At 35.6% G+C, this 72,089-nt stretch overlaps 1 protein-coding gene and 1 long non-coding RNA gene across 2 annotated transcripts; one reads left to right on the top strand and one right to left on the bottom strand.

Annotated features, from left to right (window-relative positions):
- Positions 1-4,124: 4,124 nt before the first annotated feature.
- On the bottom strand, positions 4,125-5,125 carry LOC140885427 (uncharacterized). The gene is made up of 3 exons (XR_012150932.1): positions 4,927-5,125; positions 4,309-4,383; positions 4,125-4,204 (listed from the first exon to the last, which is right to left on the bottom strand). It is a non-coding gene; the product is annotated as an uncharacterized lncRNA (long non-coding RNA).
- Positions 5,126-17,917: 12,792 nt separating this feature from the next.
- On the top strand, positions 17,918-21,997 carry LOC140882746 (uncharacterized). The gene is made up of 6 exons (XM_073288926.1): positions 17,918-18,055; positions 18,189-19,184; positions 19,426-19,508; positions 20,208-20,319; positions 21,412-21,464; positions 21,587-21,997. Exons 2-6 carry the CDS (start codon positions 18,278-18,280, stop codon positions 21,728-21,730), a joined length of 1,299 nt encoding a protein of 432 aa, XP_073145027.1. The 5' UTR covers positions 17,918-18,055; positions 18,189-18,277; the 3' UTR covers positions 21,731-21,997.
- Positions 21,998-72,089: the final 50,092 nt, after the last annotated feature.

The following is a 72,089-nucleotide window of genomic DNA, read 5'->3' as shown; positions in this document are numbered from 1 at the left end:
ATGCACTTTGTCACTGTTGCGGAGTTTACATTGTACGGATGTTTAACTTCCCATTATAACTAACAGACAAAATTGTAGTATTCTGATTATGTTGAAAATTTTTAAGAATCAAGACTGATATTCTTGAATATCTCTGATAACTGTCAGTTGTCCTTATAGTTGCGATCAAATCGGTTTAATTTTTAGCTTTGAATAGTTGATTATGATTCAGTCAAGGTGATATGATCAGTCGTCGTCTTAAGTCATCAAATCATTGACTATATCGAGCTTTGGTTCTCTTGATTTTTTCATTTGTCTAGTCAAGTCCAGTTGCGGCTTAAAGACTAGTAAACTGACTTGTCCAATTGAGTAACTCTGTCCGGTTGTCTATGTTCGTCTAGTTGAGTTACTTAACTAAGTATTTTATTTTTGCCTTTAATTATTTTGTTCAACACCAAAACCTGATAATTGGTTTTCCAACAATGAGTTCTCTGCAGCTAGCACCTCTAAGAAAAATATAGTTGCTGAGAGAAGGAAAGTGACCTTTAAAGAGGCTGCTATAACTATGCATGTTGATTATGATATTTCTCAGAAATTTTGGGCTGAAGCAATAAACACTTCATGCTATATTTAGAACATATCAATTATTAATAAGAAACATGACAAGACTCTATGTGAGATCTGGAATGGCAAGCATCTTGTGGTTTCCTATTTCAAGGTGTTTGGTTGCATGTTCTATATTCACAATGTTAGGTTCAGTTTAGACTCCACTGCCTAATCTTTCCAAACAGAGTTCAGTTGAGGTTGGCAACTGGAGTTCTACTTTCTCTATTGTCCATATTAATTTACCAACAAACATATATAAGTGTTCGGAAAGAGGTCATCTGATATAACTAAAATGGTGTGGGAAGGGACGACTGAAATGTAAGAACTCGAGTATTTGTTTTTGGGTGTTCGGAGACTTGACTAATCCTACGTAACCCCTTCTTTCCCTTGGAATATTTCCACTAGAATACTTTGAGTATTACAACATCTTGCAACACCCCAATCCAAGACTAGGACTTCCTCAACTGCCTATCCCAGAACTCCTAATATCTCGACTGAATGCAATCCTTGACTGATTCATTACATGGAGGTTTGCAGAACCTCAACTGATATATTAAAAAGATGTTACAACTCGATAGATTAGCACATATTGCTCCTACACTTGATCAAATATATTCTATGAATTGTGTGATATATCAGTTGAGGCGTGAACTGCTTTGTGTTGCGGGAGTGATATTGATGGATCTTGAATTGATCTCTTGTCTTTTGTTGTGTTTACTCCCCGTACTGCTTGTTGGCATGAATGATCTTCTATTTATAGCTTTCAAATACAACGGTAACTTGATTCAAATTCGAGTCATTGGTTTGACTTGTCTGCTACCTTGTACCTTCTCTGACAAAAAGTACATTGATGCTTCTGTAGCTCGGCGGTGTCGGTCTTGTTCGAAAAACTTTATCCAATCGCTGAGGTAGACTTATGAATTCAGTCGTAGTTTGGTCAATTGATCAGTTTTCCTAACTGATCAGTCTAGGTGGCTATCCAGTCAAGATAATTCAATTTAGCTCTGCACGACTGAATCCAGGTAGCTTTTCTAGTCCAGTCTTGGTTTTAGCTCATAGACTGGTTAGCTATCTTCAGTTGACTTGTCCAGTTGATGTCTTCAATTTCAGTCATGGACAAAATTAGTAGCCTGATGATTTTGCCTATGTAGCTTGTCAACACCAAAACTATGAATGTTCCGACACACAATGGTAAAACTCATCTGGCTGTATTTGATGCAAGTTTAGTTGAGAGAATCTTTATTGATTATTCCAGTTAAAAAATCGTATCAAGTATTTAACAAAAGAACTTTGAATTTGAATAAAATGTCCATGTTGTTTTTTATGAAACAGTGTCTACCGATAAGATAATTGATCTAGATAGGTTGAGCAATCAATTAGAGGAAATCAATCGGGAAGGTGGAGAAATTTATGTAGTTTTTAGTTTGATTGAGTCATCTGTACTCAGGAAATTCTTTTCTACTTCTACTCCAGATTTTTATGTACCAGAGTTGCTGGTTGTTTATGAGAGGATCACAATAACTGAGGATGGGAAAATCGTGATGCCAGTCGGGGAACACAACTTGTTGTTAGATGAGGGTTTCTTCACATACCTGTTTCTGTTACCCTAGGAGGGTATTTCAAGTTTTGTTGGGGTTTCATCGTCTAATATCGAGGAGATGCGGGTGAAGTTTTCTTCTTTTGGTAAGGAAGTCAAGTTGTCTAATGCTATAAAGGAAGTTAAGATATATTACGAATTTTTGGCTGATGTAGTGGCCAAGTGTTTGTTCAAAGGTCGGTTCATTTGCTGCACTAACCATTGATAAGTTCCAAGTGATGAAAAAAATTGTGAAAGGAATGAAGATTAAGTGGTCCTCTATCATGTTCAACACTCTGATGGACATGGTGCTGCCAGGTAAAAAATCTAATGGTTGTCTATTCAGTTGAGTAGATTGTTTGAGGATTCAGGAATTCAGTTGAGTCAGCCTACCACTTTCCATAAGTACAAGATTCTCAATGCTCAAAACAAAGTGTTTTTGAGGCCAATAGACCAAGCTTTGAACATTTCACCTTTAGTGACCCGTATCCAGAATTAACGATTAATGAGAAATTAATCGTGTGATCATGATTAGATTAATTAAAACATGATTAAAAAAATTCCAGATGGATTAACGGAGTACGGAATTGGATCCAAAACAATCGAAATAGCCGAGAAAGTTTCGAGGGTTCGGACGATCTGATGCAGGTTCAGAGGATCCGAACTGGGAACGGAGCCAAGGATCGGAGGGTCTGAAGAGTTCGGACGATCCGATCTCAGATCGGAGGATCCGATCTTGCATGGCCAGCTGTCCGAGAATAATTCGTCATTGATGACATCACCATGAAGACTTCGGACGATCCAAAGATGGATTGGAGGATCCGAACTCGTGTCGGCAGGCGTCCTCTAGAAGCTAGACAAGTGGTTGGCTGAGGAAGTTTGGATGGAGGGTTCGAACGCAACGAACTGGATTGGACGATCCGAACATGGGATCGGACGGTCCGAACTCTATATAAGGGGTAGCCGAGTTCATTTCCCCTTGCACATTCTCCTCTTTTCCTCTCTTTTTCTAGCTTAGATCTGAGAAATTCTAGGCATCCTATTGGGAATCCGGAAGTAGCGGAGCGATCTTGGTGTCGTAGCGAAGCTGTGCCTAAGTTTTGAGGCAGTTGCCATCAACGGGCTGACGACGGACGCATGTATAGCTATGATCTCCTTAAATTAATTAGGAGTATGCAATAACTTAGTTAAGGCTTTTAGACCTTATTTAATGATGCATGGGTATTTGCATTGTAGAGCTGATGATAGGCTTGAGAACCTAGAGTGGGACTGCTAGGACTGTCTATAGTAAAGGTACGTAAGTACTGACTGAGATGGCCAGCATGATATATATTGTATGTGTTGCTGAGTATGTGCTATGTGTTTTGCATGTTTTACTGCTTTAGCACATGCATGTTTTTATCCTAGACGCATCCCGAGAGATGTGAGTCATTGACAGTTTCCATAGGGAGCTTGCACCTCATCATGGACTCGAGTCAGAGTGTGATAATTTCCATATCAGACTTGTATCCTGTTTTGGATTCGGGTCAGGATTTGGGGACGCTCGGCCCCTGGTTTTGCTATCACTAGGAGCGACCACGAAGGTGGAGATGACGCTATAGTCGATAGGGGAATATAGGAGTGGCACCGCAGACTAGCTATCCAACACAGCCCAGTATATTCTTGGCGCCTCTGAGTAATTGTTTTACTACGGTTTTAAATACACTTATGTGCTGCATATATTATATATATCATTGCTTATGTACTGAGCATATTAGCTCACGTCCAATATTTTCTGTATGTCTGGACACCCCATTCGACGGGGCAGGTACAGGTGCAGGTGGTGTACCCAGTGTCTTGGAAAGGCCAGAGACCGTGGAGACAGCAAGACTTAGATGCATGGTTATTTTTCCCTAGGTTTTATTTAAGCTTATTCGATTGGGTTGTATATTTGATGTATTTAACCGGTTGTATTCTGCCAGTCAACAAACCTATTTGACCAAGAAGCTCTACTTTGATTCCATTGTGTTCTACCTTCTTTCCAGAGACAGGTACAATAGATATCTGAAAACACAATTCATGGGCGAACAATCACATTTTAACAAATCAAATTTCAACTCAAAAGTTTTATTTTTGGTTCCGAACTGGTATGATAATACAAGAAATACCTTTCCAGATATATTTTCTCGACTTTGGAAGAGTGGGACCATCACTGTCCGACCATTCTCCTTCTTCAATGGGACCTAAAATTAACAACAATGGTACATACAATATAGAAACCATGAGCCTGTCTTTCCATCACTGACATCAGATATAATAAGCAAAGAAATCTTAGTTACCAAACATCCATACTGAATAAAAATTCAAAACATGTGTTTACTCACTCTGATCAATTACACACTATTAGGTACAATACAATGTCAGGACAAATAAGTACAGAAATCAACTATTATAATAACCAAATTATAGATTGGCCATGTGAAAATTATATACAACAAACCCATCCACTGAACTTCGTTAGATAGTGTAAAAAAACATATAGCCCCGCCTCCGCCCATAACATAAGAAAAATTCGCTAGCATAAATTCATAGTTCCTCGAGTACTTTCACAGTAAAGAATCCCGTACCCTTGCCAACCATAAAACTCCAACCCAAGACACTTACAACCATAAAACACCAAAATCAACCGAGAAACTGATGAAAAATCACAAATAACACCAACAGTCGAAAAATGGCCGAAAAACTGCAACAAACTTCGACAACCAAAATGTAAAGTCGCAAATTACCTTATGAAATGGGTACCGATAGATAACTTGCGGCGAGATCTTACCGAATATGTAGTCATTTGAACATTTTCGTCGAAGAGGCGGCAAAAATCTGACGAGGAAGGTGGCGGAAAGGGTTTGAGGAGTTGGGGAAAAAGGCAATCAGGTTTCACGAGAAAGATGAGAGTTAAAGAAAATGTGAGACCAGAGATCGGTTCAATTTTTTACTTCATAAATTATGAATTAAAATTATTATTTAATAACTTTTACTTCATTAAATAAATATTGGCGAAGTTAAATGTTACTTAAATTCATGAGTGAAGCCCGGGTTTTTTAACATATGAAGTGTAAAATAGTATTTTACTTCGCCAGTTCAATAACCGAAGTATATTATTATATACTACTTCGTCATTAGGTATTACTGAAGTAATTTGTAGTGAAGTCTATTAAGAAAATTCTACTAGTGAGATATCTAAAGCACTGAATAAAATAGAGTATTTCTTTGATCTAATGAGAATCCAAAAGCTGACTGAAGTCTATGCTGAACTGAAGAAGAACTATGATCGACAGTGTCCAATTGCATTCGATGATAGAGCAACTTTCACTCAGTTGGATACTGATTTAAGCACAATTCAAACCAAGGTGATATTTTGGGAAATTGACCAACGGTTATACATTTCAATTGAACAAAAAGATGATGTAGTTGAGAAAGAGCCTAAAACAACAAAAATCCAAGCTGATCATGTCGAGAAAATTCATGGAAAAGAAGGCAAAGAGTCTACCAAGCAAGCAACATTAGTTCCAAGACATGAAGATCAATTATCAAGATCATGGAAAAGAAGGCAAAGAGTCTACCAAGCAAGCAACATTAGTTCCAAGACATGAAGATCAATTATCAAGACTAGTTGCAATAGCAAGCCAAGCTGGACCTTCGTCCAATTAGGCTGGTCAATTCTCTAGCAGACTGAAACTGTGAATAGTCAGGATACAAAGATTGTTATGGAAACTAAAATGATCAAAGAGGTGTCCTTAGTTAATGTTGATGAAATTTTGAAATCTGTTACTGAAACGACCCTCACTACTAGACTATAATTAAAATAAAGGAAAATTACGGATTTTTAAAAAAATTTGCCATGACCTATTTGTAAAACAAACAAGCCAACAAGACTCAGTCAGCAATTCAAATAAGGAAAGAAATACTGACATAAAAACTCAAGTGCGCTAATCATAAACATGCAATCCTAGTAACCACCTCCCGGTTACAGCATAAAGTAAACTAAGGCATTTAAAAGTTCGCAATAATCATAAACATGCATAAGTGTAGACATACTACAAATTCATCAACTGTAGCACAGGGAATGCACATCCTGGCTATAAATACTGAAGGTACTCAAATAACTCTTCATTATTACATAACAGAGTAATGTGCGGAAAAACGTAAACATAAAGAAGCAACGGTCACTGGGCCTTGCACCACCGATGGCCTCATCCCAGTAGATCATGCCCCTCCATCTCAACAACAGTCTCCTCACCTGCAAACATTCAAGCATAGTGAGTCTAAAGACTCAACAAGTATAAACAGTGTAATAACAAGGGTTTAAAATACGTGATGCGATACTTCAAACTATGATACATAGTATACTTTGAACTTTAACTGTAAATATGCATGAAAATACAAGAGTAATATAGCATGCAATGATGAACTCACGCTATGATAGACTTTCAACTTTCATAACATAAACTTTCATAACATTAAACTTAACCTCATGCATAACTGATTGACTGACATAAACGTAAGACGAGTCAACTGAAACTTTGAAACTTTAACTTTTCTTTTACTTTTTCCTCTAGAAATCAGATCCTTGATTTGTGACCCTCTGTTTCGATCATGATCATGGCTGAAGTGCACTATGCCGGCAAGACGACGAGATTTCTCCCGACGAACTTAACCCCTCTGTGGCAAGGAGACCGAGATAACTCCCGATCCCACATTGCCCCTCTGTGGCAAGGATAAACAAGATGTCTCTTGCTCCCAACCTAACCTCTATAACCTCTTGGTGAGTAGACCGAGTCATCCCCCGGCCTAGCAACACCCCTCTTTGTCACAAACAAATCACTTCATTCAAAAACATTTACTTTCTTTTTTATTCATTCATTAAGACTCGACTCACACCTCTTTATAGCATGCAAAACAAGAAAGCTTCCTTTCACTTTATGAAACTCAAGAACATGACATATGCACACGAATAGGCAACCTTTAAGACATGAGACTCAACTCAAAAATGTGGGTGTAAGGTGGATGAGTGGCTGCCCCTAAGTCAAAAGAAACAAATCACTCAACAATTTCCCTCAAACTTGGCGTAGCCCGAGCAAGAGAACCGTAAGACCCTAAACTTTGTCATGCCTTAACCAAAACCCGTCCCGCTTGAACCGACACTTAACAAACACTTCAAATTACCCCTAGGAATAGGTGGTAACATCAAATGATCAAATGAGCTAATTGACAAGAGAAGAAAATTGGACAGCCCCTTTTTACAAAGAAAAATCTGCACCTACACCTCCAACTTAAAAGACTCATAACTTGGTCCATACTTATCCGAAATAAGCCCATTTTATACCGACACGACCACAACATCATGAACTTTACTATGGTACAGCCCTAACGCTGCCCAAACCTCAGCCAAGACCTGCCCTGCCCCGTGAACAGACTGCCCTGCACACTCAACAATACCCAACTTACCTCTAACTCAAAAATTCCACCCCATAACCCTCTTTCCTCAACTTTTCTCCATACCAAACAACAATACACCTCAAATTACATCTCTTAGGACTTATCCCAAGCACTAGGGCAACACTCAACCACACTCCCGCTCCATAATTTCGAAATCATCAAGATCAAGCACCAAGCGTGTCTTGATCCTTGTTCAATCAATGTAACCAATTGCCAAACCACATAATGCATTAATCATACATTCAAAACAGCCCTAATATCATGAAAATTTCGAAATATATATATGGCATACTTCTGAAAATTTTGAGAATCATATATGCAATAAAAACACTCCATTCTTTCCATCATAATTCAAAATGCAACTCCTTAAAACATATAGCACTTCCAAATTTCGAAAATCCCTCAAGAACCCTACTGAAAATTGTCAAAATTTCGAACCCTATATGCATACATTAACAAGCATTTCGAAAATATTTAAGGGAATAAGAACAAGAGCATAAATAGCTTGAATGAGAGCCCAAGAAAAGTCTACACTTGTCTTCAACCTTGACTACCCAAGAATTCGAAAATAAAAAGGAAAGGAGAGCTGAAACTTCAAGCTAACACCAAGCTAAGCTTCTTGTGGAGTTCCTCCGGCGGTGGGGACGGCGGTGGTCGGCGGCGGCGGCTAGGAGGCGAGGGAGAGGAGCCGGTCGAAGTGAAATCTCAAGGGGAAGGGGGGTGGCGGCTCTTGAGTCAAAAAGGGGCTAGGGTTTTGACTTAGGTTGTAAATGTGTATTTTAGAGAGAAATAGATGAGAGTGTATTGTGTGTAGTGTTTTAAGTTGCTTTTGTACTTGTAAAAGTGCTACTAGCACTATTACAACTCTTTACCTCAAAACTTTTGCACTTTTAAAACTTCTAAGTTTAAAATTTCAACTCTCAATATTTTAATTGAAATTACACTAGCCCGGATTTAATAAAATCCTATTTTATGAAAAGTTTAGGAAATAATCCAAGAAAATGATAAAATTGCTTTTTGACCCCTTAAAAGTTCAAAATTCACATTTTTGGCCAAAATCCCCTTTTTCCTCTAACTTAAAATCTTAAAAACGAAAGTCTTGAAAATATACCACCGAAGCCCACCATCGTCGCCTGCCGGGATAGAAACTCACTAACTAAACAATTCAAGGCATTTAATTCAAATAAGTCAAGCAATGCTATCTTTAACTGAAACTTAAACAATTAACTTCAAGAAATTAAAAATATAAATACTGAAAATAATTTTAGGCATGATATTCAAATTTTAAAAGTTCTTGGTGTTACAATTCCTCCCTCCCTAATAAGGAATTTCGTCCTCGAAATTAAAACTCACCAAAAAGCTCCGGATAGCGATCTCTGAAATCTGCTTCTGCTTCCCAAGTGGCCTCTTCATCCGAATGGTTCTGCCATCTCAACTTGATCATTGGAATTGACTTGTTACGGAGTCTTCTCTCCTGTCTATCCAAAATCCGGATGGGCGTCTCCTCATAGGACAAGTGAGGAGATAGCTGAAGCGGTTCCGAACTGAGCACATGGGATGGGTTCGAGATGTACTTCCTCAACATCGACACATGGAAGACACTATGGATCTTATCAAGGTTAGGCTACAGGGCCACTCTATAAGCCAGTGCCCCTACCCTATCCAAAATCTCGAAGGGTCCTATAAACCTCGGTGCCAACTTTCCTTTCTTCCCAAACTTCAAAACTCCCTTCAGCGGCGCTACACGGATGAATACATGATCACCCACCGAGAACTCCAAGTCTCTCCTCCGATGATCAGCATAACTCTTCTGCCTACTCTGGGCAGTCCTCATCCTATCACGTATCTTAGCCACTACCTCGGTGGTCAACTGAACAATCTCCGGACCAAAGTCTGATCTCTCACCTATCTCATCCCACAACACTGGAGATCTACACTTCCTCCCATAAAGTGCCTCGTAGGGAGCCATGCCAATAGTGGACTGAAAACTGTTATTATATGCGAATTCCACTAGTGGTAGTCTCGACTCCCAACTACCTTGAAAATCAATAGCACATGCCCTCAAAAGATCCTCCAAAATCTGAATCACCCTCTCTGACTGGCCATCAGTCTGCGGGTGGAAGGCGGTGCTAAAAAGTAGCTTCGTACCCAAAGCGGAATGAAGACTCTTCCAAAAAGACGAAGTAAACCGTGGATCTCTATCAGACACTATGGAGACTGGAATACCATGTAGTCTGAATATCTCCCGGATATACAACTCCGCGAACTGAGTCATCGTGAAAGTCATCTTCACCGGTAAAAAGTGAGCCGACTTAGTGAGACGGTCTACAATAACCCAAATAGCATTTGAACCTCTCACTGTCTTCGGCAATCCCACAACAAAGTCCATGGTGATATTCTCCCATTTCCACTCAGGAATAGGGAGAGGCTTAAGCAATCCGGCCAGTCTCTGATGCTCCGCCTTGACCTGCTGGCATGTCAGGCATTCTGACACGAATCGGGCAATGTCACTTTTCATGTCTGGCCACCAATAAAGCTGCTGAAGATCCCGATACATCTTCGTACTACCAGGGTGGATTGAGTACGGCGATGTATGTGCCTCTGCCATGATAGTAACTCGCAGAGAATCACCTGCGGGAACCCAAAATCTACCTCTGTACCTCACAATCCCATCTACCACAGCATACAAACCGCTGCCTTTCTCTTCGTCCCTCTGTCTCCACTTCCTGATCTGCTCATCAACTGACTGTGTTGCACGGATACGGTCAAAAAGTGTAGTCTGCACACTTAGGGAAGACAATCAGGGAGCTCTACCACTTGCATAAAACTCAAGACCATACCTCTGAATCTCAACCTGCAACGGTCTAGACACTGACAAGGAGGTAATCACTGCAGTCTTCCTGCTCAAAGCATCTGCAACCACATTAGCTTTACCAGGGTGGTAGCTAATATTGCAGTCATAGTCCTTCACCAACTCTAACCACCTACGCTGCCTCATATTCAACTCCTTCTGGGTGAAGAAGTACTTGAGGCTTTTGTGGTCTGTGAAGATCTGACTCTTCTCTCCGTAAAGATAGTGTCTCCAAATCTTAAGAGCAAACACTACCGCTGCCAACTCTAAGTCATGAGTAGGATAGTTCTTCTCGTGCTCCTTCAATTGCCTAGAAGCATAGGCAATAACTCTGCCTCACTGCATCAGAACTGCTCCCAATCCCAACTTGGAAGCATCAGTATACACCACAAAATCACCTTGCCCGGATGGCATGGTCAACACTGGCGCTGTCGTAAGAGCTTCCTTCAAAGTATCAAAGCTCCTTTGACACTCGGCACTCCAAAAAAACTTGGCGTTCTTCTTAGTCAACGCTGTCATAGGCACAGCAATGGAGGAAAAACCCTTGATAAATTTTCGGTAATAACCGGCTAATCCAAGAAAACTGCGAATCTCAGACGCGCTCCTCGGTATAGACCACTCCTTCACTGCTTGAACCTTTGAAGGGTCTACTTCCACACCGCTCTTAGAAATAATATGACCCAAGAAAGCAACTTTCTCCAACCAGAATTCACACTTATCAAACTTGGCCAACAACTTGTGCTCTCGAAGCACCTCAAGAACGGTCCTCAAATGCTGTTCATGCTCCACTCTATCCTTCGAATAAATGAGGATGTCATCGATGAAAACAATGACAAAGCGGTCCAAGTAAGGCTGAAACACGCGGTTCATAAGATCCATGAAAACCGCGGGCGCGTTCGTCATCCCAAACGGCATCACAAGGAACTCCTAATGACCGTAACGAGTCCTAAAAGCTGTCTTCGACACATCTGACTCCTTCACCTTCAACTGGTGATAACCTGAACGAAGATCAATCTTCGAAAAGACAGATGCACCTTGCAGTTGATCGAAGAGGTCCTCGATCCTAGGTAATGGGTACTTGTTCTTCACAGTCACCTCGTTCAAACCTCGGTAGTCTATGCACAATCTTAGACTACCGTCCTTCTTCTTAACGAAGAGAACTGGTGCGCCCCATGGGGAGAAACTAGGGCGTATGAATCCCTTGTCAAGCAACTCTTGAATCTGCTCTTTTAACTCCTTCATTTCGGTAGGAGCCAATCTGTACGGTGCCTTGGAGATAGGCACAGTACCAGGAATCAAATCTATAGAGAACTCCACTTCTCTATCGGGCGGAATTCCCACAACATCGCTAGGGAACACATCCTCAAACTCCCTGACGACAGCCACATCAGAAATAACTGGTCGCTCTGGCAGCTCTGTCAAAGATAAACTGGCTAGAAATGACTCGCACCCACTAAGTACAAGCCTCTGAGCTTGCATGGTAGAAATGACTCGAGTCTTCCTCAAGCTCTTAGCAGCCTCGAACCAAAACGGTTCCTCGCCCTCAGGCCTGACTAGCACTGATCTCTGCTGGAAGTCTATCATCACCGCATTCTTTGTCATCCAATCCATCCCAAGAATCAGGTCAAACTCTGGCAAAGGTAGCACTATGAGGTCTGCTACCACTGATTGACCCTGAAAAAGCAATACAAGATCTCTCACCAAGCTCCTGGTGGATAGCTCTTCCCCCGAGGGGATAGTAACTGAGAATCCAACCTCCAATTCCTCGCTCTGAATGCCCCTCTCAAGGGCAAAAGACTCCGATATAAAGGAATGGGTAGCCCCTGAGTCTAATAAGGCCCTCGTGGCTACGTCTGCCACAACAATCCTACCTGCATAGCAGTAGTTACAACGACAAAAAGGTTGAAGTTAAAACCACGAGTTCTACTTAGGCTCATTCTAATTCAACAATTCCCAAACAAGATACTATTCATGCTAAACAATCAAAGGTCCTAAGACATGCAACAAGTTACTAGAGTAAAACCTCAAACAAGCAAAGACTTAGAGTCGCATGCATCAACAAATCTTTAATTGCTCTAACCCAAAAGTTAAGATATTACCTGTGAGAAGAGTAGTGTCTGGGTCGGCCTGCTCGGCCTCCATCACGAACACTCTGCCCTGCACGGGCCTCCTCAGCTCTGGACAATGGGTAGAGATATGGTCTGGCTTCTTGCACTTGAAGCAAACTCCAGCATCCTTCAAACATCTCCCAAAGTGCGGGCGGTGGCAAACCTGACAAATGGGCTTCTCCCCAGCCTTGGGAGGAGCCTGTTTCTGGGCCTGATGCCCCTGAGGTGTCTGCTGTCCCTGCTGTCTCGGTGGCCCATGATACGGCTTCTTGCCGTGCTGCTGCTGCTGAGAGTGGACCTGATGAGGGAAGGGCCTCTTGCCATGCGCCTCCGCGCTAATATCTCTCAGTGTCTGCTCGGACCTCAAGGCGCGCCTCAGCGCTGAAGCATAATCAGCTGGCTCCGCCATAAGTACATCCCTACGGATGGCGGGTCGAAGCCCCACAAGAAAGTGCTCCAGCTTCTCCTTCTCGTCATCTCCAATCAAAGGCACGAAATGGCAGCCCCTCTCGAACTTCACCACAAACTGTGCCACCGACAAATCTCCCTTTCTCAAGCTCATAAACTCCGTCTTCAAACGGGCTCTCACATCAGCAGTAAAATACTTCTCAAAGAACAGCTTCTTGAACTCAGTCCAAGGTAGAGTAGCTGGGTCCACAATCTTCTCCATTCCCTCCCACCAGAGGGCGGCATCATCCTGGAGGAGAAACACAGCACACCTCACTCTATCTGGATCTCCCAGCTGCATATAGCGAAAGATCACCTCCAGAGAACGGATCCAACCCTCCGCTATCAACGGATCAGTGGTGCCAGCGAAGTCCTTCGGATTCATCTTCCGGAACTGCTCATAAACAGTCCCCACTCCAGCTCTAGGAGCATCCACATGACGCTCGAGAATGCGGGCCAATCCCGCTAGCACCTGTCCTCCTACATCCACCTGCGGCGGCGGTGAAGGCGGCGGCCGTGGAGGAGGCGGCGGTGGAGGCGTAACTGCATGCTGATCACGACGACGAGCCATCTAAACGCATTGAGAAAATCCAACATTCAAATTTCATGCCTTAGAAAATATTTTTACTTCAAATTTAAACTTCTCAATAACTCAAGAAACTAATACATCAAAACTTAAACAGATAGAGACATTAAACTTAAATCTTACAGACTTTGAGGCGAGATCCCCTGAGTTTCAGCAACCGGCAGTAGGCTCAGCCCAAACCAAGACCGTGCTCTGATACCAACTGAAACGACCCTCACTACTAGACTATAATTAAAATAAAGGATAATTATGGATTTTTAAAAAATTTTGCCATGACCTATTTGTAAAACAAACAAGCCAACAAGACTCAGTCAGCAATTCAAATAAGGAAAGAAATACTAACATAAAAACTCAAGTGCGCTAATCATAAACATGCAATCCTAGTAACCACCTCCCGGTTACAGCATAAAGTAAACTAAGGCATTTAAAAGTTCGCAATAATCATAAACATGCATAAGTGTAGACATACTACAAATTCATCAACTGTAGCACAGGGAATGCACATCCTGGCTATAAATACTAAAGGTACTCAAATAACTCTTCATTATTACATAACAGAGTAATGTGCGGAAAAACGTAAACATAAAGAAGCAACGGTCACTGGGCCTTGCACCACCGATGGCCTCATCCCAGTAGATCATGCCCCTCCATCTCAACAACAATCTCCTCACCTGCAAACATTCAAGCATAGTGAGTCTAAAGACTCAACAAGTATAAACAGTGTAATAACAAGGGTTTAAAATACGTGATGCGATACTTCAAACTATGATACATAGTATACTTTGAACTTTAACTGTAAATATGCATGAAAATACAAGAGTAATATAGCATGCAATGATGAACTCACGCTATGATAGACTTTCAACTTTCATAACATAAACTTTCATAACATTAAACTTAACCTCATGCATAACTGATTGACTGACATAAACGTAAGACGAGTCAACTGAAACTTTGAAACTTTAACTTTTCTTTTACTTTTTCCTCTAGAAATCAGATCCTTGATTTGTGACCCTCTGTTTCGATCATGATCATGGCTGCAGTGCACTATGCCGGCAAGACGACGAGATTTTTCCCGACGAACTTAACCCCTCTGTGGCAAGGAGACCGAGATAACTCCCGATCCCACATTGCCCCTCTGTGGCAAGGATAAACAAGATGTCTCTTGCTCCCAACCTAACCTCTATAACCTCTTGGTGAGTAGACCGAGGCATCCCCTGGCCTAGCAACACCCCTCTTTGTCACAAACAAATCACTTCATTCAAAAACATTTACTTCCTTTTTTATTCATTCATTAAGACTCGACTCACACCTCTTTATAGCATGCAAAACAAGAAAGCTTCCTTTCACTTTATGAAACTCAAGAACATGTCATATGCACACGAATAGGCAACCTTTAAGACATGAGACTCAACTCAAAAATGTGGGTGTAAGGTGGATGAGTGGCTGTCCCTAAGTCAAAAGAAACAAATCACTCAACAATTTCCCTCAAACTTGACGTAGCCCGAGCAAGAGAACCGTAAGACCCTAAACTTTGTCATGCCTTAACCAAAACTCGTCCCGCTTGAACCGACACTTAACAAACACTTCAAATTACCCCTAAGAATAGGTGGTAACATCAAATGATCAAATGAGCTAATTGACAAGACAAGAAAATTGGACAGCCCCTTTTTACAAAGAAAAATCTGCACCTACACCTCCAACTTAAAAGACTCATAACTTGGTCCATACTTATCCGAAATAAGCCCATTTTATACCGACACGACCACAACATCATAAAATTTACTATGGTACAGCCCTAATACTGCCCAGACCTCAGCCAAGACCTGCCCTGCCCCGTGAACAGTACTGCCCTGCACACTCAACAATACCCAACTTACCTCTAACTCAAAAATTCCACCCCATAACCCTCTTTCCTCAACTTTTCTCCATACCAAACAACAATACACCTCAAATTACATCTCTTAGGACTTATCCCAAGCACTAGGGCAACACTCAACCACACTCCCGCTCCACAATTTCGAAATCATCAAGATCAAGCACCAAGCGTGTCTTGATCCTTGTTCAATCAATGTAACCAATTGCCAAACCACATAATGCATTAATCATACATTCAAAACAGCCCTAATATCATGAAAATTTCGAAATATATATATGGCATACTTCTGAAAATTTCGAGAATCATATGTGCAATCAAAACACTCCATTCTTTCCATCATAATTCAAAATGCAACTCCTTAAAACATATAGCACTTCCAAATTTCGAAAATCCCTCAAGAACCCTACTGAAAATTGTCAAAATTTCGAACCCTATATGCATACATTAACAAGCATTTCGAAAATATTTAAGGGAATAAGAACAAGAGCATAAATAGCTTGAATGAGAGCCCAAGAAAATTCTACACTTGCCTTCAACCTTGACTACCCAAGAATTCGAAAATAAAAAGGAAAGGAGAGCTGAAACTTCAAGTTAACACCAAGCTAAGCTTCTTGTGGAGTTCCTCCGGCGGTGGGGACGACGGTGGTCGGCGGCGGCGGCGGCTAGGAGGCGAGGGAGAGGAGCCGGCCGAAGTGAAATCTCAAGGGGAAGGGGGGTGGCGGCTCTTGAGTCAAAAAGGGGCTAGGGTTTTGACTTAGGTTGTAAATGTGTATTTTAGAGGGAAATAAATGAGAGTGTATTGTGTGTAGTGTTTTAAGTTGCTTTTGTACTTGTAAAAGTGCTACTAGCACTATTACAACTCTTTACCTCAAACTTTTGCACCTTTAAAACTTTTAAGTTTAAAATTTCAACTCTCAATATTTTAATTGAAATTACACTAGCCCGGATTTAATAAAATCCTATTTTATGAAAAGTTTAGGAAATAATCCAAGAAAATGATAAAATTGCTTTTTGACCCCTTAAAAGTTCAAAATTCACATTTTTGGCCAAAATCCCCTTTTTCCTCTAACTTAAAATCTTAAAAACGAAAGTCTTGAAAATATACCACCGAAGCCCACCATCGTCGCCTGCCGGGATAGAAACTCACTAACTAAACAATTCAAGGCATTTAATTCAAATAAGTCGAGCAATGCTATCTTTAACTGAAACTTAAACAATTAACTTCAAGAAATTAAAAATATAAATACTGAAAATAATTTTAGGCATGATATTCAAATTTTAAAAGTTCTTGGTGTTACAGTTACTCAAGACATTGGTGAACAACATGATGTAGAGATGGAGAAACCAGATGTTGAGGCAAAGATTTGATTCGGTTCATGCCAATCTATCTTCAAAGATTGATTCCGTTCAAGACAACTTATATGTCAAGATTGACTCTTTTTCAGCCTAGATGGCATCAGTTCTGCATATTCTGAAGAGAATTACACAATTCAGTTGCTAAACTGACTAAATTATTTTAAAAAAGAATTTGTTGTGCGTATTTTTCAACCCTCTTCTAAACACTCCACCAATCCTATAACTTTATTATAAAGATATTATTACAACTCTATTTATATTAGGTCAATAAACACTAAGGTACCGTTTGATACAAGTACAATTAGTACTTGTACAACTTATCATATCCAATCCCGCGTTCTTTTTCTCATATTATTTATCCATCTATTAATTATTTATTTTACATCAATCAAATCATTAATCATTTATATTACATCAATCAAATCATTGAATTTAAATTACTATATTACCCTTATAAATAATATTATTCATATTTTATTTATTCTCAAAAGGACAAAATAGTAATTTATATTTTTAATATAAAATTCAATCAATCAAATCAAATAAACTATAATCTATCAATCAAATCAAATACTAAATTAACTATCATTTTTTATTTATTTTATATTACACTATATTACTAATCCAAATATTATTTATCTCATCCTCGAACCAAACGGTGCCTAAACATCAAAATTAATTTATCTTTATTTTTTAAATACTAATACATAAATATATTAACTATAGTTTGATAAAACAATGTTATATTTTAAAATGACAATCTTGTGAGTAGGTTTTATGAGATACTATGATTAATTTAAATAATTTAAATTTTAATAAAAAAAAAACTAAAAAGGTAAATAAAAAATAAAAAAACATAAGAACTAAATATCATTTGTTTTGAAAATTACAAAAACAATATAAATACAGATGAAAATAAAATTAAAAATTATTTTTTAATAACTTGTGTATTTTTTTTACATTAACTTTTTTTTAAGGAATGGAAATTATTAATCCCTTTAATTAAAATTAAACCAATCAATTTATTTAACAAAAAAAGGTTTGTTTTCGAACGCCCAAATGTCAGATGAATAAAACCCTTGGCCGCCGTTAGAACAGAGAAGGAAACCTTGCTCCGATCTTTAATTTCTTCTCGTCTCGTAATGTGATTGGAGAAATTGAGGCGTCATTCAAATTTCTTTGGTGGCTTAAGGTATGCTAAATTTTGTTGAATCAGATTTTAATCCAATGCTGTGTTTCCAAATTCGTTTTATTAATCTGGTAGTTTGTTCGAGTCTTGCAAAGAAATAAAAAGTTTTGTAATTTTCTTTTTCGATCATTTTCAGGATTTCAAGAGGGGACAAACAAATGTGGGTTTCATCCTATTTCCAAGTGGCTTAAATTGTTTTGCATTGTATTTCCTACACCACCGTCCATGGCGGCGATAACCAAACGCATCATACGGCTCCGCCGTGATCCTATCCACCACCACTTCTCCACATCCTCTGACCCTTCTCCCAATTCTCTAGGACCAGCAGAACCTGATCCCGAACACCGACCCACACCATCCTCGTATTTCAAAGACATAAAAGCTAATCTCCAAATGCAGCGTAAACCCTTTTCCTTTTCGAATTCTAGACCCCTGCAGTCTCCCCCTTCTAAAACCCTTTCCTATCAAGAAATTAATAAACAACTCTCCGAGTTCCGCCGCCGTTCTGCTGTCCCACCTCCATCTTCCTCCGATCAACCTGCCTCATTCCAAGAGCTCTACATGAAAAACCTAAGTTCGCAAACCGACACCTCTAATTCCACCGCCCCATCTAAATACCTGTCCACAGCCACAGGTGCGAAGGCCCAGTTTGATGAAATTCGCCTTCGCTTGCGTAAGTTGCAGGACACAACCATGTCTCAGAGACATGATCCTAGTGGGAAGCCCATGGATCCAATGTCACTTGCCAGGTTAAAGGAAAGCTTGAAACTGAAACCTGGGGAAATGAATTCACCTCAGTTGATCATTGGAGGCACTGAAAGTTTACCTGCATCATTCTTTGGTAAGGATAAAAAGGAAGTCGGTGGTGAAGATAATGGGGCTTCAACTGCCGGGACATTGAAATATGCGAGGTCATATAATTATGAGGAGATGGGGAAGAAGCTTGCAAGTTTGAGGCCCGATAAGAAGGGGAAGTGGTTTTCTTTGCAGGAGTTAAATGATAGGCTTGATAAAATGAGGCTGCTTGAGGAAAAGGAGACTGAGTCAAGTAGTTCGTCTATACTATACAAAGAATTGAGGGAATGCCTTGTGGCTATTGATTCGAAGTCTGAGGGGCAGGCGAAGAGAGATAGTAAGTTTTTTTTTTTTTTTTTTTTTGTTTTTCCTTTTAGAATCTCTTGCGAGGAGTCGAAGGTGTGTTAGTAGCTGTTCTCAATGGAGTAAATTTCAAAATACTAGACTTATTTTTTCAAAAATTCATGTTTCCTAAAAGGAAATAAGTTAAATCTCCCTGAACTTGTTAGCAGCCGCTAAAATTACTCTATGCAAATGTATTTGCTTAAAGCCTGTTGTTTACTAATGAACTCTTACAGTACATCAACAATACACTTTAAGCTATCTTGGTGGAACCCCAAGCTTTATGTTGAAACCTCCTAAGGACCACCTCCTGGAAAAGGCAAGTGCTTTATTTTCTTGGTTACTTTTTTTTTTTTCAGTTTAAACTTAGTTTTGTGCATTGTTAAAACCGTCTATGCAATTGATCATATAAACATATTTTATGTACTCCTTGTGCCTCACATATATAAGTTTACTCCGGCTAAACTATTTTTAAGTATGCTGGTTTCGACTAGAACTATGTGTGCTTCGTCAGATTGGTATTGTTTTCTGGAAGCTGAAATATTGATCTTGGTAATCTGAAATCAAATATTAGAAATTGCTATCCGTGCCTTCGCAGACCATCCGCTGACTGAATTATCTTTGTTGCCAATTTTATTTTGCATAAAATTTATCCGCATATTCTCTGCATTTTGTTGATACGATAAAATGTTTGCTCGAGGACTATGAATTGTGATTTGGCTATGGTTCAATATTATCCATTTATTGGGTACAGGAATGAACTTTTCTATTTCGTGCATTGGCTGTACTTCTATTGATTCTTGTCCCATTTTTTGAAAACTAATTGTGTTTATATTCATTGGCTGTACTGAGTATTCAGTCATTTGTTGTATATTTAAGAATAAGTTTGGACAACAGTAGAACACAAATATTTGACTGTGAAACAAAGTAATTTAGGGTTTTATTATCCTTACTTTCAGTATGTTAATGTCGTACCGAGACTAAATTTGTGTAATCATGTTCTTGTTGTGCTATACAGTATTTTCATCCTGACCATATGTCAACTGCTGAGAAATTGAAGTTGGAGCTTCAAAAAGTAAGAGATGAATTTAAAATGTCGGAATCAGATTGTGGATCTGCTCGTGTTCAAGGTGAACTCTTTTGAATTCACTCTTTTTAAATTTGGGATGGGATTGAGATGAGATGATGATACCAAAAATTATAGTTTCTTTTAGTTCATGACAATTTCTAATATGGATTAAAGTCTTAAATTGTGTGAAAATTTCTCTAGTTATGGAATCAGGACAAGCTTGACATAGGTCACAAATCATTTCTAGATGATGCTCACTCCAGTCTCAGATTGGGTTTCCTTTCTTCTGGTCTGCATTGTAGCTTATAATGTTTTTCCAAATGTTGGTCATTCAATTCTCAAATTGGGTCAGGATGAAAATTTGTGTACTGGGTACGGCGTCTGGTGTGGTTGGATATTTGAAGTTCTGTACCTGTAAAGCTCATGAAAAAAAGGACCCATCATTGTTTGATTGTTATGATCCTTGATAAAATTTATGTGTACTTATCAGACATTTGGTTTCAGTAAGTATGGTTTTTTTTTTTAATCTTATATCTTTAGATCAAACTTTGGTAAATAGTGTTATCTTGTTAGGTTAAATAAGAAAAATGACAATCATGATTTTGATATTGTGGGCTCATATGGTGGGACTTACATTTAAATAACGAAATGTGTTGGATACGATGTTTGAGAGTTTGTGTGCAACTTTTGCGAGCCACTTTGGGCCTAGGTGACCATAGTTTTATCTTTCTCATTTAATGTAATTTGAGAAATTCCGGGCTTTTTATGGTCGCTGGAATCAATTTATTAACGACGCTTATGCAGTGTCATAATCAGACTTTAGGTGGTTTTGAGGTGGTCTTGTAGAGAAAGGTGTCTGATGCATCTACGGCAGCAAATGCCTAAAGTGAGATGTTCTACAAGAATAGGAAATGATGTTTAAAGAAGCTTTGATCCTAAAATTAGCTAAGAATTCCAAGTGTTACCCATGGAAGTAGAAACTTGTGGCAGAACCTTTTTTCAATGAAATTTAAGAACCAAAAAGCCACAACCAAAAGCAAATTTTTTTTTTGGGCTCGAATTAGCATGTGCTAATTGTTGTTAATGGTTATGTTAGTGCATATTATTTTTTTGGCAAAAAACACTTCTTAATACTATGATCTTTTTGGAACAGTTGCTCAGCTCACTACAAAGATCAAGCATCTGTCAACCGCTTTGCACAAGAAGGTTAGTTTCTCGGACGAAATTGTCGTTCTTCCATAATGAAGCCGAAGATCCAATTCTATTGTTATATGGTTGTCATATGGCGACGTTAATCCAGCTTGCATTGTATCACTTGAATGTTGTAGGATAAGCATTCTCGAAAGGGACTTCAAGAAATGGTTCAGAGGAGGAAAAAGTTATTGAAGTATCTCCGAAAAACCGACTGGGATTCTTACACTCTTGTGCTCTCTAAGCTTGGCCTCCGTGACAATCCAGATTTAAAGGCTTAAATTTTAGTCGAAATGAAAAATCAATTTTCTTCATTGCTATAAATAATTTCTGGGACCGTCTTTTTTATATTTAGGGGAATCACAGATGTATCTTTATTTCTGGAACCACGAGCTTTTGGAAACCACATTCTAAAAAGCAGAAAAAATGTGATTCCATGTATGGCTAAAGCCCTTTTTTTTTCTTTATCCAGTGTTTTCCTTTCTGACATTTGCTCGGCTAATTAGAATCTCGTGAAGATTTTCATACATTCTTGTAGTTTTATTTTGTAGGACTTTTATATGAATTTTTGTAAACTTTTTCATAAAATTTATGGATTTTGTAATTTATGATTTTTATTTTTTTTCTTTGAATTAGTAATCGAGCGAAACTATTTTTATTTATTTGAAATATTTTTATATAACAATACCAATAATTTTTACTTATCGATTTGAAATCAAAAAATGATAAATAAGTCATGAGTACTAAATTTATTGTAGCTAAGCTTCAATTATTTAAGTCAAATACTTGAATTTTTTTTAAATTATTTGACAATAAATTTTCAATATTAGTAACTAACACAAACTAGTATGAGATTGTTTTATAGTTTCACAGTTTATTTTTGTACACGGATATTTTATTTGACTTATCTCATGACAAAGTATTACTTTTAATATCAAAATTAATGTCTTTTTATTGCAGACATGAACCTGTCTTTCGGAATCAACATATCTCACAAAATAAATCTATGAATCGGTCCACATGGGACTCACTCAAAAAAAACTCTTGTGAGATGATTTCACGGGTTAATTTCGTGATATGGATCTCCTATTTGGGTCACTCATGAAAAAATATATTTTATATACTGAAATTATTATTTTTATTGTAAATATGTGTATGACTGACATATCTCACGAATAAATATATGTAAGATGGTTTCACAAGATACATGCTCGTAGGGGATGTATTCAATGTTGGATTTTTAATTACTTTCAATGACTTTTATGGATTTTAAAAATCTAGGAGTATTCATTAGACTTTTATAAAATCCATAGAAATCTAGGGTATCCAAATTAGATTTTATAAAGTTTTTAAAAGTGATCGGGTATTCAAACTTGACTTTTTAAAACTTTATGAAAATCTCTTGTATCCAAACTTTTAATAGATTTTCATGGATTCTTTTAAAATTCCTTGGGTACAAATCTTAAACACTTGGTACAACTTTTAAAAATAAAAAAAAAAATCATCTCCTCACCCTAGAGATTTATGTAGACTTTTAACCCTATATACTTCTCTCACAACGTTCCTTTCTCTCCATAAAACAACACAAGAGGGTTCTCATCGTCCTCTTTTCAAAGGTATGCGTTGTTTCTCTTTTTTTTTTTTTTTTTTTGTTTCCCTTTTTTTTTTGTTTCAAAAAGTTTATGTTCTTGCATTTATAAATGTATGCATATATATGTTGATTTGGAATATTGAATCCTAGTGCATCGTGGTTATGCATGTTCGTGAAAATCCCAATAAATTAGTTTTCAAATTGAAACCTGATGCGTTCAAAAATTTTCGCATCAAATAACTTATCTTTGAAACGGTAAGCATGAACCAAATTCTTCCATAAACCGAGCTGAATGATTCCAATATTTTTGTGCATCAAAGGAAACATGTGAGATGGATCGCCTAAAGACGAAGCCACTACGACGCTCAAGTCAGTATAGGATTCAATAAAAAAGATATATGAAAATTGCAAGGCATATCAAACATGTATGCATATCCATGCAATATTCTAATATATCTCTAAAATATAAATAAAGATATGATAGGATTTTTATCATATCATCAAAACCCAAGTAAGAGTTTGTGATCTAGTTCGTCAGCCATAGAATCCCAATAAATTATTTTCAAATTGAAACCCAAAAAATTTTCTTTCAAATTGCAGTTTTTGTTGGTCTTTTTATTTTTTTTTATTGGAGTTTATGCTCCATATCTCTAATTCCTTACTTGATAAGTACACATTAAAAAATATTGTTGTGGTCATTTGTTATTTAAAAAATATTATATAAGCAACCGATATAGACACAAAATATAATGACAATATTAAGCAAAAAATCTTGGTAGTTGAATGAGAATATAAATAAGGAAAAATAAGTTTTTTGGTCCATTAACTTATATATGTTTTGGTTTTGGTCCATTAACTTTTTCAATGTGGGTTTTGGTACACTAACTTTGCATTTTCAGTGTTTTTTGGCCCAACTGCATACGTGTCAACCTCTGATTGGTCCAAAATGATGACGTGGACCAATCAGAAGCTGACACGTATGCAGTTGGATCAAAAAACACTAAAAATGCAAAGTTAGTGTACCAAAACCCATATCAAAAAAGTTAATGGACCAAAACCCAAAGAAGGTAAAATTATTGGACCAAAAAACTTATTTTCCCTATAAATAAATTAAAAATGATAAAAGTTAATTCATCCAAGCGAATTATACGTTAACAAGTAAAATAACATTCGACTCCTCTCTCCATCCTAGACTCTTAATTTGTCAAACTTTGTTTCTTTATGTAGATTCCTCCCAATAACTAAACCACATAAGAACTTCAGCATTAGTTATAACCCAAGAGCCAAAATAAAGTGCAATATAATCAATCCAAATAAACAATTGATATTGGAATATCTTTTTTTAAAAAAAAATCTTAAAAAGGCCTTGCATCTTCAAGGACGGGAGAAATCACTTCTTCTTCCAAAATATTTTTCACTCTTTTATATCAGGTTTCCCTGAGAACAAAGATAAAACAAACAAAATGACATGTAATGTAGATTATAGGTGAAATTACTGAAAATCCTCCCTAATATTTTACAAAGACATTAGCGTTTGTTTTAAAACATAAATTTTAAATATCATAGATTCATCATATTTTACAAATACATTGAACAATATTCTTGCTGAAAAAAAGGTAATAAATACAAACAAACCGGAATTTTTCATTGGAGTTTGTTTTAAAACGGTGATCAATATAATAATGAAAGTAATACAATAAAATATTAAATTATTTATCAAATAAAGTAATTTAAATAAAAGAACATTCACCTTGGTGTAATTTATGGTAAGAAGGGAGAAACTCTACGTCAGTCATCACGCTTTCTAAAAGTAACTTTATTTTCCAATCTTGAATAAAACAAAGCAGCATGACAACAAGCTTTATATAAGGCATAAAATTGAAATAATATATGAAACTCAATTGTGCAACACATCCTTTAATCATCGACTATGTATGTATTATATATTACCATTCAGTAAGAATTTTTTCGATAATACGATGTATCAGATTTTTTTATGTAGTCTGTAGAAGAAAATAGTAATTATCCTAATGGTAAATATTGTGTTCATTAGAACACTGAAAAGAGAAATCAATTTGAAGCATAAATGAGTAGAAGAAGATAATATATCACCATGAGTTGAACTTGAACACACACTCATATTGAAAATATAAAACATATCGGTGGTTATGGTCCATCTTTGTTTCACTCAACCGCAGGAGACAAAAAAAATGATATTTTTATAACAAAATGAGAGAATCGTTGGCCCATATGAAACTGATTATTACATTTTTCCACTCATGATTTTCAAAGAGCGTGAAGAGATATTTTTGGATTTTTTTTCTATTACTTTGGGATTTAAAATTGGACGTACCAATAGCACCAATCAGTTGCTATATCATGCTCATTCTTAACAAAATAGTAACCGATGAAGAAAATAGTTAATTTAAGAAAGATTTTACTTTATCATGAATGTTTATCATTATAATGAATGATATCAAAGATAAGAGATTTTGATAATCATCAATGTGTGGAGCGACACATATTGAACAAAATTATATAAGACTAGTTGTTAAAAGGTCAATGGTGGGATTAGGTCCGGAATTTTGCAAAAAAATTACCATGGATGAACTTTCATACTCCAATAACTCTTCTTCAAAGCCTTAATAAATCAATGCTTGATAGTTGGTACAAAATCGCAAAAAAAAATTTATCAAGTATTGAATGTCAAGTTGAACTGGTTTAGGTGGTTTTTGCAAGAAACCCAATGAAAAACAAATTCGGTGATGACTAAAAAGTATTAATAAACAAAAAGATTGTGAATTTTGTATAATTAAAGTTTTATATATAGAAGGTAAGATAGAACAACCAATTACGCACCAACATAAACATAACATAAAATCAAGAAAAAACAAAAAGTAACGAAAATCAAGGTTGGAAAATTGTCAACCAAACCCATCTTTTTTGTATGGCGGGGCGGGCTAACCCGACGGGTCTAACCCAAATTGACATCTCTACCGATGTGGCATGTTGGCTAACTATGAAAATTTCCCATTTTTCAAAATGAGGTTGTTCCCGAATACTCTTACTGGAACAGCTTTCACGTGGTACAGTCAACTACCACGTAATTCTATTTTTACCTGTCATGAATTGGAGAATTTGTTTCACATTCAGTTCTACCGAACTGAATCAGAGACGAGTATTGCTGATTTGTCCAGATTAACTCAAAAATCCGGAGAAACAGCATGGTTCTTCATCGAACGGTTCAAGAAGTTAAAGAGCCGTTGTAAGGTGTTTCTTCCAGAATATGAATTTGTGAAATTGGCTCAAAGAGGTTTTGACTTCGAGTTGAGGAAGAAAGTTTCAGAGCCACAATTGCAGGAACCAGCACACACCTTGAAGTTTACGGAGGGGAGTATCAAGTACACTTTACTCAACCCTCGGTAGATTGATCCTAAGAACATGACCCCTAAGTTGACGACATTCCCAGTACTTAACAGACGTGCAAGAGACAAATACTCAATGGAGGGACGGCCAAAAGATGGACATAACAAGAATTTACAAATGAGTACCCACATGAACAAAATATGTTCCTCAGCATTAGGAGTATCGAAAGAGGTATACCAGGTTCCTATTATAGAGTCATAGGAAGTATAGTTCAAATACTCATCCGGGAGATCTGGAACATCCTTTATCGAGATGACACCTATCAATTCCAGGCCAATGATCGGAAGTTTCAAAAAGTGAAGGATATCATGAAGGGTAATGTCATTGGTCCACTAGTGAATATGAAGGAATTACAAGAGGGAGCCCAGAAACAGATAGATTCTAATAAATTGGTTTGTAGTGGGAACGGGCCTTTGGTAAGCTGAATGAAGTAATGCAAACCTTGAGATTTCCAGAGATCACCAAAATAGGGTTCCAACTTATCGATCCAACGGACCCATCCAGGGGAGAAACAGGGCCATGATTTGAACTTAGCTTCTTTGGCAGGGGGTTGCACGGAACTGGTTAGAAGTAGCAGAGGAAATATGTTGGAAAAGATTGTTGGTGGTAAGAGAACCTCTGCATAAGGAGCTTGAGTCATTGTAGCTAAAACCTCAACACATTTAGGTTTAATAGAAAGTGGATTTGAAGGCCTAAAAAGAACAAAAGTCATATTAAGAAAACAGGAGTGCCAAATTCCAAATAACGGTGAAATCAATCGCGAGTACAAAGAGAATATGCATACCTTATCACTTCTATTAACTCAAGAACCTCCGATGAACCAGAAGAGATAAAGTCCATGGTCGGGAAATGAAGAACTAAGGCCCAAATAAACAAAGGTGAATCGACTTATTCAAGGTAATGTTTGTCGTATATGCAGGGTTTGACAGAGGAACAAGCAGAAAGAGGTCACTTGCCAGTTGGTGGATCATTTTCTTTTGTGATTATTATGGAAAACCCTTGTTATTTTGAATTTTCAATAGCAAAGAATCGATGTTCGATTGTTATTAATAATTCCTCTTTTATCTCGTTTTAGTTATTTTGCGTTTTATCGGTGAACTTGAGACCGACGACGAAATCGAGACTCATCCTTTGCTTGGTTTCTAGAAGTTAGATTTTTATTTTTGTTTACATTCTCATTTGGCACTCACGTGCCTGGCACGCCTGCAATCAACCCGCTCGAGCCAATTTGTGTGCAAACAGTATATTTAAGTGATATTACCAATGGGAGATTCACAAGCTAAATATAATGTATGGACAACTAAAGAGAGCAATGTATTGTTAAAACTCATGGTTGAGGCTGCCACGCAAGGATGGCATGATAGAGTGTAGTCTTTAGCGAAAAATCGTAGAAAAAGAAATTCTGCCAGCTCTAAACAATAAAATTGCATGTATGAAAAGACATTCACACAATATCAAAGTCGTTTAAAGTGGTTCAAACAGAGGTACAACAACTATTGTAAGCTTATGCGTCATAACTTTGGTTTTGGATGGGATCCTGAGACGAAAAAATTCACAGCTCCTAAAGAAATATGGCAGGATTGTTTTAAGGTTTGCGTCTTCTATTTAAAATAAAATTTTATTGTATGATTAGAATTATAACTGGTTTTAACACTTCTTATTTTTAATTCTTTACAGTCTCATTCGAAACATGAATATTATCGAACAGATACTTTCGAAGATTATGAAGATTTGAGTATTGTAGTTGGGAATGGAATTGCTACAGGGAAATACTCGATGGGGCTAGGAGATGACACTGATGCTAGAACATTAGAGGTGGAAGGAAATAAAAGTACTAATTTGTTAGATGATTATGTGTTTGATCAAAATATTGGTGAATTCGTGCAAAGTGATAGACAAGATTCATATGAGCCTTCATTTTTCGAGGAGTCTGCTCCACTATTACCGTCTCAACCCATAAGTTTGGAGGTTCTTTCAACTACTAAAAAATGAGATAGGACCGAGCTTGAAGCAAAATCCAGTACATCCAAGAATACTGATGCAGATGTCATGTATAGACTCTCTCAGACTCTCTCACACTCTTGAGAAGGTGGCTTCTAAAATAGAATCAAAAGAGAATGAAGGTTGTTGGGATCCTATCAAGGAAGTCCCAAACTTAGATCATCGTACTCGATTTAAAGTGTTTGATTTGCTTAATACCCAATCAAAAAAGATTTATTTCTTGAAAATGACCATTGAAGAGCGTTCGGGATTGATACGCTATAAATTGGATGAATGAGTGAATTTTTAGGGTATGATTAATAATGATTTTTATTATGTTAAATTCCTATCATATCATTTTGAATTGTTTTCTTGTGATTGAACTAGCAACGAATTCTTGGTTTGAGTTATTTATAAATTTACAAGTTTTGAGTTGTTTATCAATTATATCTTGTTTTGGTCATAAGTGGAATGATTTTCATAAATTATTAGAGGTTTTTTTTTTCATTTTTTATTTCTTGTATGATATCATATGGTTTATTTAAATGGCAAACATCAACTTGGTATTTTTTTATTATCTGGATATTTGATATTAATGAATAAGTTATTTTGTATTATTAAAAAGGAAAAAATAAGTTTTTTGGTCCAATTTGCATTTTCAGTGTTTTTTGGTCCAACTGCATAGTGTCAGCTTCTGATTGGTCCACGTCATCATTTTGGGCCAATTAGAAGTTGACACATATGCAGTTGGACCAAAAAACACTAAAAATGCAAAGTTAGTGTACCAAAACTCACATCGAAAAAATTAATGGATCAAAACCAAAACATGGACAAGTTAATGGACCAAAAAACTTATTTTTCCTATTAAAAAGTATTGATTAATTAATAATTATTATGTTTAATTGACTCTAATAATTGAAATTTTGATTTTTATAAATTGTATGACTCCATTTATATTTGTTTTATAAGATATTATTAATACGAAATCCACAAATTTTCATGAAAAGGTTTACAAAAGTCTGCAAAAGTTTTGTGGGGTTCGATCCTCGTGTGAAACATATTTTCTGCTGAAATATTGTGGGGTATGCTTTCATGAGATTGTTTCATGTTGCTCCCTCCTTTAGGTCTTTGCCGCTCGTGCACATCACTCGATTTAACCTCCGCATGAATCAATGAGCCTCTGACTCATGTAGAATTGGGTCCCCTTCGAAGTCAACCATTTTTTTTATTTTTTTATATTTTTTTTATAACAACTGTCAACGGGTACTATATATCTAAGAAAATACCATTCCCGTAACTAATAGTATATTTAAAACAAAACACGGTCCCCGTTAACATTTCATCACTTTGATTTCCTTCTGGTACAGGCTCTGCTGTGTCCCTGTATATGAAATTTACAGTATGCAAATTTACAATAATTGATAAAGAAAATAGAAATTAGCTCTTTGAGTGCAAAGTGGGATAAAATCATTGGCTTTATCTAGCTATATGCATAAGCAAGTCAAATGATATTTTAGAACTTTTCTTAAGTCATATGCATTAAACAAATCAAATGATAATATAGAAATTTTTTAAAAATGATAATGTTGAAGAGCAATATTTCAATATGTTCTGATACGTAGCAATGGTACGGGAAAAGCTAGCATGCTTGAACTCTCCATGCACGTACGTCACAATGAACAACTTTTTGCTATACTAACATAGCAAAAACATTATGAAAACATTAATTAGAATCAGATGCATGAACATTCAACCTACAAATGCTACCTTTGTTCTTCACGGATTTGATGTTTCTGCTCGAATTATGTTAGTGAGTTTGATACACCTGATCCGGCATGAAATCTTTTCTCGGTATATGATTTATTTGAAATCTTTGAAGGGGTTTTACTATTTTTCGCATATTTTCTTCATTTATATATATATGGACTTTTCCAACCATTTTCTTCTAGCATGTTTTTGGAGAATTTTGGACGATTTTCTTATTCCATTTGAATAATTTGGAAACTATTGATAGGCTAGAGTGCATGGATATTCATGACTGCATGCGTGTTATACCAAGTATATATATTAATATATTATATATGTTCATTTTGATCATACCTATTTACCCACTAATTAATATTACTTCTTAATTTACTATAAGTAGATATTGTTATTGTTTTTGTTTGAGTAATTAACATATTATTGAAATTACCTTTCGTATTGAAAATCCCTAGATTTAGATATATATATATATATATATATATATATATATATTTCATGATTTAATTTAATTATTCATATTTTCTTGTTTATGTATATATATAATTCTACGTACTTGGAACCTATACTCAAGCCAATTCTCCAAACGTTTAAGGCCGTGAAACATCTAATCATACTATATATTGATTTCCTACTATATAATTTAAGAGTAAAAATTATTTTGGTACATGAACTATTGATAAAATGTCAAATTGGTACATGAACTATTGAAAATGGTTTAATTGGCATATAATCAAACTCAAAAGTCAATTTTGCCATTTACTTAATTTTTTTAAAATTGAATATTGTTATTAAATTGATTAATTGAACTATATACATATTTTTGTCTTTTAAATTATTATATTAATCACAATTGTAAAGTTAAATTAATTCATATTTACTAATTACTATACAATAAAAAAAATATTATATATCATCATACGAAAAATATTCACCGTAAAATTTATAGATTATAAATGAAAGACACCCACATATATATAATTTTTAATTTGATTAATATAAAGAATAATATTCGTACAATGAGTACGATCTCTTTCTATAATATAAATTTTAAATAAATGTAAATTTATGTTTATAATTGTATTAATAAAATAATTTTTAAAAATAAATTGTGTATTTATTTTAATTTTTTAAAAAATATTAGACTTTAAAATAATGTAGGTGAAGGGTAAAATTGACTTTATAAGTTGATTATGTACCAATTAAACTATTTTCAATAGCTCATGTACCAATTTGACATTTTACCAATAATTCGTGTATCAAAATGAATTTTACTCTATAATTTAAGGATTTAATACATGATCTCACCGTTTCGGTTGACACATGCATTCATTCTAAGTAAATTTATTTTTATGAAAAATATATCAATTTTGTTTTTGATAATATGTTTAGCAACCAAATAAACCAGAAAATTATTTGTACCTGAAATTATAGAATAAGTACATTAAAATATTTTCAATTAATGTAAATTTATAAAGTTTTAATATAATCATGAATTCACATAGTTATTATCTTTAAATATATGAATAATAAAGTTCATTAATTTAGGCTGTGCATATATGGTTCATGCACGTACAAGTTTCTATATATTAATATATATGTATGTTGATGTCATCGAAAGAGTAAACCGTTAATTGACCCCAAGAATGCAGCAGTTTAACTGTAGAAAGGAATTTTTCAATTTTCTAGCAATACCATTTTTCTTGGTTACTTATTATATATTGACACATTTGTTAAAGAAACGACTAATGTTCGATCGTTTCTACAATTTGTTGTTTTTGAGTTCTATTAATTAGGTTTTGACATCACCAAAAAAAATAAATTGTCAGATTTTATAATTTTTGGTGATGTGCTACAAGATTAATCTAATGGAAAACCAGCAGAAAGCCAAACAAACAAACATTTTGGAAGGTTTATGAAACAGTTGAATCATAGATTAAAGGTAAGCTAATAGCAGAAAAAATAGTCATGGTTTTAAGCATCATAGAATTTATAAAGAAAAATTATGTGTTGCATGCATGCCCACAGGCCACAAAAGCTTTGGATTTATATTTATATTTTTAATATTATTTCTTCTATTTTATTAAGGCTGAGAAATAGATTGTAACTGTTTTTGGTTCGGTGGTATGACAAATTTGAAATTTCAAATATCATCTCTTTTTTTCTTCAAACAACTTGGATAATGGATCACCCATCAAGTTTATTTCAAATTTGAAAAAAAAAATTATTTATGTACACGCGCATAGCGTGTTTGTGCCATTGAGACTAGTTATTTTATTTTTGGGGTCGAAAGTAGCTTTTTAGCTATTTTTATTTCAATACTTGTCATATTTGTTTGGTGGGGAAACAAGATCTTGTATATTGGGAACAAAATCTTTTTGTGACACACGTACAGTTTACAAAGAGGCCACATCTGCTTAATTAATTTAGCTCTTCCTTTTATCATCATTTTTATTGTGTACATTAACTTAATTTTCCCAAAGAGTATTTCAATTTTTATTATTTATAAAAATATTTGTAAGAAAATTGAAAATAAAATAACGTAAACTTAATATATATAATATTTTTTAAAGGACTTAATATAACATTTTTAGTTGTTCATTAGTCTAAAAATATTATTACAGGTAGTGAATAATGATTAATTATACCCACAGAAAACGAATATTATGTTTAAATAGTTTGCTAATTTTCCCGGCAAGGAAAAAAAAATGGAAGTGTACAAATTAAACTATCGTTAAAGATTAATAGAAGAAATGGGAATTAATTTGAAAAGTTTTGATAAGGGAAAATTAATAGAAGAAATGGGAATTAACATCGATGTGATAACGCTTGGATTAGAATATTGATTGATAACTGGTAGATAAGAAAAGATAAGTATATATTTAATAGTTTTTTTTATGTTTGATATGATTTTTACAAGTGGAATAAATTAATACAAATAACATAGATTGACCAAAATGCCCTCATTTATCTCTAAATCAATTCTCTCTCAATCATTTCATTATTTATAGTGAGGGGTAATTTTAAAGTATGTTTATAATTCATGTGGATAAATATATGGTTGGATGAGTTGTCAATGTGCTATATGAATTTTAATCAATCCCGGTGTTTATCTAAAATCAATAATTACTTCAAACATTTGATTGCAAAACAATCAAGAAATTATCAAACATATCAAACATGACTTAATATATTATAATGTAGAGCAATGCAACATCTAAACGCCGTTGAAACTTTATCTTTAATTATAACAACTCACTCAATATTTTGATATCAAAATTTATAAATATACGGAATGTTAAACTATTTTTTTTTTAAATACTTCTTAGAATAATGTGTCTTCCATATAAAAATTTGCATAAAAACATCCGTGAGACTGTTTCACGTATCAAATTTGTGTCGAGTACGCCCACCCAATCCATAAAAATATTATATTTATTTTCCCAATATTATTATTTTTAATTCAAAATATATTTTTGTTAGTTATATTATGAAACAAATAGTCTAATATATAAATTTGAATGAAAAGTATTCAACAAATTCCAACGAAAATTATTATTATTTATTGTAAAAATATTCTTTTTTTGTTATTTTGGTTATGAAAAAATATTGTGTACATAATATATATTGATTGAAATAAAAAATAATATTTTTATGTCAAAAATATTAATTTTAATCGAAAATACGTGTCGAATTATTCCTTTCTCACACTCATAAATCCATGAAAGCCGTGCCTATATATCTAAGACCTGCTCGAAAAATCGAAGAGTGCAATTTTCAACCACAAATTATTTCTGCCAACTGCCCTCAAATTGATTCTTAACTTTCATGTCATCTACCGCAAATCCCACTTGGGCAATAATTCATGCTTGCATTGAATTTTATATATATAGTCTATCTATTATCAATTATTTAATATCATAGTCTAATTGGCGGTGCAATCATGTACCTATTTTGTCTCCCAATTATGACCTAATTATCATGTGCGTTTTTTTTAAAAGAAAAAAAAAAGTATTAATCTTGACTGAAATTTTGTTTTACTCCTTCTATCTAGAACATTCAATTTCAGATTTATTTATTTTATGCATAAATCTAGACGGTGATAGTTCATTTTTTTTAATTATTTAACCAAAAAAAAATGAACTTACTTTATACATTAATTTTTTTAATCCAAATCCAAATTTTATTAATCACAAAACTCTTATAAAATAATCTCACGAGTTAATTTTGTGAGACAGATCTCCTATTCGATTTGACCAATAAAATTTTTTTAGTTTTTATGCCAAACATATTGCTTTTTATGGTAGATATAAACTGGATCGGCTCATCCCACGGATATAGATCTGTGATACTGTCACCCGTCTCATAGATATTATATTACTATATTAAGCATGAAAGAGACTTTGATACGTTGGTATGACCTCTTTCATGTTTTTTTGTCCTTTGATGTAATCCAATATCATCATCTGTTTACTTGAAAAAAATTCAATTCTCCTCAAATCTCAAAGCCCGTCATTTTATCTTTTTTTATCCTTATTTGACGTGATATCTTATCCTTCATATTTCTTGGTATAACTCATCCTTATCATTATTTTTGGAAAAAAAAATACATAGATAACCTAATCTACCATCTCTCAATTTAAAATTTTCAAAAATAATTAATCTAATCCAAATTTTATGAATACAAAAGTAAACATAAAATTATTGATAATAAGTGGATGGTAAAATTGTAATTCGTCCACCAATCTTTACTTCAATGTCAAAATTAATAAGTCGAAGTAAACATGTTACCGTTTATCCATTATTATTCTATATCAATTAAACTCATTTTAATAATCCTAGTATGATTTATACATGTATAATAATCATATCACACTAAGTAAACGCAAAATGTCACATTCATTATACATTTTTTTGGTATTTTATGTATATTTATTTATAAAAATGTCATTTCTTTTATTTTAATATTTATTATTATTATTATTATTATTATTTTATTTTCAATTTAAAAAAAATGAACAAAGTAGACATGCATCGCGTTTTTCTATATACTAGTCTTAATTAAATATCTTGATTAATTCAAAGACTCAACTGTTTTACTATCCATATAATAAAAGTGAAATACAGAAACATAAATCTATCTCAACCGACATTATTGAAATTACATGACCAAAGCCATGGTGAAGATTGATTTGAAATTATCATTATCTTCTAACTTAATTTTCAATAAAACCAAAATTTTTGGGCAAAATAGTCATTTTATACAGTTTCTTCTTTTCTAGCCATTAAAAGCTCACTTTGTGCCATTTGATATTATTTTATTTACAAATATGACACTCACTTTATAAGATATATATATATTTTGTGAATATTTGTTTAGAAAAACTTTATATTTTTATTATTTTTTAATTTTACAATTTATTATTTATTGTTTTATTATTTTTTTAATTTTTTAATTTATTATTTATTGTCTTTTTTTAAAAAACGAAATGTACGAGCACGCAACGGGTGCAGCGGAATACTAGTATATATATATTTAGCGGAATACTAGTATATATATATTTAACCTTACCACAGATTATTTTTATATACTAGTAAATGTGGCACACGCGTTGCGTGTGTAACAAATAATTTTAATTACAATCAATTTCTTATTTTTATATTTCTAAATTTTTTTTACTTCTAATCAACATGTCGTTGGAAAAACAAATCAAGCCAAAATTAAAAAGTACTGAAAGAAAAATAAAAATATGATGAAATTGAAAAGACGTGAGGATGAGTGGGTTAGTGGGGAAGTTAATTAATTGATGTGAGGTTTTTTTTAAACATGGAAGAGATAATGCTCGGCAAGGGTATCGACTAATTAGTGATTTAAAATCAATTATGAAATAAAAAAATGATTAACTATATTTTATAAAGAGCTAATCAAGGATATATTTGAAAATTTATTAAAAGTACCAAAAACAGTTTTTTTTATGGGGTTTATCTATTATCTATTACTAAGAACAATGCACACGTTGCATGTGTAACGTAGTATATAAATATTTTACGAGATATGCAAATAATATAATATAAATATTTAATACATGCATGATGCACGCATTTGCAAATAAATTTCTAACCACCATGACTGCAATATCCAAATTTCAACATGTATAAATATCATGAGTAACTAAATGGAAAAACATTATACACAAAGGTTAAAAACACACCACCTCAATCTGGTAATAAATCCAATTAACCCAAACGTTGTGGACCAAAAAAAAAAATCATAAGAAACATCTTATAAAAATTATTCATTAACCACATTATTCAAATATAATCAAACTAAAATATGAATTTCCTAGCCGATGATAAAGGGTCATGTACGAAATTTTTAAATTCAATTTCCTTGGCAACCGATTGCAGGGAACCTGAGAAAAAACATTCAAACAAACGCTTGAATTCTCGAAAAATGAAAGAGTGGAGCAAGACAATGAACAAAGACATAATTAATTAACTTGACAACTGGCTCCAAGCCAAGCCCTTGCGCCTTGAAAATTTGAATGAAATTCAATCAGATATTTTGGTTTCCATCGTCAACCTGGAGGAGAGAAATTGTTTGTAAAATAAAATAAGGAGAGAAATCTAATAGGTCATAAGAATATGAGAATTGTATACCTGGAACTATGAGCGGACGGAGATGCGATCGTGTGACTATGAAGGAAGAAGATTTGGACCGAAGAGAATACAAAATTGAAAGAAAGAAGCTGCACCATGAAGAGAAGCAAAGAACGTGGGTCTTGGGGTAAAGTTTATTGACTCAATTAACTGAACGTGGGTCTTGGGGTAAAGTTTATTGACTCAATTAACTGATTTCGCATTTTTTTGGGATAAGAATAATCTGTAATTATTTTTTAAAAAAAGTCACTTGATATCAGTTTAAAAGAAGATTGTGAAAGTAATAAATGTGAGCATGAGATTGAGAGCAAGAAGACACGTGGTTTTTTTAACTCCAAATTGGGTGTGTATGTGATTAATTGATGAAGGGTAAATTAGTTTAAACACTAATTTAGACATTTACAGTTAGTCTAAGTTGTTTAGTAATTATTAAATAGTAAGGATTATATATATACATTAAAGATTACTCATCGCCTGATTTCTTCATTCAATTAGTTTCATTTTTTTAACTTATTATTTTTTTATATTTGTATAAGGGAAAATAACTTTTTTGGTCTAGTAGTATGTCTTTCTTTCTTTTCTTTTCTTTTATTATTATTTTTTTTTGCATGACTTTTGAATTTTTTTTTTTTTTTTTTTAAGACTCTTATAATACTTCTAAATTTTTACTATTTTGGTTCATCTGACATTGGAATGTTCATTTTCTTGTTGGAAAGCTCCATTAGATGGTGACTAACCAAAAATTTTCTAATTTCTTAATTCTTAAGAGAAATCAATTTTTTTTTAAAAGCAACTTTACATAAAAAAAAATATATAACTCATTAAACCAACTTTACAATTTTTATGTATTCCATAAAAAAATACTCAATAATTGTAATGCCAACATTTTTTTGACGAAAAATGAACATTTGAATGGTACATGTGTTGGGGATCGGTTGTGTGTGTAGAGGGGGTGAATAGACACTTTTAAAATATTTTGAGCTGCAATAGCTCGTTCTTGAAATGTTTGAATATGAACCGAACACCGATAAATTATATCGAGTTTGGTTACAAAACCAAGCGAAAAATACTCAAAATAATCCATCTCAAAACTGATTAAGAATTTGAAAAATCGTTTGAAAATATTGTACGTTGAGATAGTAAAAAATTTTGGTTGAAGCATTTTATCAAACATTTTGTATGCAATATTTTGGTACTTTAAAGAACATATAAAATGCTTCAACAAATCACCTAAAACAGTAACAATAAGTAAATAAGATAAAGTAAAGAGACAAATTTGTTTATGGATGTTCGGAGCTCAATATCTTACGTCACACCTTCTTCCTCACGAAAATGATCCACTAGAAGACTTTGACTATTACAATGTCTTGTAATACACCCACTCCAACTTTAGGACTTACCCACTGCCTAAATAGGAACTCCTAGCACACTCTTGATTGTAGGCCTCAACCTCACAATACACATAATATTTAACGTCTCTTATGCCAAGACAATAAACACAATCTTTAATGTCTTTGTGTAAAGACCCTCACTCAACTAATGTTTACAAATCATCTCTCATATGTGTGTGAGTGAGTTGGGGTTGGGGTTGGGGTGTGAAAAACTTGACCGTGAAAGCTCAAGAAATTTATTGTGTTCTTCACACCAAGGGCAAGCTCTTGAATAAGCTGAATGGATATGTTTTGACGTTCTCTTCATGTTCCACTCTCTCTTTTCTTCAATCTCTACATCTTGTATTTATAGCCTCCAAGAATAATATAGACGTTAGATACGAGAAATATGACCGTTGGAAAGAGTTCTGTATTGTTTATGATATCACAACGTCCATATTTCTCTTTCTGGACTGTAGCTTTGACCGGTTGACTAGATCTGGATCTGGAGCAGTAGACAGGCGAGATCAGGTGACAAGCTTGGTGAGCAGTCGAGTGAGATTCTCGACTGCTTGAGTTGACAAGCTTGGTGAGCAGTCAAGTGAGATTCTCGACTGCTTGAGTTGCTGCTATCTGTTCAAATTCTTATAACTCTTTTTGCGTTGACTTCTGGGCAAAGTGGTAAACATGAAATTGTATCCCTTGATCTTGGATTTACAATGCAGCAAGAATCACTCAATTTGAAGTTCATATGCGAAAGTTATCCCCAAAATACCAGAGCTGCTCAAATCGGTCGAGGCCTTCATCAGTTGGTAGAATATTCATCGGTTGAGGTCTTATAAATCTTTATGAGTTGATTTTTGGGCAAAGTGGTGAACATAAAAGTTGTAGTACTTTGTCTTGGATTTCTAACGCATAAAAAATCAGGCAATTTGGAGTTCATATGAGAATGTTATGCCGAAACTACCAGACTATGTACAGACTAGAGTACTGTCATCAACCTGTGCCAAACCAGCAACTTCAACGTTCTTTATCATCTTCTTAGGCTTCGATTCGGACTTTGAATTGTAAATATGATTTGTATATCATCTTCATATATTTCCAACGCATACTGAATCATTACTTTTGGATCACGGAGCTGAGAGACATGTCCATTAAACCAGAACTGGTCTGTCATTGCATCCGTTGTCATCTTGTTCATCCAATTCACTCTTGAGACGATGGTTTGACCTAGATATCATCTGAATTTGTCCACCTGTCATAGATATGACTTGTAGACTTTTGCATTGGCTAAGCAACGGTTTAGGCGACTGGTCATTTGGATCATTGAGCTATGAGATATGCTCAAAACAATAAGCTGCACCAAAACCTAAGTTGAGCTAAGATTGTATTACAAAAACTTAACATTTCCAATTTGTCTTCTATCAGCTGCACACTTAGTAAATATGTTAGAAACACAATAACAAGTTTTGTTATCATAAAAATCAAGATTTTTTCATTTTTGGACCTAACAATCTGCCCATTTTTTATGATCACAAAACTTGGATAAAAATATGAACATTGAAACTCAAGTAATGCAAAACACATATTTTTATCTAACATATTTCTCCTCATTTTGTGAAAATAAAAAAGGTCAAAAATAAACAAAACTATTATAGCTCCCCCTCAAAGTTTGAATAAATGAATTTTATAAAGGTAGAGAGGTGACTAACTCATGAGAACAACTTATATATGCACAAAATGAATTTTCATCCTCACTTGATTATTTTTGTAACGCCTCAATTTATCTTAATTGAGTTTATTTGAGATAATTGGAGATTACATAGTTCAAGAGCCGATTTGTTCTTTATCAGGGTCCATTTTGCAATTTTCGGAAATTTCAGGGACTAAAACGCAAAAAGTGGAATTGTTATATTATTTGACTTGACTAAGTCATTCCTACTATTCAATCATCCCTCCAAATCGTGTTTTCTCCATGGAAGCTTGGGAAACGCCTCTTTCAAGCTTTCTAATCCCAGTTTCTGCTCGATCCGTCCGTTAGAATTTTAATCTAAAGGCAAATTAGCGATCACGACAGCGAGAGCTTTTTTCTATCGTAAGTATTTCCTCCGATCAGTTATACTTCTATTTTTTGATGTTTTTAGAATCGATTGATTTTCGATTATGTTGCTCTTGAGATAGTTCTTATCGATTATTCTCAGTCGGTTTTGAAATAGAGCGTCGTTCGGATTTGTTATGATTTTCGGAAGCATAATTAGAAAATGGGGGTTTTGTGATTTGTTGGATTCGGATTGTTATTGTTGCTTTAGCATTGATTTGAGTTGTTTGCAATGTTGTATTGCTGTCTGTGTTTCCGGTTTGATCAGTATATAGCCGTTATGCCGCCGGTTTGAGTTTTGGGATTTTGAACCGTTTGAGTCGATGAACTTTGGCTATTGAGTTTGTTTTTCATTGTTGATCTTCTTTTGTCTCCGTACAGATTCGTTTGAAGTTTATCGAGCCCAGAGTTAGCAGAAGTCGATCGTCGAAAATTTGGACAAAGAGCGGTAAAGAGTTTACCTTAATCCTTGGTTGTTTTGGTTGTATGGATTCTGATATAACCTTTTATTGTATCTTATCCAGAGTTGGAGATATTCACATCGAAAGGTACAAGCATACATCAATTTAGCGGGATAGCATACTCAAGACAGTTGGTTCTTGAGTTTCCCTTAAAATCACATACTTGCAACAATACTTGTTCTAGAATGGGGAACTTGTATTTTGTTGTTGATCTTTGTTATTGTGGCTTGATGCTTTATGGTTTTTTTATGCATTCATCTCGAGCCTAAATCTTTGATTTCAGTGGGCGGTACGCCCTTTTTTTAGACTTTTTGGGGGCTATAATTGAGTGGCCTAGGTGTATAAGTTCACCTAGTGTCAGCATACTCCTTATAGTAGCACCAAAGTCTAGGAAATTGGGATACGTGACACCATCTCGATTGGGAGAGTCAGTGAGTCGTCACGTGATCTCATCCTCGGGATCCCAAAAGCATAGAAACAATTCCTTGTTTATCAGAGTTGATATCCCCATTTTAAAGACATGTATTTCATTCGTATTAACATTGAATATGTTATTGTATTTCATGTTATTGAGTTATTACTTGTTATTGCATGTTATGTTGCTTTTATTGGGAATATCATTCTCACCGGAATTATCCGGCTGTTGCTTTGTTTTGTATGTGTACTTGGCGATAGGTGGGGTAGGATCGAGTCAGCGAAGACTTGGTTAGCATCAAGAGTGAGAGATAGAAGTGGGACTCGGTTTAGAAGTCTTATCAGTATGTCAATCTAGTTTATGTTGTGTGAGGCCTCGATTGTAATCATATACTTAGAGTAAAGCAATAGATCAACACAAATAAACAATAAGGATTAAGACATCGAAATATTTTTTTTTGAAATGAAAAGTGCCCGCTCGATCTGTAAATTCTTACCGATCGAGCGGCCAAGGATTCCAAAGTCACTGCCCAGAAATCAGGACGCCCGCTCGATCGGTAAAATCTTACCGATCGAGCGGACACAAAAATGTCCCACTCTCTGTTTTGGTACAGGGGTGCTCGCTCGATCGGTGAACTTCTACCGATCGAGCGAGATGCTCTGTACCAGAAATAAAACTGGTTTTTCCTCAAAAATTCAACTCCAATTCTAACAAATACATTCCAAACATCATAATCTCATTCAACAAGATATAAAAGTATTCGATTCTAGATGCATACAATCTTCAACAAAAATCATGCAAAAGTTCCAACTAGTTCGACTTATACAAAACAACGGGAGTTCAAAAATACATAAATGACTCCTAACATCTAAGCCTCACTTCTATCATCTCATTTCCGATCTAGCCATGAGGTCTCTGACTTGATCCTGCCCCACCTATTGCCAAGTACACATACAAACAAAGACAACAGCCGGATAATCCGGTGAGAATAATATTTCCAGTAAAAGCGACTAGCATACAATATCACATAATATATCAAAGCATGATATATAATCAAATTCCACATATACCTCAAGTAATTCATTCAATTGCGGAATTAAAATGATATGCATGACTTTAAAACTTCTGGATTATCAGACTCAAATAATCAAAAGGAATTCTTCTTTCTTTCTTCGGTTTGGGATCCCGAGGTTAAAATATCCAACAATCACACCGAACGCCCCTTTCGAGGTGGATGAGGTATATTTTAATCCTCTAAACTCTAGGGCATTATAGTGAGTTAATTGACACTTGTAGTAAATCGCCTACCAAGGCCACTCAACTATAATCTCCAGATCGTCTAATTCAAAATGAATAATTAATTGGCTCAAAATGAATGCATATGAAATCTCATGCATTCAATCATCAATTCAATCATAAGTTTAAATAAGCATATAAACATGCAATATGTGATTTCTTCTAGGATACTCGAATCAATTCAGATTCAAGTTAATCGTTCTGTTTCATTCCAAAGTCGTCTTATAACTTCTTGTCATTCACAATCTTCAATATGTAAAACAAAAAATCTCAATTCAATATTCATTCAAGTTCATCAATCGATATAGGAAGACATTGATACTATACCGGCTCAACTCTTCCGAACGGATCGAAGCTGCAATCTCGCAACTCCAAGGACTTCGAATCAATCTAACAGAAGAAGTCACATGATCAATATCGATAGCAAAACCTCATCAAACTCGGTATAATCAAATCAATAGAAACGACATCCCGAAACTCAAACTGACGGCATAACGGTTATAAACTGATCAAATCGAAATTGCAGACAACAGAATATCGATTCCAAATACTCAAACCAATCATCTAACATCATTTCCAAGTCAAACCCAACACATCTCAAAAATCTAAGTTTTGAAAATCATAAGAAAAATCATATCAAATCCGATCGTCAATAAATCTCCGAACCGTCTTAGATATACTATCACAGCAACCTCAAGAACATCCTCTCCGAATATCAATCAATTCTAAAGACATCCAAAAATTCAAACCTCGTAGAATTAAGAGAAACTTACTTCCAAACGGAGCACTCGATGTTGTGATCGCAGATATCTACTTCAGATCAAATTCCAACGGACGGATCGAGCTAGAATCAAAATCACAAAAGCTTGGAAGCTTTTCTCTCGCCTTCAATGGAGACAGGCGACTTGGAGGAGAAAGAGAAGCAATAAGAGACTTAGTCAACAAGTCTAAGGATATAATAAATCTCCTTTTTGTGTTTTAGTCCCTGAAATTTCCAAAAATTGCAAAAAGGTCCCTGATCAATAAAAAGTCGGTTTTCGAATTCTGAAATCACTGATTATCTCAAATAATGTCAATTAAGATAAAAACGGGGCGTTACAATTCTCCCCCTCTAAGAATAGATTTCGTCCTCGAAACCAAAGATATCAACTCATAAGAAAGAATAAAGAATAAAGAATTCAAGAATAGAATTAAGGACTCACATCAGATAAATAAATCCGGAAATCTCTGCCTTATATCAGATTCTGTCTCCCAAGTCGCTTCTTCGACTCCGTGACGACTCCACTGAACTTTCACCAAAGGGATCGATTTGGTTCTGAGCTGTTTCTCCTTTATGTCAAGGATCTGAATCGGTCTCTCCAAATAACTCAGAGTTTCATCAAGTTCGGCTTCGTCAGGTTGAAGAACATGAGAAGGATCGGGGTGATATTTCCTCAACATCGAGACGTGAAATACGTCGTGAATTCCAGATAAAGAAGGAGAAAGTGCTAATCTGTAGGCTAGATCGCCTATCTTCTGCAAAATCTCATACGGACCGATGAATCTCGGTGACAACTTTCCTCTCTTCCCAAATCTAACAGTACCTCTAAACGGAGAAATCTTCAAGAATACTTGTTCTCCCTAATCGAAAGATAGAGGTCTGCGATGGATATTTGCATACTTCGCTTGTCGATCCTGAGCAGTCTTCATTCTCAATCGAATAATCTTCACCTGGTCAGCCATATCACGAATCATATTTGGTCCCAAGCCTGGGGACTCAGACATCTCATCCCAGTACAGAGGAGATCTGCACTTCTTTTTGTACAACGCTTCGAATGGTGCCATTCCTATACTCGTCTGAAAGCTGTTGTTGTACGAAAACTCAACGAGAGGCAATGAATCTTGCTAAGTAGTGCCAAAGTCAAGCACCACTGCTCGTAACATATCCTCTAGAGTCTGAATCGTCCGTTCTGATTGACCGTCGGTCTGAGGATGGTAAGTTGTACTCAAGTGCAAACGAGTACCAAGAGCCTCCTGTAGACTGTGCCAGAAATGAGAAGTAAACCGAGGATCTCGGTCTGAAACAATCGATCTCGGCACACCGTGCAATCTGATAATCTCTCTAACATACAACTCGGCCATCTGATCGTGACGATATGTCATCCGATATGGAATAAAACAAGCAGACTTCGTCAAACGATCAATCACTATCCAAATGGCATCGCATCCTCGAACAGATCGGGGTAGTTTCATGACGAAATCCATCGAGATATGATCCCACTTCCATTTCGGAACAGATAAACTGTGCAGAAGATCACCCGACCTCCTTCTCTCGGCTTTCACCTGCTGAAAGTTCAAACAACGGGATACAAACCTCGCAACATCACTCTTCATCTTCTTCCACCAAAACTGACTCTTCAGGTCATTATACATCTTTCGGCCTCCTGGATGAACATTGAACCGACTGCAATGTGCCTCTCGCAGAATACTCTGTCTCATCTCAATAATATCAGGCACGACAATACGATTATTCAAAAATAAAACATCATCCCTGACCTGAAACTCAGACTGGTGTTCAGATCTTACTTTCTCTATCGAATTCTGAATACTCTCATCGGATTTCTGTGCTTCTCTGATCGACACAAACAACTCTGGCTTGGCCTGGATAGTACAAACTCTGATAGGACTCCTATCTGATTCAAACTCCAATCCAGAATTGCAACAGTCGTCAATCAAACGAGACACACCGATGGTCGAAAGAGATAAAGAACAAAGCTTGTGACTCAAAGCATCGGCAGCTGCATTCGACTTCCCCGGGTAATACTTAATCTCGCAGTCAAAGTCCTTCAATAAATCTAGCCATCTCCTCTGTCTCATATTCAACTCAGACTGTGAAAACAAGTATTTAAGACTCTTATGATCCAAAAAGATCTCAAAAGACTCACCGTACAAATAGTGACGCCATATCTTCAAGGAAAAAACAATAGCAGCGAGTTCAAGATCGTGAACTGGATAGCGAGTCTCGTGCAGTTTCAACTGCCTCGACGCATACGCTATCACATGTTTTCTTTGCATGTGAATACATACAAGCCCAGAATGAGAAGCATTGCAATACACCGTAAAACCTCCAGAACCTAATGGAATAGAAAGTATCGGAGCACTAGTCAATCTCTTCTTCAACTCAATGAAACTGTTCTCACACTCTTCAGTCCAGAAAAAAGGCGCGTTCTTCTGAGTCAGCTGGGTAATCGGCTTCGTAATAGAAGAGAAACCCTGGATAAATCGGCGATAGTAACCAGCTAAACCCATAAAACTTCGAATCTCAAGCACAGAAGTAGGCCTACGCCAGTTCATAACTGCCTCGATCTTGCTGGAATCGACAGAAATCCCATCTCCTGAGATAATGTGACCAAGAAAAATGACTCGGTCCAACCAAAACTCGCACTTTGACAGTTTGTCAAACAACTGTTCGGTTCTCAAAATCTGCAAAACAATCCTCAGATGCTCTGCATGACCAGCACGACTCTTCGAATAGATCAGGATATCGTCAATGAAAATAATTACAAACTCATCTAGAAAACGCTGAAAGATTCGGTTCATCAACCCATAAATACCGCTGGGGCGTTAGTCAAACCAAACGGCATGACAAGAAATTCAAAGTGGCCATACCTCGTTCGAAACGCAGTCTTAGGAACATCCTCTTCACGAACTCTCAGTTGATGATACCCAAACCTCAAATCTATCTTCGAATAGATACACGAACCCTGCAATTGGTCAAAAAGATCATCTATACTAGGTAAAGGATACCTGTTCTTAACCGTCGCCTGGTTCAATTGGCGGTAGTCAATGCAGAGACGCATAGAGCCATCTTTCTTTCTAACAAACAGCACAGGAGCACCCCAAGGCGATACACTAGGTCAAATGTATCCCTTGGCAATCAATTCTTCCAACTGCTCCTTCAATCCTTCAATTCAATCGGAGCCATTCTATACGGAGCTTTAGAAATCAACTGAGTACCTGACGTCAATTCGATGCCAAATTCAATCTCACGAATAGGCGGTAATCCCGGAATTTCATCCGAGAACACATCAGAAAACTCTCTAACCACTGGTATATCAATCAACTCAGGGCTAGACTTCAAAACATCGACCGCATAAATAAAAAATCCCTTGGCTCCTTTCTGCAACAATCTAGTCATAGACAATACATAAATTAAAGGAATTCTAGAACTAGAACCCTTACCAAAGAATCTCCACTCGTCTGACATCTCTGGTCTGAAACGGACTATCTTCTGAAAACAATCTACTGTAGCCCTGTACTTAGTTAAAACATCTATGCCAACTATGCAGTCAAAGTCAGACAAACCAAGTACAATACAGACGAACTCGAACAAATTTCCTTCAAAACTCAATCCAAAATTCCTAACAAAATTCCTCGAAACAATTCCTCCACCCAAAGGTGAAGTAACAGAAACTACAGCAGGTAATGGCTCAAAAGGCAAGGCATGCATCAACACAAATTTCTCAGATATGAAAGAGTGAGAAGCACCTGTATCTATCAAAATATTAGCAGGATAATCAAAGATCATACAATTACCTGCAATCACATCATCAGGTGCAGCCTGAGCCTGATCCTCATTCAGAGCATACACTCTCGCCTGCTGTCTAGGAGGTTGGTTCAAATTCTGGTTGCCTCCTTGACGATTCTGTTGTTGAGGTTGGAAAGAGTGAACTACATTCAATTGCCTCTGAGGCTGAGATGACTGTCGAGAAGCATTTCCACTCTGTGCTTGCTCAGAGCCCCGCTGAGGACAAAGTCTAGCATAATGCCCCGTCTGCTGACTAATATAACAATTCCCAAATATCCCTCTACACTGGTCGCTGGAGTGACGACCTCCACACTTGCTACAAGAAGTACCAGAGGAACCTGAACCTTGGCTGTAACTATTCTGTTTCGAGCCACCAGAACTTGAAGAACTGCTTCCCGAGTTCTTAAACTATTTTCCTTTGGGACGAAAGTAATTCTTCTTATTACCTCCACTGCTACCACCTTCAGTCCTCGGTGGTTGATTCTGTTATTGGAACGGTTGGGCCTGAAACTGCCTCTGTTGTTGCTGAGGGGCAAACTGATTCCCTCTCTGCCTTATCAGTCCAGCTTCCGCACCCTTGGCATGATCCATTGCATCAAAAAAGTTATTCGGCCTTCCGGTATTCACCAGAACAAAGATATCAGGGTTCAGACCGTTAATAAAGTGGTCAGCTTTCGCTTTCTCATTGTCAGAAATGTGTGGAGCAAACCTCAATAGACTGTCAAATTTGGTAACATAATCTTCGATACTCAAATTTCCTTGCTTCAAATTTGCGAACTCGGCATTCTTATCCTTACGGTACGAAACTGGGAAGAATCATTTATAAAACTCAGTCTTGAACATAATCCAGTTGATAAGCGTACCTCTGTTCTCCATGGCTTTCTTAGTCGAGGTCCACCATTTCTTAGCCACTCCATGTAGCTGATGAATAACCAATCTAATTCGCCGGTCATCGGAATAGTCGAGAGAATCAAAAAGCTGATCTATATCATCCAACCAGCCCTTGAAATCCACGGGATTCTCCGTACCTTTCAAGATCGGTGGTCGAAAAGACTGAAACCTCTTCAGTAAGGTTTCCATAGGGGTAGCCGTGGCATCCATCTTATTCTCAACTGTATCACCCTGGTCATTCTGAGGAGTCACTACAGGTGGAGTTTCAGTCGTAGCAAAAATTGGCGGAGTATTCAAGTTCAATCTTCTTCGAGTACCCATCTAAAAACAAGGGATTAGGACACAGATATCTCAATCTCAAAAATCCAGTGTCCCACAACCTCTGATCTTCTAACACAATTCAAAGGATGGAACTCGGATCCAATGAATGATTATAGTTCATTTCTCAATCAATTCATGTTTTATACATTAAATCACATAATCATATAATTCAAATAATTCTCAATCAATAAAGCATGCTCGCATCGTATTTAATAAATCAATTAAATAACTCAAACACATGCGAGAATCCAATACAAGCAGACTCTATCTACCCCGCTCTCTTCTAAATTCAGTTCAAGATCTTGCTTCTCTGATACCACTTAATGCGAGGCATCGATTCTAATCATATACTTAGAGTAAAGCAATAGATCAACACAAATAAACAATAAGGATTAAAACATCGAAATATTTTTTTTTTTGAAATGAAAAGTGCCCGCTCGATCTGTAAATTCTTACCGATCGAGCGACCAAGGATTCCGAAGTCACTGCCCAGAAATCAGGATGCCCGCTCGATTGGTAAAATCTTACCGATCGAGCGGACACAAAAATGTCCCACTCTCTGTTTTGGTACAGGGGTGCTCGCTCGATCGGTGAACTTCTACCGATCGAGCAAGATGCTCTGTACCAGAAATAAAACTAGTTTTTCCTCAAAAATTCAACTCCAATTCTAACAAATACATTCCAAACATCATAATCCCATTCAACAAGATATAAAAGTATTCGATTCTAGATGCATACAATCTTCAACAAAAATCATGCATAAGTTCGAACTAGTTCGACTTATACAAAACAACAGGAGTTCAAAAATATATAAATGACTCCTAACATCTAAGCCTCACTTCTATCATCTCATTCCCGATCTAGCCATGAGGTATCTGACTTGATCCTGCCCCACCTGTTGCCAAGTACACATACAAATAAAGACAACAGCCGGATAATCCGGTGAGAATAATATTCTCAGTAAAAGAAACTAGCATACAATATCACATAATATATCAAAACATGATATATAATCAAATTCCACATATACCTCAAGTAATTTATTCAATTGCGGAATTAAAATGATATGCATGACTTTAAAACTTCTTGATTATCAGACTCAGATAATCAAAAGGAATTCTTCTTTCTTTCTTCGGTTTGGGATCCCGAGGTTAAAATATCCAACAATCACACCGAAATCCCCTTTCGAGGTGGATGAGGTATATTTTAATCCTCTAGACTCTAGGGCATTATAGTGAGTTAATCAACACTTGTAGTAAATCGCCTACCAAGGCCACTCAACTATAATCTCCAGATCGTCTAATTCAAAATGAATAATCAATCGGCTCAAAATGAATGCATATGAAATCTTATGCATTCAATCAACAATTCAATCATAAGTTCAAATAAGCATATAAACATGCAATATGTGATTTCTTTTAGGACACTCGAATCAATCCGGATTCAAGTTAATCGTCCTATTTCATTCCAAAGTCGTCTTATACCTTCTTGTCGTTCACAATCTTCAATCTGTAAAACAACAAATCTCAATTCAATATCCATTCAAGTTCATCAATCGATATAGGAAGACATCGATACTATACCGGCTCAACTCTTCCAAACGGATCGAAGCTGCAATCTCGCAACTCCAAGGACTTCGAATCAATCTAACAGAAGAAGTCACATGATCAATATCGATAGCAAAACCTCATCAAACTCGGTATAATCAAATCAATAGAAACGACATCTCGAAACTCAAACTGACGTCATAACGGCTATAAACTTATCAAACCGAAATTGCAGACAGCAGAATATCGGTTCCAAATACTCAAACCAATCATCTAACATCATTTCCAAGTCAAACCCAACACATCTCAAAAATCTAAGTTTCGAAAATCATAAGAAAAATCATATCAAATCCGATCGTCGATAAATCTCCGAACCGTCTTAGATATACTATCACAGCAACCTCAAGAACATCCTCTCCGAATATCAATCAATTCTAAAGACATCCAAAAATTCAAACCTCGTAGAATTAAGAAAAACTTACTTCCAAACGGAGCACTCAATGCTGTGATCGCAGATATCCACTTCAGATCAAATTCCAACGGACGGATCGAGCTAGAATCGAAATCACAAAAGCTTGGAAGCTTTTCTCTCGCCTTCAATGGAGATAGGCAACTTGGAGGAGAAAGAGAAGCAATGAGAGACTTAGTCAACAAGTCTAAGGATATAATAAATCTCCTTTTTGTGTTTTAGTCCCTGAAATTTTCAAAAATTGCAAAAAGGTCCCTGATCAATAAAAAGTAGGTTTCGAATTCTGAATCACTGATTATCTCAAATAAAGTCAATTAAGATAAAAACGGGGCGTTACATGTTGGATCATGTTTAGAACTCGAACTTCTTATTATCTGTTGTATCGTTTATGAGAGTATTGACGTTTGTATGCTGTTGTTGCATGTTTATTGTATCTCATTATGTATTGAATGTATATTTTAGTTGAAGTTGGTAAGTTATTTTATGAGTTTTTGTTCAGGGCTGTCATCGCTCGATCGGTATAGATTGACCGATCGAGCGAGATGGTCTGGAGCCTTTTCTTTGCTTTTTTGTAAAAAACTTGCCCAATCAATCAGTTGAACTTTACCAATCGAGCGGCGCAGCTGGTTCATCCGGGGCAGTAAGTTTTGAAACCTTGCTCGCTCGATCGGTTGAGTTCTACCGATCAAGCGAGGCACTGTTCATTTCAAAAAAAAAATTCTTTTACTCCTTTTACTCTTGGATATTGTATGCTTAATTATTGTTTAATCCGAGATTAGATGTTTTAAAACCAAGGTCTGACATTAAGTGATATCAGAGCGATAAGTTCTTGGTTGAACTAGAAGTGAGAGGGGTAGATCGAGTCCGTGTGTATTGGCTCCTCGCATGTGATTGAGTTATTTTAATTGATTATTTAAATCTCATGCGAGCTTGCTTTATTAATTGAGAATTATTTGAATTACTTGATTATGTGATTTGATTTATAAAGGATGGACTACTTGAGATATAATTGTTTTTGTTTATCGACTGATATCCGATTTTCTGAGAGGTTGAAGGGGCACCAAATTGTAGCGATTGAGATATCTTGTGTCCTAACCTTTGATTATCAGATGGGTCCTCGTCGAGTTATTAACAGAAACCCACCGCCAGTTACTCCTCCAAATGAGCAAGCTAGTACTGAAACTGATAAGATGGGTGACATAGCGATGCCTATGGAAACCTTGCTGAAGAGGTTTCAGTCGTTTAACCCGCCAATCTTGCAGGGTACAGAGAATCCTGTTGACTGTGAGAGCTGGTTGGATGACATTGATCAGTTGTTTGATTCCCTTGATTATTCAGATGACCGCCGAACCAGGTTAGTCATTCATCAGCTTCGTGGTGTTGCTAAGAACTGATGGATAATGACGAAGAGAGCCATGGAGAATCGAGGTATAGTCATTACTTGGACTCTTTTCAAATCTGAGTTTTATAAGCGGTTTTTCCCAATTTCGTACCGAAGGATAAGGGAGCCGAGTTTGCCACTCTGAGGCAAGGAATTTGAATATCGAGGAGTATGTAGCCAAGTTTGATAGTTTGCTGAGATTTGCACCACACATCGCCGACAACAAAGAAGCAAAAGCCGACCAGTTCATTAATGGTTTGAACCCCGACATCTTCACATTGGTAAACACTGCTAGGCCTGATAATTTTTTGGATGCCATGAATCATGCAAAAGGAGCTGAAGCAGAGAGGAGCTTTATTTGTACCTCAGCATCCGAGATAGTCTCAGAATAAACCGTTTCAATTTCAGAATTAGCCATCGCTGTATTAGAACCAACCACAGAGGTATGAAGGAGGAAGCGGTAGCGGTAACAGAAAGGATAATTTTAGAGCCAAAGAGAAACAGTTCAAGAAGCCAGGGAACAATTCTTCTAGCTCCAGTGCTCCAAGCAGTTTGGTTTAGGACAGAGTTCTGGATTTTCATCTTCTCTTTGTAACAAGTGTGGAGGTAGACACACCCAAGATCAGTGTGTAGGAGTCTTTGGAAACTGCGATATCTGTCAGCAGCCAGGACACTTTTCTAAGGTGTGTCCTCGGTGAGGTAAAGATCGAGCTCAGAGTGGGAGTTCTTCTAGACCTACAGCTCATTCTGAGAGACAGACTTTTGCGGTTCACTCCTTCCAGCCTCAACAACAAAACAGACTGGGAGGTCACCCGAATGCGAACAAGCCTCCAAGACAACAGACACGAGTCTTTGCTTTGACTAAGGATCAGGCTCAGGTAGCACCTGACGATGTTATAGGAGGTAACTGTTTGATTTTAGGTTATTCTGCTCATGTATTGATAGATACGGGTGCGTCTTACTCTTTTATATCTGAGAAATTTGTTTTGATGCATGCCTTACCTTGTGAGCCTTTGCCTGTTGTAGTAGCTGTTACTTCACCTTTGGGTAGAGGAATTGTTTCTGTCAGATTATTCAGGAATTGTGAACTTCTATTTGAGGAGAATTTGTTAGAATTCGACTGTATTGTACTTGGGCTGTCATATTTTTACTGTATTGTTGGTATAGATGTTTTAACCAAGTACAGGGCAACCGTCGATTGTTTTCAGAAGGTTGTTAGATTCAGACCTGAAATGGCAGACGAGTGGAAATTCTTCGGTAAGGATTCTCGATCTAGAATTAATTTGATTTCTGTGTTATCGATGACTTGTTTGTTATAGAGAGGTGCAGATGGATTTTTGGTTTATGCAGTTGAAGTACTGAAATCTAGCCCAGAATTGGTTGATATACCAGTGGTTAGAGAATTTGCTGACGTTTTTCCAGACAAGATTCCTGGATTGCCGCCTAGTCGTGAGATCGAATTCGGCATTGATTTATTGTCAGGTACTCAACCTATTTCCAAAGCTCCTTATCATATGACACCGGTTGAGTTGAGATAATTTAAAGAACAACTTGAGGATTTGATTGCCAAGGGATACATCAGACCTAGTGTGTTGCCTTGGGGTGCTCCTAATCTGTTTGTTCGTAAGAAGGATGGTTCTATGCGGCTCTGTATTGATTACCGTCAACTGAATCAAGCTACGGTAAAGAACAAGTATCCTTTACCTAGAATAGATGACCTTTTTGATCAACTGCAGGGTTCTTTTGTCTATTCTAAGATTGATATGATGTCAGGATATCATCAGCTGAGAGTGCGAGAGGAAGATATTCCTAAGACCGCATTCAGAATGAGGTATGGTCAATTTGAGTTTATAGTCATGCCGTTCGGTTTGACTAACGCTCTAGCGGTTTTTATGGGTTTGATGAACCGTATCTTTCAGCGTTATTTGGATGAGTTTGTTATTATCTTCATCAGTTATATTCTTATCTATTCGAAGAACCGTACTGACCATGCAGATCATTTGGGGATCGTCTTGCAGATTTTGCAGGCTGAACAGTTGTTTGCCAAGCTATCTAAGTGTGAGTTCTGGTTGGACCAAATTGTCTTACTTGGTCATATTATTTCAGGAGATGAGATTTATGTCAATCCCAGCAAGATCGAAGCGGTCATGAATTGGCCTAGACCGACATCAGTGCCTGAGATCCGAAGCTTTATGGGTTTAGCTAGTTATTATCGCCGATTCATCAAGGGATTCTCATCTATTTCAAAGCCGATTACCCAGCTGACTCAGAAGAATGCGTCTTTTATCTGGAGTGCAGATTGTGAGGCTAGTTTTGTCGATCTGAAGAAGAGACTGACCAGTGCTACGATTCTATCTATTCCATCTGGTACTGGAGGTTTTACCGTTTATTGAAATGCTTCTAACCAAGGCTTGGGATGTGTTCTTATGCAGCATAAGCATGTGATAACGTATGCATCAAGGCAGTTGAAGTTGCACGAGACTCGTTATCCAGTTCATGATCTTGAACTCGCTGCGATCGTATTTGCTTTGAAGATCTGACGTCACTATCTTTATGGTGAGTCTTTCGAGATCTTTTTTGATCATAAGAGCCTTAATTATTTGTTTTCACAGGCAGAGCTGAATATGAGACAGAGAAGATGGTTAGATCTGTTGAAGAATTTTGACTGTGAAATCAAATATTACCCGGGAAAGTCAAATGCAGCTGCAGATGCCTTGAGCCGAAAGCTTTGTTCTTTATCTCTCTCTACTATCGGTGTTTCTCAGTTGATCGATGATTGTTGCACTTCTGGTTTGAAGTTCGAAACAGATAGGAGTAGGGGTGTTCATCGGTCGGTTTGATCCGGTTTTCGATTTTTTATTTTGGTTTTTCCGATTTTCGGTTTTAGAAATATATAATCCGATATCCGAACCGTTTTAATTCGGTTCGGTTCGGTTTTTTACTAAATCGGTTTGGTTATTTTGGTCGGTTATTTTTGTTTTGATATAATTATTTTAATTAATATTATAAATATATTTTAAAATATAATATGTTATCTTTTAAATGATATTTTTGTAAAATATTTAAATTCAAAGTCTAAATGACTTAAATAAACAACAATCAACTAAAAATTATTTAAAATGATTCTGTATTCATTACGTATCATCTCATAAAATATATAATATAAACAATTATATAAATAAAATTATTAATTTAATAAAATTTCGGTTTTTTCGGTCGGTTCGGTTTTGAGATATATAATCCGAAACCGAACCAAATAAATTTCGATTTTAACATTTATATCCGAATTTCAAATTTCGGTTTTCGGTTCGGTTCGGTGTTTGGTTTTTCCGGTTTGGATTTCCGATTTTTTCGATTTTATCCGAAGTTTGAACACCCCTAGATAGGAGGACTATGAGAGTGTTTGTTATTCAAGTCGAGCCAGAGTTATTTATTTTGATCAAAAAAGCACAGAAGTCTGATTCGAGCACTCAGATTTCAGCAGAGAAAGTCATATCAGGGCATCAATCTGAATTTGAGGTTAGAGATGATGTTTTGTTCGTGAATAACCTTATTGTTGTGCCTGATATTGCGGAGTTGAGGCAACGTATTCTTCTAGAGGCACATTGCAGTCGATTCAGTATTCATCCTGGAGGTCGAAAATGTATAAAGATCTGAAGAATCAGTTTTTGTGGAAGAATATGAAGAGCGATGTTGCGAGTTTTGTATCCCGATGTTTGAACTGTCAGCAGGTGAAAGCAAAGAGGAAGTGACTGGGTGGTCTGTTTCACAGTCTATCTGTTCTTGAATGGAAGTGGGATCACATTTTGATGGATTTTGTCACGAAGCTACCGCGATCTATGCGAGGATTCGATGCTATTTGGGTAGTGATCGACAGATTGACGAAGTCTGCTTGCTTTATTCCGTACAGGATGACGTATCGTCACAATCAGATGGCTGAGTTATATGTTAGCAACGTTGTGAGATTGCATGGTGTGCCGAAGTCGATTGTTTCAGACCAAGATCCTAAATTCACTTCGCACTTTTGGCGCAGTCTTCAAGAGGCACTTGGTACTCGATTGCATCTGAGTACAACTTATCATCCTCAGATCGATGGACAATCAGATCGGACTCTCCAGATGTTAGAGGATATGCTTCGAGCAGTAGTGCTAGATTTTGGCACTAGTTGGCAGGATTCTTTGCCTCTTGTCGAGTTTTCTTACAAAAACAGTTATCAAGCGAGTGTCGGTATGGCACCTTTTGAGGCTTTGTACAGTAAGAAGTGCAAATCTCTTTTGTTTTGGGACGATGTGTCTGATTCACCTGATTTGGGACCGGATATGCTTAGAGATATGACAGAGCAAGTAAAGATCATTCAGACGAGAATGAAGTCAACTCAGGTTAGACAGTCAAAGAATGCAAATATCAGACGCAGACCTCTGAGTTTTGATCAGGGAGACCGAGTATTCTTGAAGATTTCTCCTTTCAGAGGCAATGTTAGATTTGTAAAGAGAGGGAAGTTATCTCCGAGATTCATTGGACCGTACGAGATTCTCGAGAAGTTAGGCGATCTTGCCTACATGCTTGAACTTCCTCCATCTTTATCTGGTATTCACGACGTTTTCCACGTCTCTATGTTGCGGAAGTATCATCCAGATCATTCTCATATTCTTCAGCCTGACGAAGCCGAGATTGACGAGACTCTGAGCTACTTTGAGCGTCCGATTCAGATCCTTGATCGAAAGGAGAAGCAGCTCAGAACCAAGTCGATTCCTTTGGTGAAAGTTCAGTGGAGCCGTAACGGAGTCAAGGAAGCGACTTGGGAGACAGAATCAGACATGAGACAACGTTTTTCATAGTTATTCGGATGACGCGAGTTCTTCTTTCTGTCTTAAGTTCTTAATTCTATCTTATGTGTTGATTCTTATTGATTTCGAGGACGAAATCTCTTCTTAGAGGGGGAGAATTGTAACGCTCCAATTTATCTTAATTGAGTTTATTTGAGATAATCGAAGATTACAGAGTTCAAGAGCCGATTAGTTTTTGATCAGGGTCTATTTTGCAAATTTTGGAAATTTCAGAGACTAAAACGCAAAAGTGGAATTGTTATATTATTTGACTTGACAAAGTCATTCCTACTGTTCCATCATCCTTCCAAATCGTGTTCTCTTCGTGGAATCTTGGGAAATGCCTCTTTCAAGCTTTCTAATCCCGGTTTCTGCTCGATCCGTCTATTAGAATTTTAATCCAAAGACAGATTAGCGATCACGGCAGCGAGAGCTTCGTTATCGTATGTATTTCTCCGATCAGTTATACTTCTATTTTCGGATGTTGTTAGAATCGATTGAGTTTCGGTTATGTTTCTCTTGAGATAGTTCTTATCGATTATTCTCAGTCGGTTTTGAAATAGAGCGTCATTCGGATTGTTATGATTTTCGGACGCATAATTCGAAAATGGGGGGTTTTGTGATTTGTTGGATTCGGATTGTTATTGTTGTTTTAACATTGATTTGAGTTGTTTGCAATGTTGTACTGCTGTATGTGTTTCTAGTTTGATCAGTATATATCCGTTATACCGCTGGTTTGAGTTTTGGGATTTTGAATATTTTGAGTAGGGGTGTTCATTCGGGCGGTTTGGACCGAACCGAACCGAAATTTTGGTTCTGCGAAAAGTCAAACCGAAAACCGAACCGAACTGGGCGGTTTGGTTCGGTTTTTAACCGAAATTATTTCGGTTTTTCGGTTCGGTTTTTCGGTTTTTTTTTAAAAAACAAATTTTTTGAAATTTTTTTTTTCTAAAAATCGGTTTTTTGAAAAAAATATTAAAATAATTTTTTTTAAAAAAAAAACTAAATATTTTTAGTTATTCGAATAATTTTTTGGAAAAAATTAATGGTTAAATCAAATATTTGTGATTTAATACTTCGAAAAATATATTTGAAAATAACTGCATTTAAAACAAAAAAAATAGCTAACGTTTTTAATTTCAATAATAATAATTTTTGAATTTATAAAAATAATGTAATATATAATGCAAATATGTGTATATATAATATAATAAAATAACTTCATTAATTTTTAATTATTTCTATTTCAAAAATCAATATTTTTTAAAATCACTAAATCAATACATTTTTCAAGTTGAATCCACAATTCAAGTATGTTTGAATAATTAGATAACTAATTAAACCAATTATGTTTTTTTAAAAAAAGAACGAAGGATGACTTTTGTTATTTCAGTTTTTCAATAAAATTAATTTTATGGACACACAATATTGATGTACATATTAATTGATTGGTAAAAAAATTCAAATTCAAAAACAAAAAAAACAAAAAAAATCAAAAAAAAAACGGTTTTTCGGTTCGGTTCGGTTCGGTTAACCGCGAAAAAAAACCGAACCGAACCGAAAAACCAAAAATCCGGAAATTCAAAAACCGAAACCGTGAACACCCCTAATTTTGAGTCGATGAACTTTGACTATTGAGTTTGTTCGTCGTTGTTGATCTTCTTTTGTCTCCGTACATATTCGTTTGAAGTTTTTCGAGCCCAGAGTTAGCAGAAGTCGATCGTCGAAGAGTTGGACGAAGAGCGGTAAAGAGTTTACCTTGAGCATTGGTTGTTTTGGTTGTATGGATTCTGATATAACCTTTTATTGTAGCTTATCCAGAGTTGGAGCTATTTGTATCGAAAAGTAGAAGCTGACATCGTTTTAGCGGGATAACATATTCAAGACAGTTGGTTCTTGAGTTTCTCTTAAAATCACATATTTGCATCAATACTTGTTCTAGAATGGGGAACTTGTATTTTGTTGTTGATCTTTGTTATTGTGGCTTGATGTTTTATGTTTTTCTTATGCATTCATATAGAGCCTAAATCTTTGATTTCAGCGGGCGGAACGCCCTTTTTGTTAGATGTTTTGGGGGCTATAATCGAGTGGCCTGGGTGTAGAAGTTCACCTAGTGTCAGCATACTCCTTATAGTCGCACCAAAGTATAGGGGATTGGGATACGTGGAACCACCTCGATTGAAAGAGTGGGTGCCCGGTGAGCCAACTTGTGGCTAAGGGCTTTGATGACTCTTTGTATAAACAATCTTTTGTTTAATATAATTTACACTTTTATTAATGGCAATGACTTTATCTTTCTTCATATTGTTATATTGTGATATACTATTGTTGTTTTGATAAAGACCTTGAATATACTATAGTGTATGTAAGATGTGGTAGTACATGGGGATGACTATCATGAAACACATCTTATAGTCACTGTATATTCTAAACAGTTCCTAGTCGATTGAGCCGTCCGTTAATAAGGATAAGGATCGCTCGAGATTGAGACTAGCATTTGCGATGCCGAGTACCACGTTTCATTGGTATGGAACATAGAGATGTTCAAATCATGCAAATGGATATTCATACGATGAATGATCGAACTACCCTATCCGGACTTTCCAAGTGGTTATCACTTATCGAGTGGATGAAGTTCGCGGTTTTGGTTGTACACCATTAGTCCTTACTATTTGAAACATCATTGAGACTCTATATGCTAGTACTATGCTTTGACTCATTTACCGACTCTATTGGGGTCATCAGGTGTCGGGATTGGGTACAATTATGACACATATAGGAGTCGATGCTTTGTTGTCAAGGATTCACCACATACTTGCGAGTGTGGATATCCTATGCAATCTGAGGAGATATTAGTGTGACGAATATCTGGCCAGAGTACATGATGTGTTTTAAGAAATGGTTTCTTAGTAGCACATGCGATGTCACTATTTGATCTTCAAGATGCATTGCATAGTTATCGAATCTCGAACGACTCTCGATTTACCAGTGGTTGTTGATTCGATCGGGATATATGGATGAAGGGACCGTACTGTACGCTAACCAAAATCTATTGGTTCTTGCAGGCACTATCAGTGATACCTAGGGAATCATGGGGAGATGTTGCTAGGCGCTCTTACCATGATTCGATGGGCAAGTCGGAAATTGTTGTTCCGAGTCACAAGGAGTTGTGAGCCCACGGCTAGCTGTATCCCTGAACCATTGAAGGTCACACAAGTAATGGATTTTTAATCCCCGTTGAAATAGTTAAATTTAAAGAGTTAAATTTAATGAACAAAGAAGTGGGACTTCTTATTTAAGAGTAGAGGGAGTAAGATTTCCTAAAATGACATAGGGATGGGCATTTTTGGAAATCACTGAATTCGGATTCAAAAAATTTATCTTGACTTTAAAAGGTGCAGAAATGGTTTCTGTGCACATTGGTGAAATCGGTTTATCAATCAGAGTCATGATGAATTTTATATTAATTTCTGAACATGCGGGCTTTGCTTGTCAGGCTTGAACTTATGACTAATGGGCCCTAAGCTGTTAGCAGCCCACATTATAAATAAGTTATTGCAGTACAGAAATTAAACAGCAGAGGCTCACAATTTTCGAAAAAACCTAGCTGTGTTTTTAAAAAGTGGCCGCCCCCTTTTCTCCCCTCTCTGCTCGAAAACCCAGCCTGTGAATTTTGAATTTGCAGTCTGGTTTAACGGATCAAATTAGTTAATTCTCTTCGTAGAAACTTCTGATAGATTTTCTAGTGCAATCTATCAGAGGGATTCGAATTCTGTTCGTGGACCTAATTGAAGAATTGTTCGTCCATCAGTTCCTGGGATATACAACAAGAGCAGAGTAATCTGTTGGTGTCCATAATCTCGTTTCGAGATTGGAGGTAAAAATTTAATTGTGATTTAATTTTTACACGCACAATTTAATCGTAAAGTTTTGATACCCATTATGGAATCGCTCCATATAAAAATTTTTAAACTTCCGCTGCACCGGGTATCAATTCTGATTGATCTGATCACGGTTTCCCAACATCGATTGGGAGAGTCGGTGAGTGATCTCATCCTTGGGATCCCAAAAGCATAGCAGCAATCCCTTGTTTATCAGAGTTGATATCCCGATTTTAAATACATGCATTTCATTCGTATTAACATTGAATATGTTGTTGTATTTCATGTTATTGAGATATTACTTGTTATTGCATGTTATGTTGCTTTTATTGGGAATATTATTCTCAACGAAGTTATCTGGCTGTTGCTTTGTTTTGTATGTGTACTTGGCGACAGGTGGGGCAGGATCGAGTCAGCAAAGACTTGGTTAGCATCAAGAGTGAGAGATAGAAGTGGGACTCAGTTTAGAAGTCGTATCAGCATGTCAATCTAGTTTATGTTGGATCATGTTTATAACTCTAACTTCTTATTATCTGTTGTATCGTTTATGCGAGTATTGAGGTTTGTATGCTGTTGTTGCATGTTTATTGTACCTCATTATGTATTGAATGGATATTGTAGTTGAAGTTGGTAAGTTATTTTCTGAGTTTTTGTTCAGAGCTGTCATCGCTCGATCGGTAGAGATTGACCAATCGAGCGAGATGGTCTGTAGCCTTTCTCTGTTTTTTTTAAAAAAAATTTGCGTGCTCGATCGGTTTAGGCGGCTGGTCAATTGGATCATTGAGCTATGAGATATGCTCAAAACAAGAAGCTGCGCCAAAACTTAAGTTGAGCTAAGATTGTATTCCAACAACTTAGCACTTCCAATTTGTCTTCTATCAGCTGCATACTTAGTAAATATGTTAGAAACACAATGACAAGTTTTGTTATCATCAAAATAAAGATTGCTTGCATTTTTGGACCCAACAATATGGATCAAAGTACTGAGTACTTAGAAATGAGTCGATTTTTAATGAGGCCGATGGTCATAAATGGTTTTCTATCAAGTACAACGATTGAATAAATATCTCTACTATTTTATAATAGTTGAGGGATTTATAAAAACTATTTTTGAGGACACCAACTTTGTTTTTCTCTTTTTTGCCCTTTCTACACAATAATCTTTCAGTTTCACGTTTAATTGTTTAATTATTTTTTAATTAATTTTTAATTAATCGTTTGATTAATTTTTTAACCTCCCACCTCTCATTCCACGTTGCCATAAAATGCTTCACGTTTATCCTCAAACTTCTTCAAATGTACTTCATTCTCCATTCCAAATTTTTGACACAAGGTAAGAACTCGAAAATCTTCCTCCCAATCTCTTTGGTTTTTGTTGGTTGTTAATATCTGGTTTGAATTTTTGAATTTTCATGTATTCCATTTTTTGAGGTAAGGAATAGTCTTATTTTGTTGGGCTTTCGATTCGGAAAACATATAAAATTATGTAGTATACCTATCCATGTATTATATTATACATGCAACGCCTGTGTGTCGATTGTTAATATTAATAAAACCTACAAACATTAATCGTAGGTGTACATACTCTAAATTTCATTAGAGATGGGAAAAATACCAAATTTTGTTACATCAAAGTTATCGTACGTAGCGAAAAAATCGAATTTACCGAAAATTTCGATACAGTATGGTAATGATACCGAATTTTTAGATATGGTAACGGTATGAAATTTGAAATTTTTGGTATATACCGGTAAATCGAAATATCGAAAAAATATTAAAAAATTTAAAAATACATTATATTTATAAACAATAAATTTTTAGATTTTAAAAATATAATTTTTTTTGGGTATAAAACAATATATACCCATATTGTATCGAAATTTCGATATACCGTACAATTTCAGTATGATCGGTATGTTATTTCTATGTATCAAAAATTTCGATATACCGAGAGTTTCAGTACAGTATCGGTATAACATTTTTTTATACCATAATTTTAGATATGATATACGATTTTCGATACGATATATATACAATATATTCACTTTTAAATTTGATGTCCATTTTATTAAATAATATATACATACGAGTGAGTTTATGTTAAATTTACAGTAACACTTTATTTATAATTTCATATCATATGTTCAATTGATCATATAAACTCAAAATAAAAATACGTGGATATGTGAGATGATCAATTGAACGTATATAAATAAAATTTTAGGTGTCGGTGATAAATTTAATAATCAATGGTTTAGGTTAATCAGTCATGCAAGCACATGGCTAAATAAGGTCACATCATGTAGAGAAATAAATAAATTGTAATTATGAGATTTCATTAGATGACAACCACCAGATTTAGACATAGTCACGGGTCGGGTCCGGGTTGGAAATAGGCCGACCCTTAAACGGACCGCTCGTGGCCGATTCCGATCCGGATCCGGTTAACCGGCGGTTTTGAGTCCGGGTCGACGCTTATTTTTAAAACAAAACTAAAAAAATTTGTACAATTAAACTTTAAAAACTCTATCAAATATTTAATTATCTCAATAAAAGAGCTATTACATTTATTAAATAAAAAATATATTAAATTTCAACTTTTAATATCTTATAATATTACATTTATTCAAGAAAAAATAAATAACATTTCAACTTTCAACATTGTATATTAAAAACTCTATCTAGTTCAATAAAAAAAATATTATATTTATTAAATAAAAAATATATTACATTTCAACTGTTTATATCTTATTTTAAAAATTATATGTATATCAATAAAAAATTTATTATATTTATTCAATAAAATTATATATTATATTTCAACATCTTATATTAAAAACTCTATTTATCTCAATAAAAAATATATTATATTTCAACTTTAAACATCTTGTATAAAATATATTATTACATTTAATTATATTTAATCACATTTAATTAGTAATTTAACACTTGGCCTAGTGACAAGAATGAGGTCCCAAAATCATTTGGTTTTGGGTTCAAATCTCACCATGTATGGGTATCAAATATATAGTATTATTGAAATTATTTAAAATTTAAAATAATATTTTAAAAAAATAAACCCGCTAGGTCAACCTGGCAAACCCGGAGGGTCGAACCCGCTGGGTTGAACCGGCCAACCCGTCGGGTCGGCGGTTTTCCAAAGGGAAAACCGGGACCGGGTTGGACCCGTTGACCCAGTTAACCGGCCCGTGGTCAACGGGCCGATTCCGGGCGCAACCCGGCCCTTGGCCAGGTCTAACCAGATTATATTAGGTGATGAATTGTTGCATACGAAATATGCATGTATTCTGACAAAGAAATAAAGAATAAAGTAATTTTTTTAAAATAAAAGTTATTAATTATTTAAATTTAATTGAAATGATATGAGTGAAAAATAAAATATAAAAAAATGTTAAGCTCAACTTATCTTTAAGATATTTTCTTAGAGAAATATATGTATATATATATATATATATGTATATATATATGTGTGTGTGTGTGTCAAATAATCAAGATATATAAAATTAAAAAATGTAAATGTGAAGATTTTTCTATGGTCCTTATATGTGATATAAAAATATTAGAAAAAAAGATAGAACGACCTGAGAATAGAATGGAGATCTCGGCTTGATTCATAACCTCCAGGCTCCAATAGATCCGTGGGAATAGTAAATTATATCATTTTGGTTAATAGATGAAACTCATATACAGTTATTTAATATAATATAATAAATATTTATCAATACTAATAATAATAATAATAATAATAATAATCCGTGGGAATAGTAATTATATCATTTTGGTTAATAGATGAAACTCATATATAGTTATTTAATATAATATAATAAATATTTATCAATAATAATAATAATAATAATAATAATAATAATAATAATAATATTATTATTATTATTATTATTATTATTATTATTATTATTATAGTGATGACAGATAAAATATCAATATTTAGTTTTCTCAATTTGGTTTTTTGAGCTGATAAGACTAACAATCACATGAGAGAAACGGGGGTGGTACTATGCTCCACCAGGTGATCTGGTGAAGATCACCTGGTTTTTAGGTTCACAGGCGGATCTAAAAATTAGAGTTGAGGTGTGCTTGAACTTAATCAATAAATTATATATTTTAAAAAAAATAATTACATAGCACTACTCACAAAAAATAAAAAAATTATATTTTTGGTCCTATATATTTTGTCTTTAAGATTTTGATTCTCTATATTGTCAAATTTCAATTCTAGTCCGTTATTTTTGTTTTTTGGCAACTTCATATTTTTTTCGACTTGACTCTGGCATGGAAACAATGCAGTACTTATATGAAACTGGAGTGTATAGTGTCACATTAGCACTTCCAATAAAAAAAGACTAGTATTACCAAAAACAATTATGTGACTAAAACTGAAATTTTATAACGTAAAGAATCAAAATCAGAAAATGACAAATTTTCAGGACCAAAATACAAATTTCTTCCCAAAAATAAAGTTGTGCAATAGAATTAAGAAGATAGGCTAGACATCCGGTGTGAAAAGTAAGTTTTATTGGATTAAGTAAAAAAACTTAAATATGTAATAAAAACAATTTGGGGTGGACTATAGTCTAGGACTGATATAAGATAGATCCGTCCTATATGCTCCACCGGGTCCCATGAATGGTGGATGCTGCACCAGGTGATCTTCACCCGATGTAGCATAGCCTCAGCCAAGAAACGAGACCAAATAATTTCTTGTGTGCAACAATGAATAACGATATCGCGCGACTCATCATGCTCTTAAACAACATAAATTATAATCCAAAGTAATTAATTCTCTGCAAACAAAAAAAATATTTATGTCAATAATTTTCAATAAAACAAAATTTTAATATACAAAACAATGATTATAATCCAAATTAATTAATTCTCTGCTGACGAAAAAAAATTATGTTAATAATTTTCAATAAAACAAATTTTTTAATAGAAAAAACTATAATGTTTAGCTTTCTTATTTAGCTTGTATGACCAATGGGAATGAAGAATCAAGAAGGTTCACAATATCATGCAAGATGAAGACACAAGAGATAAGTTCTAATCTCAACTTATCCAACTAACTAACTAACTGTAAGAGGCTAGAAGAAAAGAAGAGAGATCAAAGTAGTTGACATATAGTACTGCAGATATTCATTCTTCGATCGAGATTGCTCTCTTGATTTGGCTAGGAGTCTTCGAGAGCATAGAGGGTGTCTGTATCAATCTTTGTGATTGTATTCTTGATTTCTCTTCGTATTTTTCATTCCTGGAGTATTGGCGATTGAAGTCGATTCGTTGTAAACGATTGATACACTTTGTGATTGATAAAGGAAAAGAGCTTTGGGCCAAAGTGGAAGTAGGATGGTTATATACGAACCACTATAAATCATCGTGTCAATTTTCTTTTCGTTTGCCTGTTTTTCGATTGCCGATTATCTTGTTTCGAATCGTGTTCAAGATCATTTGCATGAACTGATATTTTACTGGGATTTGATATATTGTTGATTGTGTTGTCAAAGTGATATTTGTTGTCTATGCATTATCACGATTAACACAACAAATTGGTATCAGAGCTTGGATCAAATGATGACTACCACACGTTTTGACATTGAAAAATTCACGGGCAAGAATGATTTCGGATTATGGAGGATGAAGACGATCATTACTGGTTCAGAATGGTCTTGAGGATGCCTTACTTGGAGCAGAAAACGTCCCTGATAAATTCAGAGGAATGGACAAGAAAGACATCCTTGCAAAGGCACATAGTGCTATAATATTGAGCCTAGGAGACAGAGTATTGTGAGAAGTATCCAAAGAGGAATCTGCTGCTGCCGTTTGGTTGAAACTTGAACATTTATACATGACAAAGTCTTTGGCCAACATACTTTTTCTCAAGCAAATCTGTAAATTAAACCTTCAAAATTTGTATAGGTAAATCGATTGAAGATCATGTTGATGACTTTAATAAGATCATCTTGGATCTTGAGAATATAGAGATTAAAGTAGAAGATGAAGATCAAGCACTGCTGTTATTGAGATCTCTTCCGGATACTTATGAAAATCTAAAGGATACCATGATCTATGAAAAAGATTCTGTCTCTTGAAGAAGTGCATGCTGCTCTAATGCCCAAAGAGTTAAAATAAGAAATCAGGTAATGGAAGTGAATATCACAGTGTAGGACTCTATGCTAGAGGAAGATCAGAAAAGAGAGAATCAAAATTTAAAGGCAAATCCAGATCAAAATATAGACAAAGGTTTGTGAGGAAGTGTTACTCACGTCATAAGGAAGGGCACTTCATTAAGGATTGCCTAGAAAGGAAAAGGAAACAAACAGAAAAGGAATCTGGTTCAGGAGATGCAGCCATAGCACAAGATGGCTATGAAAGTGCAGATGTTTTGATGGTCACCACTGATAAATGTGAACTGGATTGGATCTTGGACTCGGACTTCTCTTTCCATATGTCTCCTTGCAGGGACTGGTTTACTAATTTTAATAAAGTTCATGAAGGAAAAGTCCTAATGGGGAACAATGTAACTTGTACAATTGAAGGCATTGGATCGATCATGTTGAGATTAATTGATGGAACGTATAGAACCTTATCAAAAGTTAGGTTTGTTCTAGGATTAAAAATGAACTTGATATCACTTGGAATGCTAGACCAATTGGACTATGAATTCAAAGCTAAGGATGGTGTTCTTATTGTCACAAAAAGAGTAATGGTTGTGATGAAAGGAATAAGACGTAATGGCTTGTATGTCTTGCAAGGAGGATCACACAATGATCCTATTGTTTTGAATGCTCATATCAGTTTGGACAATACCAAGTTGTGGCATGTTAGAATGGGACATATAAGTGAATAGGGCTTATTGAACTTCACAAACAAGGTGCTTTTGGTAAGGATCATATCAGTAAATTGAACTTTTGTGAGAATTGTGTTCTGGGAAAGCAACCCAAAGTTAAGTTCAAAAGGGAATAACACATAACCAAAGGTACACTGGACTACATACATTCAGATGTATGGGGACCTTCAAGGAATCAAACTCATGGAGGAGCAAGATATTTCATAACCTTCATTGATTTTTACTAGAAGAGTATGGTTGTATACAATGAAGCATAAAAATAAAGCTCTGAAGAAGTTCACTGACTGGAAAACTCTGATCAAAAACCAGACAGGAAGAAGGATCAAAAGATTGAGAACAGATAATTTTTTGGAGTATTTGAATAATGAGTTCAATGAATTGTGTAAGAGATGTGGCATTGCAAGGCATTTGACAGTGAGACACAATCCACGTCAAAATGTACTTGCTGAAAGGATGAATCGTACTTTGTTAGAAAGAGTCAGATGCATGCTTTCAAATGCAAATCCGGCTCCAAGTTTCTAGGGAGAGGCAGTAACAACAGCATGCTATCTCATTAATATAAGCCCATCAGTAGCTTTAGATTTTAATACACCAATTGAAGTTTTTTCTGGAAAACAAGCTGCTTATGAAGCACTGAGTGTGTTTGGATGTGATGCTTATATACATGTTAATGAAGGAAAACTACAGCCAAGAGCCAAGAAAACCATTTTTCTTGGATATCCAAAGGGAGTCAAGGGGTACAAATTTTGGCTCACTGATAATGGAGTAGGGAAAGCTGTGATAAGCAGGGACATCATATTTAATGAAGATAGTGTGTTCAAACAATTGGGAGTTACAAAGGCACACAACATTGATAATGGTGATTACATTATGGTGGAGCCACAACAAGACAACACTGATTTGCAAACTCATTATGATGTGCAACAAGAAGGAGAACAGATTACTACCTCAAAATAAAATGATGATTTGACAGATTACACTCTTGCAAGGGATAGAGTAAGGAGGAAAATCAAGCCTCCAGTCAAGTATGGATATTCTGATTTAATATCATATGCTTTAAATGTATTGGAACTTATGAGTAATGAGGATCCTAACACATATAAAGCAGTACATAGCAAAAATAAACTTAAATGGAAGGAAGCTGTGCTTGAAGAGCTACACTCACTTGACAAAAATGACACATGGGAATTGGCGGAGCTACCAAAGGGTAGAAAACTGATTGGAAGTAAGTGGATATTCAAAAATAAAGGAAGGAATTTCAGGAGTTTAACCACAGAGGTTAAGGCAAGATTGGTGGCGAAAAGCTTCACTCAAAAGGAGGGCATAGATTTTAATGAAGTGTTCTCTCCTATAGTAAAATGTAACGCCCCGAAATTATCTTAATTTGAGATTAATTGAGATTGATATTGATATTTCGAGATTATTAAAATTTGAGTATTGAATTGGAAGTTTTGAACTATTGGATCAGGGACTGAATTATAATTTTCGAAGAGTCTAGGGACTATATTGCAAAATCCTTATCTTGAGAACATGGGTTAGATATTATTTGTATGTAAACGTGTATGTGTGTATCATTCTTCTCTTCTTCTCTCCTCCCAAGACCGATTCCTCCATTGTTTCTTTCTCCAAGATTTTCAAGCTTCGATTATTCACGATCCGTCCGGCAGAATTCAGAATAAATCGTATATTTACAATCACAGATGCGAGGGCTTTGTGATACCGTAAGTGTTATTTTGATCCAACATACTTCAATTTTAAGATGTTGATGGAGTATGAATTTTATTGGATATATGTGTTCTTGAGATAGTCGTGATGGTATATCTAAGACGGATCGGAAAAATAGAAGCGTTTGAATTTGTTATGAATTTCTGAAGTTATTCAAAATTGTCAAAATCTGAGATTCACGTTTTTATGAGATTTTGATGAATTTATGATGATATGAGTTGAATTGGATATATATATTGATGTTTGTTGATTTTCGGTTGGCCGTTTATTAGCCGTTATGTCGTCGGTTTGAGAATTTCTGAGTTTTGGAAGTTGATTGAATTAGAATTGATTGAGTTGATATTGAGTTGAGTTTGAATGAATGATATTGAGCATTATACATCTCTGTATGAATTTTTTTGAAGGTTGTTGAACTCGGAGTTGTCAGAATTCGAATCAGTACGAATTGATCGAGATTGGTAATAATATTTACCTCGTATATTTGATTGTGATTGAATATGATTTTGATTGAAATCTTTTGACATTTTAGTTTGTCAAGATTTGAACCTTTGAATCGAGAATAAGGTATAAGCTTACATCGAATCGAAGAGAGATGAATAATCGAATCAGTTTTGAAGATCGAGTTCCCTGAAATCACATACTTGCATGTTTATTTGATCTTGAATGAGAATTTGAAAGATTGTTTGATTATATGCTCTTATTTGACATATTATGAATTGAATTACTTGAATTGTGATTGGATGCATTACGATTTATGCATGCATTCATCTTGAGCCTAATTCTTTGATTTCATTTCGAATTAGATGTTTTGGGAACTATAATCCAGTGGCCTTGGTTGTAGAGTTCTTCCAAGAGCACGAATACTCCTTATAGTTGCACCAAAGTCTAGAGGATTGAGTTATACATATTCCACCTCTATTGGAGAGTCGGTGAGTTAGTTGTGATATCTTGTCCTCGGGATCCAAACCCAAGAACCGATTTTTCCCTTGATTCTCCGATTAGATAATCCCTAATTTTAAAGACATGCATTTCATTCTATTTATCATTGAAATACGTTGATGTTATATCATGATTTTGATATATTATTTGAGATTGCATGTTATGTCGCTTTTACTGGGAATATTATTCTCACCGGAGTTATCCAGCTGTTGTTTTCCTTTGTTTGTGTGCTTGTCATCAGGTGAGACAGGATCGAGTCAGAGGCGACGGGATTAGCTCGGGACAGAAATATAGATGTGGGGCATCGAGTGTAGAATTTGTGATGTTTATAACTCTTTTGTAATAGATCGAACTTGTACTTTAGCATGTTTTTGCATGTTTTTTTCTTTTGATTGTATCTCGGACCCCGTATAATTGTAAAACTTGATATATATATGTTTTGGGTTTTTATGAAGCATGTAAAGTACTGATTTGAAAGTTTCGGGCAGAGTCCCTCTCGCTCGAACGCCTGAACTTGCGCTCGAGCGAGCCTGGTTTTTTTTGGGACCTAAGGGGCACTCGCTCGAGCGCATGAGCGAGGGTCCCTCGGATTATTTTTTTAAAAAAAATTCTTTCCTTGCTTGATTAGCTTTGATGATTGATTATTTATTGATTGCGCTTTGAGATTAGATTAGTACTCGAGGTCCTCACATTAAGTGGTATAAGAACGATAAGTTTCTTGGATTGAATTAGAAGTGAGTGGGGTAAATCGAGTCCGCTTGATTTATTTTCTCCGCATGTGATTGAATTATTTATTTGATTATCTGAATTCCATGTAAGCATGCTTTATTGTTTCAAGAATTATTTGAATTACATGAGTTTGTGAATTAAATTTTGAGGTATGATTATATGATATTAATTGTAAAGCATAAACTATTTGAGATTCGAATCCGAATCAGACTTGTTCCGAATTTGAATACTTCTGAGATTGAATGAGTATTTCAAACAGAGATTGATGGGAACCGAAGTATTGAAATTGAGATATTTGTGTCCTAATATTTTGAATATCAGATATGCCTCCTCGTCGAGTAATAAACAGACAACAGCCAAGGGAAACCCCTCTGAATGATCAGGGTAGTACTGAGACTGATGCGATGGATGTCACTGCGACACCGATGGAAACCTTGCTGAAGAGGTTTTAGTCTTTCAAACCACCGACTCTGAAGGGAACTGAAAATGCAGTTGATTGTGAAAGTTGGTTGGAAGACACTGATCAGTTGTTTGATTCTCTGGACTACACAGACGACCGTCGAATCCGGTTAGTTGTTCATCAGCTTCTGAGTATTGCAAAAAAGTTGGTGGATTTTAATGAATAAAGTCCTAGAGAATCGAGGTACGATGATTTCCTGGAGTTTTTTTAAGATAGACTTTTATAAGCTTTTCTTCCCAGTTTCTTACAGAAAAGATAAAGGGGCTGAGTTTGCTACCTTGAGGCAATGTAATCTGAATATTGAATAATATGTGGCCAAGTTCGATAGTTTGTTGAGATTTTCACCACATATAGCCGATAACGAGGAAGCAAAAGCTGATCAGTTCATAAATGGCTTGAATCCCGATATCTTTACATTGGTAAATACTGAAAGGCTCGATAATTTTGCTGATGCACTAAATCAAGCCAAAGCAGGTTTGATGAAACAACAAGGAGCTTAGTTTGTGTAGCGACCCTATCCGGATCCACTACCTAATCAGAGTTAAAGCATAATTAAGCATGCATTTGAAATAAATCGCTGCAGAAGACTTAAATAAAAACTGACTGGCAGAATGCAACTGGTTAAACAAATTCGATTATACAACCCAATCGAAAAATCTTAAATAAAACCTACAGCTAATCTTGCTATCTTCACTGGTCACTAGCTACTCCAAGCTCTTGGTGCTCAACCCTGTACCTACAACTGCCCCGTCGAATAGGGTGTTCAGATACACAAAAAAGACTGGACGTAAGCTCTAAGCTCAATACGCAAATATGGATAAACATACAAATATGATGCATGCAAATGACATGGTATCCATATATGAGATAACTATATACAACTTCTCAGAATGGCACCTAGGACATGAGTGGAACAACCCAAGAATCAAACCCTGCGTACACTGCTCATTCCTATCGGACGTG

This window comes from Henckelia pumila, chromosome 2 (genome assembly GCF_033568475.1).
Source record: "Henckelia pumila isolate YLH828 chromosome 2, ASM3356847v2, whole genome shotgun sequence".
NCBI lineage: Eukaryota > Viridiplantae > Streptophyta > Magnoliopsida > Lamiales > Gesneriaceae > Henckelia > Henckelia pumila.
Note: the sequence above shows the minus strand (reverse complement) of the source record. Positions and strands in the feature narration are given on the sequence as shown.

Coding starts and splice junctions, on each gene's coding strand:
- LOC140882746 (XM_073288926.1), top strand. CDS start 18,278: ATGGCGGCGATAACCAAACGCATCATACGGCTCCGCCGTGATCCTATC. Junction 20,320..21,411: donor TGGATCTGCTCGTGTTCAAG/GTGAACTCTTTT, acceptor TTTTTGGAACAG/TTGCTCAGCTCACTACAAAG. Junction 21,465..21,586: donor CAACCGCTTTGCACAAGAAG/GTTAGTTTCTCG, acceptor TGAATGTTGTAG/GATAAGCATTCTCGAAAGGG.